This window comes from Limanda limanda, chromosome 13, assembly GCF_963576545.1.
Source record: "Limanda limanda chromosome 13, fLimLim1.1, whole genome shotgun sequence".
Taxonomy (NCBI): Eukaryota; Metazoa; Chordata; class Actinopteri; order Pleuronectiformes; family Pleuronectidae; genus Limanda; species Limanda limanda.
The window spans coordinates 4,951,305-5,023,393 of record NC_083648.1 but is presented as its reverse complement, the minus strand read 5'-3'; the positions used below and the strand labels follow the sequence as shown (position 1 = coordinate 5,023,393).

The following is a 72,089-nucleotide window of genomic DNA, read 5'->3' as shown; positions in this document are numbered from 1 at the left end:
TGAAAGAGAGACCTGCCTTTTTGCACAAAAACCATGTCCCAACACATCTTTGTTTAGTTAGTACGTTGTTAGTAATTTGTGTTTTTATACTTTATTATATTCATAATAATTAATGTTGCATAAGTGAATTTTGCCAACCTCTACACTGTAAAAACTCCATATCCTTCAACTTAGCTATCTATCTAGATGGTAAATCTGATTATAGTTATTATTTTTATTGTTAATCAGAGTTCCAAATTTGTAGTTAGCACTTTTATGAGACTTAATCAATAAATTGGCAATCTTTTCCATTCCTTTGAAGGGTGGTGCCCCGAGGTAACTTTAACCAATTAAAGTTCTGATTTAATATTAATATTTTAAATGTTAATATTTTATATTTTATTTTGATAACCAAATGTATTGAATGCCGAAAGGCATTTTATGGTATCACTTTTAAAGCATTATTGCACAACAGAATGTTTGACATTGTGGATGAATGCTGTTTTTGTTGTACAGATGTGTTCTTATTCTTTCTACAGACCTGGTTAAACTCATTCATGTGTTGCAGCTTAAGCAGCTTTGCAATGTGGTAAATGACTGAATAGAGATAGTTCTTAAATTATAAAGTTTGTAATGGTTCCTTAAATTGTTCCCTTACGTTAATCTCAATAATGTTGTGTAATTAGATTCATATGAAATATGAAGATGCATATATACTATTCTTAACCCCAGGCTGAACACATGAAAACTTCCCCTCCCACTGCCCCCCCTCCATCATTGTTATTAATCTATTGTCACGTTGTGGTTAATGTGGATGACACTGAGTATTAGGCCACGCCCACAGAGTTTACACCTCCTCACTGCAGATTTGTCTAAAACATATTCATAACCCAGAGGTATTTCCTTGATGCAGTTAGATTTCACTGAGACGTGTGGATGAGAGACGAGCCCTCTGACTGCTGCTGGGCTGATTGAGGTCTGAACTCTGATCCACTTCCTCGTACGACACATTTTACAGAATGCATCCCATCATACTTCTCTTTGTCATTTCTCTGCTTCACGCATATGAAGCCCGAGGTAAACACTTAATTGTTATCACATTTCTTCTTCAAATATAGTTTATATAATATATTATCTGTTCTTGTTGTACTTTGTGACTGTTTCAGCAATTTAGCTTGTTTAGAATTTTGTTTTCTTTGTTAATATTTTGCCTATTTCATTATTCTATAAATATTTAAATGATAACCATATTAACATGATGACTTGTTGATTGACGATTCACTCAGTATTCTTTCTTCCAAATATCTGTGGTTTGTTAAGTTCTACGCTTGAATCTGATTAAAAAATATATAATGAGTGATAACAGACGTGGAAAAACTTTTAAAAGCTTGTAAAACCAACAAAACTGATTTTTAATGTAATGTCCTGTGGCAGCGACTCAGAGAACAGAACAAATTATTATGAAACTTTACTATTTATCGACAACGCTAGATATAACAACAGGGCTCGGTGAAAGAGAACCTAGAGTGATGCTTCCTGATACATGTCAGTGTCTGTCTGTCAATTTCTGCACGTCCACTGAACATTTTCTGTCTGAGAATTGAGCTGTTGAAAGTCTACCACTTTCTCTTTCACAAGTTTTGTTTAAGTTCCTGTAACTGTTGTGTGATGCACTCGTGTATCACCTTTTCACAGAAGCTTGATTATAAATTCAAAGTGTTAACTTTGGTTATAAGTGTGGTTAACGTTCACATAACTCCTCACATTCATCAGGTTGCACTGAAGGCACGTAGTCAAGGGTCCATACTGTGACTCAAACCACATCTACACGTACAAGCTCATCATGAAACTAAACTTTTCTCTTTTCATTCTCTACTGAATCACTTTTTAATTAATCAGACAAATCTATGTTGCGAGAACCGATATGATACAAATGAATAACAAATAACATCACAGCAGTTTAGTAGGTTTGAAGTCATCCTGCTCAATATGCCTGATTTCATTCTCTGGGAAATCATGGAAAATATTAAAAACAGCCCGTCTCACAAAACAAATCTTGAATCTTCCTGAAATGTAACTTTCTTGGTCCATGTCCCATCCTTCCACCAAGTCTTGTGGAAATCCAGTTTCTAAGTAAACCTGCTGATCATTAAACCAACCAACCAACAGACAGGGGCAAACACAACCTGCTGGGCCGAGGTGGTTTTATATCATGAGTTTCTGTTTAATGAGTAGAAGTAAAAATGGACAAAAACTACAGTTTATATCAAAGTGTTTTCTTTCTTATAAAGTGATGCTGTGTTGTTTCTACAGGCTCTGACACTGGGACTCCAGTATTTGTGCAGAAGGGGAAGGATCTGCTTCTACACGTCACGGCTCCTGTTAAATTAGTTAAACGGGGTGATCTTAGATGGCAATTTAATGATTTAAGCATAATAAGATTATTTGATGATAACGAAACAGAAATAACTGACCGCTATAAAGAAAGGGTCGAGATCTTTCTCCAAAATCACTCTTTGCTTTTGAAGAATGTGCAACAAGCCGACAGCGGACGTTACACTGCATGCGTTATCGGCGATGACATAAATTATGTTGGTAAATACAGCGTCACAGTTCAAGGTAGGTTTCTTCAGATTTTAAATATGGACACACAGCAGCTGCCCAACTTATAAACCCATTAATGCCTGTGTCCCTCCCCCTCAGATCCAGTGTCTCTGGTTCATGGGACAGTGGACTTACTCTCCTCCAGCTCCGACTCCTGTAACCTCACAGTGACCTGCAGCACACAGGACTCCCATCACATCAACACCACTTTTAGATGTGACAACAACACCTGCAGCCAGGAGGGAGTAAGAGAGAGGTCAAAGGTCACTACCTCTGGCACCTCCCTCCGTGTCTACCTGTCCGAAGGCTTCTCAGATCTATTTCGACCTCCCTCAGACCGTCACCACGGTCTTAACACGAATTATGTCCTCATCTCCCTATCCTCGAGACCAAATATCAACAATGTCACGTGAGTGACCTTAAGGGGGCTGGGCTCACCGCCCATAAAGCTCCCCGGTGAGCGCGGCCGCCTCCTCTTTTCTTCACTCGCCTCATCCGAGACCGACAGGTAAGTAAGATATTTTGGGACTCCACTTTTATCAATCCGACACTTTTGTGCAGGCGCCTTGTGTCCCTGAGGATTGTTTGTGGTTTTCCCCTTCTCTAAAAGTGAGGCAGAGGGCTACACTGCATGTGTTAAGCTCTGCTCTTTGTTTCAGGCAGCTTAATTAGCTGCACCTGGCACTAACTACTCATGTTCACAGCTTTGGGTAAGTATTGTTTATCTCGTGCTGTTTGTGTCCATACAGAGTTTGTTCTCTTACAGGAGTCACTAGACGAAAAGCAGTATTATTGTCACAGTGAACCTCTACGGACAGGCCTAATCCCCTGCTGTAACCAACTGTTTCCATGATGTTACCTCGGCGTTCGCCAGTGAAGACAAGGTGGGTCTATCGGCGTTTGCGGACCTTAAGGGGGATTTGGAGAACAAAGGAGAGAGCCGCGGGGGGGCTCGCGCCGCTGCGCGGACCGATCGCGACGTGTGATCTAATTAGCATATGAATCGGAGTCCAGCCGCTGGCTAGAACCTCTCTCTACTCACCATTGGAGGAAACCACAGACCCTTGAAACTAATGTCACTCGTGATTGGCTGGTAGAAGTGTTGCTATTGGTCACCTTATGGGTCATTGCAGTGCACACGTGGGGTCACAGCATTCCGCACGTGGGGTAAGCCCCTCCCACACAATATTTATAATAAAAATGTATATATTAATATTTATTATTATTTATAAGTAAGCCTTTACCAAAAGCACTGCAGTTAATTAAAACTAAACATTCATGTGATGCTTGATGCTATAGGTGAACATATTGTACAGGGAACAAATGTGAACAAGGTATATGTGGAGTGAAAGCTTTATTTACATACAGCAAAAATATTGTACAAAATCTCAGGTGAGGCTTGAAATGTTTCTCTGCAGCCTCTGGGTCATGACTTCTTTGTGGGACTCTTCTCCAGTGTGTAGACGTCTGTGGTGTGTAGCTGTGAGATCCAGTGTAGCTTCCAGTCTTATATGAAGTGTGGGACACAGGTCGGTGCACTCCTGGCTGTGGAAGGATGGATCCATGTCATCTGTCCCGCTTCAATCAGCTGTAAACACATTCAGTAAAATTAGCACAGTTCAATGACAACATACACCTTTACATGTAACTGGAAAATTATTTAATGAATATAACCTTACCCTCTTTCTTCTCCGACAACTCCTCAATGCTGATGTAAGGTCTGGTCGGATCATACTGGCTCATAGTGTGTCTTTGTACGTCATGGACAGGCAGCTGGAAAACAACACATGTAACATGACTTTATTATTAATAAACGGAAATAGCCGCGCTGCATCACCGTTGGAAGATCCACAGCAAAAAAACACCAAAACAATTCATAAACAGTTACTTACATTCAATGGCTTAATTTTCTGCACTTTAAATCCGGACTTTCAGCGTCTCAGCCTAACGCCTCTTTGTTTGTTTGTGTGTGTGTGGGGGGGGGGGGCTGAGGCTGTGAAAACATACAGAAAAAAGTCACGTTGATGAAAAAACTTAACGAGAACAAACTGTTACATCTAAGTAATTCATACATATTTACACATGCACTAGATCTGCTCCAGCACTCGATGCTGTATTCGTATTTTAGCAACTTTCTCGCTATCCCAAAGAGTGGCGGACATGCTTTCAGATGTACCAGTTAGCTTAGTGGTTAGCATGGCGTCTCTAGCTCACCGTAACTCAGGGACTGTGCTTCCGTCTTCTCCGCCTCGACTCGTCCACACCGGGCCCGCGGCTCTGCCTCCACACGCACTCATCTTCTCCTCCAGGGAACAGCGTCGTGTCGACTTCAGCAAGTTATTTACCCCGAAGACAGAGTCACTCGTACGGGACAAGCTAAACACGACCCGCTTCCTGTCTGCGGGACACTCGACGCTGCTGCACGGCGTTTACGAGGCTCTGATTGGACGAGTCCATCAGCTGATGACGCGAGCGGGTGACGTGAGCAGCGGTTACTTCATGGGATAAGTATTTGACTGAGGCCAGGTTTATTTTTTGTGGTGTTTAGTAAATTTACACACATGATTCACTCATGCTGTTCTGTGTTCGTAACCTTATAGTTGAATGCACTTATTGTAAGTCGCTTTGGATAAAAGTGTTGACTGTTTTAATGGAATACTGAGAAAGTTTAATAACAACAATTAGACAATTGAAGTTCAAATTATGAAGGAATTTAAGCTCTATATTGTGTCTCCTTTATATTTAAAATAATAATCAAACTGAGTGGAGATGTATGTTGTATCCAAACAGCCGGCTGCTGTGTTTTGTCACTGTGCAGTCCATGGGGGATTAAATATTACACTGAAAAAATAAATCATTAAATCAATGAATGTTTCATAGCAATTTTGAAAGTAGTGGTGAAAAGGTACCATTTATAATTCATGGAACAGCTTAGTTTGCCATTGACATGTGAATTTGATGCCAGTATTTTGGGAGGACAGATATTTTTATGGAAAGCCAGTAGAAGTTTGGAGCTTACAGGACACAGATGATCATACCCAGCATCATTTATTTGCTGGTAGAGGTGTGGTTTACACTTCCTCTGTGCATTTAACCAGCACAATTGAAAAAGTGACTGTAATCATGCCACTCTATACAGTTGTTGAGATTTAGGATTGTTTTGGATGACAATAAAAATTTGAAATAAAGTGCATTGTTTCATTTCTTTTGACTGCATTGACCTTTGTTCGTGGTATACAATATAATTCATTATAGCACACTTACTTACTTAAGAACAATTTAAAATTTCAGGTTTAATATTTATTTTAAGCCTGGTTTACTCAGCCAGATAGTTTGTTGGTGCCTCTTACACATTGGTGTTATCTGCTCTCAGGGAAACTGATTTGCATTTGTGAAGCTCAGAGCATTGTCATTTGCATATGAAAGCGTCCTCTAGGAGTTGGAGCAGGGGGGGTCAAATCTCAACAGCTCACAGGCTTGACAACTGCAGGAACCCTGAGCGTTTCCTTTGCTGCCTGCAGATACGTGTGAAAGTCGTTAACCGAAGGATGTGCCAACACTTCTCTGCGACACAGATTGACACAAACGCTTCTTTTCATGCAGTGAGTGAGTAGAAAAGTTGGGAAGCTTAATCAATAAATAATCTATCCCTTAAAACTGATTTGGATCGGGGGTGCCCCCCCCTCCTCACCCGGTAACTCGCTGTCCGCAGGGAGTGGGGTTTCTCCAACTCCCCCTCGTGCGTTCGCGCACAGTGAGTGGAGGTGAGTTAAAGCCAACCTTTTCAGGTTTATTTGCCTTTCAAAAATGAATAAATAAACCGTGTTTGAGGCCAGGTAGTGTCCCCTTTTCACCTCTGTGTGCAGCAGGTGGGATTGTTTGCCTGTGTTCCCTGTATAAAATACAGTTGGTTATTGGTTATCACCCTTTGTAGGTGCTATTTTGTTTCCCTTAAAGCCCTGTTCGCAGTGGCTGGGATGTTGTTCTCTCTCCACCCCCCCACCCCCCTTGTTTTCTGCCATTGCAGGCATACAGTGGGCATTTTCAGGTGAATTAGTTATTTCACCCCTTCCTTCGTTTTATGTGATATTGGCCAGCTGTGATTAGCCTGTTTATAAGATCCCCTTTACCAGCTATCCGTAGCTGCTGGCAATATTGTTTATATATTTATTCTTAAATCACAAAAGTAACACAGAAATGTCCTCACATTTGTGCCATTATTGCCGGGGTATCATGGATCCCCGAGATGGCCACCGTGAATGCCCGACTTGTTTGGGCATGGCACATTTAATGGATGATATTGAGAACCCCTGTGTGGCAGCAGTGGAACTGCCTGTGGAGGAGCGTGTTAAAAGAGCCAGATGGGTGGAGCAGTCTGTTCGTGCTGGGGCCGTGCAGCCTCTACCAGCCAAACTAAATGAAAGGGGACACACCTCAAGGAAAGCCCCCCGAAAACGTGGGCATGAGCACACCCCTGTTCGCAGGCGGGACTCAAGCGAGACACAGGCTCCAAAACCTTCACAGAACCCAGCTGGTCAGCATGATGACACTCAGCTGCAAATCCTAGCGGCCATACGTGGTCTGTCAGACAGGTTGGGTAGAGTTGAGGCCCAGTACCCGGCCACAACAGCTAGGGCATCGAGGCATGGGCACTCCTCCCCGGACAGGTTACCCTCCTACCAGGAGGAGAATGTGGTTCACCCTGACATTCTCTCTCTCTATGCTCAAAATTCCCTTTTTGAAAGTGATGGGCAGTCTGAGGGTGCTGCTGGGCTAAAACAGCCTAAATCCACACAATGTGAGGGGGCGTCCAACCTCAGCAACATGGGTGAAAGTGAGCCTTCACCCATGGACGTCATCTCAAGGGTTTCAAGTGCGGCAAAAATTGTGGGGCTCAATGTTCCAACTGAGGCTCCTGCTCCAATGGATGGGATTTGGGCCGGCATCACTCAGACCCAGCAATCAGTTACTGTACCTGTGGCTGGTGACTATTTGCACATGCTCAGGAAAGCATGGAACATCCCAAGTGGGGCACCTCAGTTCAATGCAGGTTGCCGGTGACTGACTAAGAATCAGTATGCTCCTGAAACAGGTATGGGGGATATGCCTCCAGTTGAGCGGGAGATGGCAGCCTTAACATCTCTGGGTCCAGAGCGGGTAACCACCAATCCACGCTGTCCCCTGAAAGAGTGTGATAAGTCAGACCGACTGGTGTCTCGGACTTATAATGCAGCCACACGAGCAGCCCGCTCGGGCAATGCACTCGCCATTTTATTGGCAGCTCTTAGGAGAACAGCCAACCCAGAGGACCAGGACACCATGAGCCTGATAGACTCTGCCCTGGTCACTCATTCCCAGTTAACAAGGGACATTGGTGCAGCTATGTCATCTGCCATGGTAGCTCGGAGGCAGATCTGGTTGGCACAGACAACTCTTCCCGAGAATATCAGGAAAGAACTGACCAATATGCCAGTCGTGCCGGCACATGTTTTTCATCCTGACTCCCAGGGTGTGTTAGATAAGGCTGAACAGTCTCGGCGTACCAGAGAGTCAGTACAGCGCACTTTCAGAGGGGCTGCGTCTACCAGGTATAAACTTAGGGGCTCCCAGCCTCCCCACCGATCATCATCCTGGGCCCGTAAGGAGCCATGGGTGAATGACAGGCGACAGGCTACAGGATTCACAGCCTCTGGTGACTCCAAACAGCCTTCACAAAGTCGACGTGGGTTCTATCCCCGTTTTTCGACTAGAGGTGCTCCCCAGAGGAGGCGCCCCCCCAGAGGTCAAGGACCTCGGGGCGGTACAGCCTAGGGGTGGGGGGACATCCGCCGAACTTCATTCTCGGCTATGCCTGGACAGCTGGGAAGAAACTGTGTCAGACCCATGGGTGCTTGCTACAGTATCAAAGGGGTACAGAATTCAGTTTCGGCGGCGGCCCCCCCCTTACTCCAGGATCCGCATGACGATTGTCACGGACCCAGTCCAGGCTCAAATCCTGGCACAGGAAATTTTAACCCTTCTGCAGAAGGATGCAATTATGAAAGTAGATCCAGACGAACAGCTCACTGGCTTCTACTCCACGTATTTACTCGTGCCGAAAAAAGATGGCGGAATACGTCCCATCTTGGACCTAAGGCGATTAAACGCCTTCATAAAGGTACTTCCTTTCAAGATGCTGACCACGGGTCAGATCTTAGAATCTATCGAAAGAGGAGAGTGGTTCACCTCGATAGACCTGGAAGACGCGTACTTCCATGTGCCCATCTGTCCAAACCACAGACCTTTTCTTCGGTTTGCATTCCAGGGGCAAGCCTATCAGTTCAAGGTCCTGCCATTTGGCCTTTCCCTCTCACCAAGGGTGTTCACCAGAGTGGTTGGGGCGGCCTTGTCTCCTCTCCAGTTGTCAGGGGTAAAAATCCTTCCCTACCTGGACGACTGGCTGATTTGTGCTCCATCTCTTGGCCAAGTTGTAGAGGATACCCAGAGGGTGTTGTCGCATGTACGGTCCTTGGGTTTCAAGGTAAATGTGACGAAAAGCAACCTCGAGCCAAGGCCGCAGGTGATTTTTCTGGGACTTTGCTTGAATTCCCTTACAATGTCTGCATCCCTCACATCTCAGAGGGTGAGGAAGATACTAGCCTTCCGGGAACGATTCCGTCTCGGCAGGCAGCTACAATTTATCAGCTTTCAGAGGATGCTGGGGATGATTTCAGCCGCAGCAGCTGTTGTTCCTCTGGGCCTCCTCAGGGCCAGGCCAATTCAGAGGTGGCTGAATGCCTTCAAGCTCGACCCGAAGCTGGACAGACACGTGAAACTTCGTGTGACACGCACATGTCTCCAAGCCTTACGCCCATGGGCAGACCGGGTGCTCTTGCTCCAAGGAGTTCCCCTTGGGAACATTCCCTCGAGGAGGACAGTGGTGACGACAGATGCTTCCCTCACAGGTTGGGGAGCAGTCTGGGAAGGCAGAATGGTGCGTGGCCCGTGGATACCCCCTTGGGGTGGCGAACACATCAATGTTCTGGAGTTGAGAGCGGTTCAACTTGCTCTGAAGGCTCTCCCTTCCTCCATCCAGGGCAGGCATGTCTTGATAAGGACAGACAGCACTTCAACTGTGTATCATATAAATCACCAGGGAGGCACAAGGTCCCTGCGTTGCCTCCAGGTGGCACAGAAACTTCTGTTTTTGGGCTTTTCAGCATCTGGCTTCACTCAAAGCAATCTTTATCCCAGGGATTGTAAATCGAGCAGCAGGCTCGGGCTAACTATGGCCATAAATGGAGTGTGTTTTCTACATGGTGTCGCAACAGACAGGAAAATCCAGCCGCTTGTCCTATTGAGCTGATTCTCCGTTTCCTTCAGTCACTTTTGGACTCTAACAGGGCACCTAGCACCATTAAGGTATACACTGCCGCAATCTCTTTCTTCCATGAGACAGTGGGAGATGTTACAGTTGGTAGACACCCTCTAGTGTCTCAGTTCATTAAAGGAGCACACCGCCTGCGACCAAGCAGGGCTCCCAGGGCTCCATCGTGGCAACTCCCCTTGGTATTACGGTCCCTGATGCAGTCTCCCTTTGAACCCATAGGGCAATCCAGCCTTAAGTCTCTATCTTACAAAACAGCTTTCCTCCTGGCTATATGCTCTGCCAAAAGGGTGAGTGAATTGCATGCTCTGTCTATAAGTGACGATTGTCTAAGATGGAGGGCAGGTGACTCAGGTGTGTCTCTCTGGCCAAACCCCTCGTTTTTGCCTAAGGTCATAAACCATCAGACGGTAAATCAGGTGATCGAGATCAGCACTTTTCAACCTGATCCGGCTCTACTACAGGAGGAAGCCGGCCTGCCTATGTTGTGCCCAGTAAGGGCACTGAAGGCTTATATTGCACGCACAAAGTCTCTGAGGGGCTCATACTCTCAGTTATTTGTCTGTTTTGGGGGTAAAAAAGTCGGCCACCCTGTGTCTAAACAGTGTTTGTCCCATTGGATCGTTAATACTATCGCTGAGGCCTATTCTGGACAGAACATACCAGTCCCAGATTCCTTGGTAGCTCATTCCACCAGGAGTATGGCCACTTCCTGGGCTGCTTTAAAGGGGGTCCCTCTTTCAGAAATATGTGCAGCAGCAACATGGAGTGCTCCCTGCACATTCTCTAGATTCTACAGGGTCAATGTGGCTTCCCCCACACCATTGGCTTCCGCAGTGCTGCTCTCAGCTGCTGGGCGAGGATGTGAGGCGGTAGAGTCCTCCGTTCTTCGCGACCCTGATGATACTAGTCATCCGTGTTAAGACCGTGGTGACGGTCTGAGGGAGGTCGAAATAGATCGTTATGACCATAACTATGGATCTATGAGACGGATCGATGACCGTCACCCTCTTTTGTCACTCAGAACGGGCTGAGGCGTTCAGACAAGGAGGAGGCGGCCGCGCTCACCGGGGAGCTTTATGGGCGGTGAGCCCAGCCCCCTTAAGGTCACTCACGTGACATTGTTGATATTTGGTCTCGAGGATAGGGAGATGAGGACATCATTCGTGTTAAGACCGTGGTGACGGTCATCGGTCGGTCTCATAGATCCATAGTTATGGTCATAACTTACGTTCATGTGGATGATACTCTGAGTATTAGGCCATGCCCACAGAGATCACACCTCCTCACTGCAGATGTTAATAAACCAGATGTATTTCCTTGAATCAGTTAGATTTCACTGAGACGTGTGGATGAGAGACGAGCACCCTGACTGCTGCTGGGCTGATTGAGGTCTGAACTCTGATCCACTTCCTCGTACGACACATTTGACAGAATGCATCCCATCGTTCTTCTCTTTGTCATTTCTCTGCTTCACGCATATGAAGCCCGAGGTAAACACTCAATTTGTATCACCTTTTCTCTTCAAATGTAGTTTTATTGTTTTGTTCTCGTTGCACTGTGTGACTGTTTCAGCAATGTTGCTTGTTTAGAATGTGTTGTTGTTGTTAATACATGTTTATTTCATTATTCTATAGATATTAAAATGATAACTATATTTAGATTACGGCCGTTGATTGACAATTCACTCAGTAAAACTTCCTTCCAAAACTGTGGTGTTTCAAGTGGAGTTCTATGCTTGAATTATCATAAATCTATTATAAAATATATAATGAGTGATAAAAGAAGTGGAGGAACTTTTTAAAAGGCTTGTAAAACCAACAAAACTGAATATTAATGTAAAGTCCTGTGGCAGCGACTCAGAAAACATAACAAACTGATGAGGAAACTTTACCTTTTAGAGACAAAGCTAAATATTAAAACAGGGCTCGGTTACAGGAAGAGAACCGAGAGTGATGCTTCCTGTTACATGTCAGTGTCTGTCTGTCTGTCTGTCTGTCTCTATTTCTGCACGTCCACTGTACATTTTCTGTGTGAAATAGTACCTGTTGATGAAAGTCTACCGTTGCAGAATCACTTCCTCTTTCACAAGTTTTATTTAAGCTCCATAAACTGTTATCTTTTCACAGAAGCTTGATTATGAATTCAAAGTGTTAACTTTGGTTATATAAGCGTGATTAAAGTTCACATCACTCCCCACTTTCATGAGGTTCCACTGAAGAAAAGTAGTCAAGGGTCCATACTGTGACTCAAACCACATCTACACGTACAGGCTTGTCATGAAACTAAACTTATCTCTTTTCATTCTTTCCTGAATCACATTTTAATTAATCAGACAAATCTATGTTGCTAGAAACGAAATGTTACATTTCAATAACTAATAACATCACAGCAGTTTAGTAGGTTTGAAATAATCCTGCTGACGGGCAAGGCAGGGCACTTTTATTTACAATTTACAAGCAGAATAACAGAATAAAAAGAGCAAAATAAACAATGTAAAAGTAATAAAAAGGATAAATATATAGGAAAGTGTAGAAATAAGTTCAAAGAGAAAAACAATATAGATAAAATAGATGTGTAGACACTAGAATGTCAATTTACCTCCGCCGAGGTCCAGAAGTTCTTAAATTCAGTCAAGCTGCACTAAAGTGATCAGAAGTCTCAGTCCCCCTCAATATGCCTGATTTCATTCCCTGGGAAATCATGGAAAATATAAAGAACAGCCTCGTCTCGCAAAATAAATCCTGAATCTTCCTGAAATGTAACTTTCTTGGTCCATGTCCCATCCTTCCACCAAGTCTTGTGGAAATCCAGTTTCTAAGTAAACCTGCTGATCATTAAACCAACCAACCAACAGACAGGGGCAAACACAACCTGCTGGTCCGAGGTGGTTTTATATCATGAGTCTCTGTTTAATGAGTAGAAGTAAAAATGGACAAAACTACAGTTTAAATCACAGTCTTTTATTTCTAATAAAGTGATGCTGTGTTGTTTCTACAGGCTCCGACACTGGGACTCCTGTATTTGTGCTGAAGGGGAAGGATCTGCTTCTAAACGTCACGGCTCGTGTTGAAATAGTTAAACGGGGTGATCTTAGATGGCAATTTAATGATTCAATCATATTAAGATTATTTGATGATAACGAAACAAAAATGTTTGACCCCTATGATGGAAGGGTTGAGATATTTCTCCAAAATCACTCTTTGCTTTTGAAGAATGTGCAACAAGCCGACAGTGGAAGTTACACTGCAGCCGTTTTCGGGGATGATATCAATTACGTGGGTAAATACAGCGTCACAGTTCAAGGTAGGTTTCTTCAGATTTTAAATATGGACACACAGCAGCTGCCCAACTTCTTAACCCATTAATGCCTGTGTCCCCCCCCCTCAGATCCAGTGTCTCTGGTTAATGGGACAGTGGACTTACTCTCATCCAGCTCCGACTCCTGTGACCTCACAGTGACCTGCAGCACACAGGACTCCCATCACATCAACAGCACTTTTAGATGTGACACCAACACCTGCAGCCAGGAGGAGGGAGGACAGAGGTCAAAGGTCACGACCTCTGGCACCTCCCTCCGTGTCTACCTGTCCGAAGCCTTCTCAGTTATCTGTAGCCATAGCAACCAGGTCAGCTCGGACAAGCACACAACAATGATTCGGGACTTTTGTTTGAAACATCCTGGTAAGTGACCGACAACACAAGCAGATAAATTATATTTTTATGATAATTATTCCGAGTTGTCAGTTGAATTTAAAACATGTTATTTACTTTAAAAAATATATTTTTATGTGTTTAAGTGAATATGTTATGGAAATAACTAATATCAGTTTTTCTGTTTTATATTACAGCCCCTGAAGCACCAGGCGCTTTCATCGCCTTTGTCATTATCACTGTCATTAAGGTTCTGGTGATAATTGCCATATCAGCAGCTTTTGTTGGATATCGAATAAAAGGAAAACGTACGTCAGACTAAAAATTCAACTCTGCAAATCTGTGTAAATGGGAATTCAGCATTTTCACTGTGTCCTTCACTTTATTCACTAATCCACCAACTTTAGGGACATTGACAATAATTGAGATCCTTTCCCAGTTTACAGTACTGATCAGAATCCATTGTCTGTTATTTAGCATATAGATAATATCATGATGAATGTCTGTGTGTGTAGGTTTTATTGTATTATATCTGTCTATCAACACAATTTAGAAAAGCAATGCTGTGTTTATGTAAAACCTCTAGGGGTCACCAAAATCACCAAAATGATAAAACACACAAACACCAAAATGTAATGTGATGTAAATGTAATTCAGTAGAAAACAGTGTAAATTAATCTGTGATTTAAAACCAATGGACATTCTTTGTCACCTTCTTGCAGATGAAAGTGTGGACAAGGAAAAAACTGTGTACGAAAATGTTCAGGTAAAGTTACATCATCTCTTCTAACATCTGTCTTAGTGAGATTACTTTACTTGTTGCCACAGTACGATCACACCACTGAAAATAGTGATATACAATCTATGATTAATAAAAGGAAACTTTGGAGCCCCCCCCGCCCCCGGTAGCAAAACAAGTTTTATATGACTGTATCTCTCCAGGTCATAAGCGTGAACACCACTTAAGGATCAGAATCCAACCGATGATGCTGCAGCTCCTTCTCCGTCCTCCATCTACAGCTTGATCGAAGTTCGATCCATTAAATCCACTGACGCTGGAGACACGACTCAGCCTGAGAGCCTGTATGCTCAGGTGGAGAAGTCGGCTCTGGCCTGAAGAAAATCTGAAATTGTCTTCCACATTCTGCCTTTTGGACAATGTCCAGTATTATTGTTGCCTTGTGTCATGTGATATTTTCCCTGGGAATTTTCAAAAAAATTTTTTAAACCCGAACCAGTTGCATCTGGAAAAGCTCCGCCCACTTCAAAACTGTTATTGTAATGTATTTAACGTCTTATTGAAAAAGATACCTGATGAATGTTAATATGAGTTGTAAATATAGTATTTCTCTATAGATGTGTTCTTATTCTTTCTAAAGACCTGGTTCAACTCATTTATGTGTTGCAGCTTAAGCAGCTTTTCAATGTGTTAAAGTACTTGATAAAGATATTTTTCAAATGAAAAAGTTTGTAATGATTCTTTAAATTGTTCCTTTAAGTTAATTTAAATAGAGTGTTGTGTATTTAGATTTTTTATTTTATTGTACATTGTGTGAACTTGACCAGATTTCCATGAAAAACTCCACAAAAACCTAAAGTGATTTTGGCTGCTACATTATTTTTGATGAGTGTCCAGTATTGGTGCACGTACAATAAAGTTCTTACTTCACCCAAGTGTTTTAAAATGTTATTGAAAATTATGAATGTTTTAGTAAAATCCACATCCTGAATTTATGCTACCTTTAAAAAAAATACAAATAGGATGACGAGGAATGTTTAACAGCCCCAAAAACATTTTAACAAAGTTTCTCTCTCTCACTCTCGCTCTCGCTCTCTCTCATGGAAATATGAAAATACATATATGATGATGAGAAACATTTAACCGACCAACATTTTTTTAACAGTTAATATCTCTCTCTCTCTCTCTTTCTCTCTCTCTCTCTCTCTCTCTCTCTCTCTCTCCCTCTTTCTATCTCGATTATGTGTATGGAAATATGAAGATGCATAGATCCTATTCTTAACCCCACGCAGAACACATTTCATTTCATGTGATGGTTTGTTTCTGGTGATTGTTGTTTCATTTGGCTTCTTGTTGAACTATGCATTTATTAAGTTTAATAAAAGTTGTGTCTTTTCTACAAGTGAAGCCGTCTCTTGCCTCATGAAGTCAACAAACCTGTGCTGCTGCTGTTGCACTTTTCCTGGAGGTCAAACCCCCCAGGGGGCGCTGTTGCAACACCTAATTTCCCCACTTCCCTCACGCTACACATGAAGAACAAACCAAGATGTTCCACACAATCCACCAAGCAGTCTGTACTGGTGCTTTAACATTTCCACTGAAACCAGCAGTCAGTTCCTCACATTATCAGAACTTGAACAAGATCAATGTGTTTACTGACAGACCTCGATTTGTTCTCTTGTTAGGAGACGATCATTGTTATTCATCTATTGTCATGTTGTGGTTCATGTGGATGACACTCTGAGTATTAGGCCACGCCCACAGAGTTCACACCTCCTCACTGCAGATATTCATAAACCAGGAGTATTTCCTTGATGCAGTTAGATTTCACTGAGACGTGTGGATGAGAGACGAGCACCCTGACTGCTGCTGGGCTGATTGAGGTCTGAACTCTGATCCACTTCCTCGTACAACACATTTGACAGAATGCATCCCATCATTCTTCTCTTTGTCATTTCTCTGCTTCAGGCATATGAAGCCCGAGGTAAACTCTTAATTATTATCACATTTCTTCTTCAAATATAGTTGTATTGCTCTGTTCTTGTTGTACTTTGTGACTGTTTCAGCAATTTAGCTTGTTTAGAATTTTGTTTTTGTTAATTGTTTATTTCATTATTCTATTAATATTAAAATGATAACTATATTAAAATTACGACTTGTTGTTTGATGATTCACTCAGTAAAACTTCCTTCCATGAATCTGTGGTGTTTCAAGTTGAGTTCTATGCTTGAATTATTATAAATATATTATAAAATATATAATGAGTGATAATAGACGTGGAGGAACTTTTTAAAATGCTTGTAAAACCAACAAAACTGAATATTAATGTAATGACCTGTGGCAGCGACTCAGAGAACAGAGAACAAACTGATTAGGGCTCAGTGACAGAAAGAGAACCTAGACTGATGTTTGCTGAAGCTATACGTGACTTCCCACATTCATGAGGTTGCACTGAAGGCACGTAGAAAGAGAACCTAGAGTGATGCTTCCTTTTACATGTCAGTGTCTGTCCATTTTCTGTGGTAGAAATGAGCTGTTGAAGACAGTCTACCATTGCAGAGTCACTTCCTCTTTCACATGATTTGTTTAAACTGTTTTTATTATGTTAAATTTGTTTAACAGAAACTGTTATCTTTTCACAGACGCTTGATAATAAATTCAAAGTGCTATTAGTGTGGTTAGCGTTCACATCACTCCCTACATTATAATAATTCTGCCCCGATATGAGGATGAATATATTTCAGAAGACACGTATGTCACCATGTTAAAAAACATGAAAGAAAATTCTCGCATCCACCGAATCCAGGTCAAAATTCAGAGAAAATCTGTTCAGTGGCTTTTAAATAATCCTGCTGACGGGCAAGGCAGGGCACTTTCATTTACAATTTACAAGCAAAATAAAAGAATGAAAAGAGTAGAATAAAATAAATAAAAAGTGAAAAACGATACAAATTAAATAGATTTGTAGACACAAGAATGTCAATTTACCTCCGCCGAGGTTCTTAAATTCAGTCAAGCTGCACTAAAGTGATCAGAAGTCTCAGTCCCCCTCAATATGACTGATTTCATTCTCTGGGAAATCATGGAAAATATAAAAAAACAGCCTCGTCTCTCAAAATAAATCCTGAATCTTTCTGAAATGTAACTTTCTTGGTCCATGTCCCATCCTTCCACCAAGTCTTGTGGAAATTCAGTTTCTAGTAAACCTGCTGATCATTAAACCAACCAACCAACAGACAGGGGCAAACACAACCTGCTGGGCCGAGGTGGTTTTATATCATGAGTCTCTGTTTAATGAGTAGAAGTAAAAATGGACAAAAACTACAGTTTAAATCAAAGACTTTTCTTTCTAATGACGTGATGCTGTGTTGTTTCTACAGGCTCCGACACTGGGACTCCTGTATTTGTGCAGAAGGGGAAGGATCTGCTTCTAAACGTCACGGCTCCTGTTGAAATAGTTGAACGGGGTGATTTTAGATTGCTATTTAATGATTCAAGCATAATAAGATTGTTTGAAGATAACAAAACAATAATAACTGGCCCTTATGATGGAAGGGTCAAATTTTTTCTCCAAAATCACTCTTTGCTTTTGAAAAATGTGCAACAAAACGACAGTGGAAGTTACACTGCAGCCGTTGTCGGTATTAAAATCAATAGTGTGGTTAAATACAGCGTCACAGTTCAAAGTAGGTTTCTTCAGATTTTAAATATGGACACACAGCAGCTGCCCAACTTCTAAACCCATTAATGCCTGTGTCCCTCCCCCTCAGATCCAGTGTCTCCGGTTCATGGGACAGTGGACTTACTCTCCTCCAGCTCCGACTCCTGTAACCTCACAGTGACCTGCAGCACACAGGACTCCCATCACATCAACAGCACTTTTAGATGTGACAACACCAACTGCAGCCAGGAGGGAGGAGAGAGGTCAAAGGTCACAACCTCTGGCGCCTCCCTCGGTGTGTACCTGTCCAAAAACTTCTCAGTTATCTGTAACCATAGCAACCAGGTCAGCTTGGACGAGCACATAACAATGATTCGGGACTTTTGTTTCTCAAATCCTGGTAAGTGACCGACAACACAAGCAGCTGATAACTTTGTTTTATAGAAGGTTGTGTTCCAACTTAAGTTTATTTTGAAATATTAAATCTTTCCCAACATTTAAAGACTAGATAAAGACTTTCTCCTTCATTTGGTTTAAAATGCTGCTGCTTGGATTATAACTGGATCAGGACAACATGATCATATGACTCACATTCTGGCTCCCTGTTCATTTCTGCATTGGTTTTAAGATTTTATTATTGACTTTACACAACCAGGTTTCTATCTATCATGCTGGGAGGCATCATGGTTCAGCTGATATTGGTTTTCTGGTAGTTTCCAGAGCCTGATTGGTGTTTTAGGTCGTTGTGCTTTTGCCGGACACGCCCCCAAACACCTGAATGACCAGTTGACATTAGACTTTCTACAACAAATTCTCAACTTTACTCTATTTAAGTTTACTTTTACTTTTATCTCTGTTTTAATTATTGTTTAATTAATTTGCAACCCTTCCTAACTTTGGTAAGAAAAGTATTTTACATATGACGCTTATTATATTTAAATTATATTTTTATGGTAATAATGCAGAGTTGTCAGTTGAATATCGAACATGTAATTGTTTTTAAAGTAATATTTTTACGTGTTAAAGTGAATAAGTTCTGAAAATAACTAATATCAGTTTTTCTGTTTTCCATTTCAGCCCCTGTACCACCGAGCCCTTTCATTACCATCATTGTCACTGTCATTGTGGTTTTGGTGATAATTGCCATAGCAGCATTTTTTCGATATCGGAAAAAAGGAAAACGTACGTCAGAGTAAAAATTAAAATACTCAAACACCAAAATCAGTGGTTGCAGTGATGTAAATGTAATTAAGTAGAAAACAGTCTAAATTAATTTGTGATTTAAAGCCAATGAACATTCTTTGTCACCTTTTTGCAGATGAAAGTGTGGACATGGAAAACACAATGTACGAATCTGTTCAGGTAAAGTTACATCATCTTTTCTAACATCTGTTTTCCAAGAACAAGATTTTATGGTTTTGAGCAAAGGAAATGGGCAAAAAACAAATAGATATATAAATGAAATAAAAGCCACAGCTTTATTGCATCTGTCGCCTAAACACAGCGTTCACTCTACATTTTCCCGACAGGGGTGTAGTTACCGTACATGACCTTTGACCCTTTGCTGATCGTGGTCCTGTTGCTTGCTCCTGCAGCACTACTCTGTCTCGCTGCTCGTGCTGCTTGCTTGTGCTCAAACAAAACACTTTGCTGCGGATCAAGGCACGAATTTCCAGCTGCACCTTGGTCCATTTATCCAAACATCCCTCTGAGGTCTGTAGCCTGTGTGTCTGAGCTGTGCTTGTGTGCTGACTCTTCTCAATGTGTGTCTCCAAATAAACTGCCAACGGCCCAAATCACATCACTGCAACAGAAGAGTCTCATAGATTATTAGTCAGATTACTTAACTTGTTGCCATACCACTGAAAATAGTGATATAATCTATGATTTAGAGAAAAGGAAACTTTGGAGCCACCACCTCGGTAGCAAAAAAAGTTTTATTTGACTTTATCTCTCCAGGTCCAAAGCTTGATCCTACTTGTGGATCAGAATCCAACCGATGATGCTGCAGCTCCTTCTCCGTCCTCCATCTACAGCTTGATCGAAGTTGGGTCCATTAAATCCACTGAGGCCGGCGACACGACTCAGCCTGAGAGCCTGTATGCTCAGGTGGAGAAGTCGGCCCTGGCCTGAAGAAAATCTGAAATTGTCTTCCACATTCTGCCTTTTGGACAATATCCAGTATTATTGTTACTGTGAGTCATGTAACATTTTCCCCGGAAAGTGTTATTGTAATATATTTCATATCTTATTGAAAAAGATACCTGATGAGGGTTAATATGAATTGTAAATACAGTATTTCTCGTACAGATGTGTACTTATTCTTTCTAAAGACCTTTAAGCAGCTTTTCAATGTTTTAAAAGACAAAAGTTTGTTATGGTTCTTTTAATTGTTCCTTTAAGTCAGTGGTTCTCAAACTTTTTCTGTCATGGCCCACTTTGGGTCTAGAATATTTGTCTTGCCCCACCCGCTCCCCCACCCCAACAAAATGGGCCAAGTTTAACATGTGTATTTACATAACATACACATTAACATTAAATCCACATTACTTTTAGGAATATCTCACAAAAAGTTGTGAAAAATCCATTTTCAAACAACTTTTGTGACATTTGTCGCTTATTTAAAAAAAAAAAGTGCCATAACTTTGCTTAAATTCAACATAATTTAAGTACTTTTGGTGACATTTATCACTACATTCCTCCATCAGTCTGTACTTTTTCAATAATAGAGAAAAATTTATTAAATTAAAATCACTTTGTTACAAAGACGGTCGCGCGGAGGCGCCACACAGTTTGAGAATCACTGCTTTAAATTAATCTCAATCGATTGTTGTGTAAATAGATTTTTTATTTCTATACAAAGAGATTTTAATTGTTATTGTACATTGTCTGAATTGACCAAAACTTAATAAAAACCTAAAGTGATTTTGGCTGCTACATTATTTTTGATGAGTGTTCAGTATTGGTGCACATACAAAATAGTTCTTACTTCACCAAAGTGTTTTAAAATTATATTGGGAATTGTAAATGTTGTAGTTAAATCAACATCCTGAAATTTACAAATAATACATATATGCTTCCTTTAAAAAAAATACTAACACGACGACGAGGAAGGTTTAACAACCAACAACCAGGAATGATTCCAAACAGCACACATTTCCTGTCTGCTTTCTGTCTTGTTTGTATAAAAAACGTCCTTTTACACTACTCGTGTTGCACTCTGAAGTCTTGTTGCTGACTGTGTAACCCTCTGCAGAGCTAATAATTCAAACTCAAATATAACTCCGGCCTGAGAAACTCATTATTTCAAATATCATGATAAATTTCCACGACACTCTGTAGAGTACGCCGGGTTTACACCAGACGCTGAAGCGACGCTGAAGCGACGCTGAAGCGACGCTGAAGCGACGCTGAAGCGCAGCGCCAAGCCCTAAATAACAGCTGACTCCCATCCACTCCAATGTTAATCCTTTGTGCCGGCCCCACCAGAGGCTGAAGTGCAGCGCTGCGCCAAAGCTGCCTCGCGGCGTGCAGCGATCGTTTCGGCGTCAAGTCTATTTTTTGCGCTTGAGGCGAGCGTATCGCTCCGGGGAAACACAGTGAAAAATTATTTTAAACGATATTGATGACATATTTGATATGATATAAATGATAAAATATGCATCCCAAACTTTGTATTCCCCTTCTGTTGTCCTGGAGTTTTAATTTTACCAATTTTACCAATCACATTATTAAATGTCCCCCTCTGCCCCCCCACTACAGCCACACAAGCAGTCATAAAGATAAAAAGAGAGGGGGGGGGGTCTACGTACTCTCCCCACAGGCTTGAGTGGAGATTACGTAATTTACCCTCGACACCCGACATTGAACGGAGCAAACAGCGGACAAGTTATTGAAGATGGATGGCATTAAATTAATAATTGAAGTGGAGAAGTAGCACAGTGAGCTGTATCATCCTCGGCACATGTTGTATAAAGACAACATTAAAAAGGACAAATGCTGGGACGCCGTTGCAGTTAATGACAAATATCAGCTGTATGTGTGATTACGGAGAGGAATCGCAGGATGACCGCCCCTGAGTTAAGCGTGTCCGGTGTGACCAGCCAAGCGCCGGCGCGCTAGGGATTAACGCTTAAGGCCGGCGCATGCTTCTGCAACGGCGACTGCGGCTTTTCACGCAGTTGTGATGCAGGACTTGTTGTCATTCATGGTTTTACAAGCGTTGCGCGTGTTGCCAAGCAATTCCCTGCCAGGCCACTAGGGGGAGTAATGTTTTTGTTGAAGTTTATTTACATCGCCGCGGCGGCTCATCATAGCCTTTTTCCAGCGGACAAATCCGCCAGTCAGTGACGGTACTAGTGGTCATAGTTTCGAAATCTCTTCTGCCAAGTGCTCTTCTATTTGGTCCATATTCGTTCTTCTAAATCTTCCGTGGTTTCCGCAGGTATTATCGGGCATGAACCGGAAATGCGACTCCGGAAATGATGTAGTTAGCAGACCAATCACAGCCTTGCCGGCTACGTGACGCTTGCGGAGCTTTGCCGTCTAGTTAGAAAAATTGGGAAAAGCACATAAGCACGTAAGAAGGGATACGTAAGCACGTAAGGGGCCCGGAAGGGCTCTTGCGCTTCCGGGCCCGTGAAAACGCAGAAGCATGCGCCGGCCTTAACGCGTCGCTTCAGCGTCTGGTGTAAACCCGGCGTAACGAGCCTGTGCTGTTGATAGCAAAATGGGGGAGTTATTTCCTGGAGGTGACGCTTTTGCAACACCTAATTTCCCCTCTTCCCTCACGCGACACATGAGAAACAAACCAAGATGTTCCACACAATCCACCAAGCAGTCTGTACTGGTGCTTTAACATTTCCCCTGAAACCAGCAGTCAGTTCCTCACGTTTTCAAAACTTGAACAAGATCAATGTGTTTACTGACAGCACGTGCACAGATAGACCCCTAGTGGTGCTCAAGCACCAAGTGCCCCTTCTGCTGGAGCCCAATTTTTTCTTCATTCATCAATATTTAAGAATAAAAATGACTCTCTCTGTCATCAATTCCCCCCCAATGTGTTTTGATATCTGACGGGGCATTTATTTAAGTTCTTGTGAGAATTTTGCCCCGACATGCTCCGCGGCGGTCACAAGCCCCCGCTGGCCCCTCCCTCCTCCTCCTCCCCTTCCTCCTCATGCAGCGCTGAGGGCCAAACGGCTGCAGCCACTTCTCCTCTGACGCGCAGCATCAGACAAACAGGTAATGACGCTGTGTGTGCAATCCCCCGACTTTGTTTGGTGATAAATGAACCACAACATTAGCGCCGCTGAAAACATTACGTCGCAACTGGTCCGACTTTTCCTAAAAAGTAAACCAACAAAAAACTGAAATCCGTGATTTCAAAGCCTTTCCAGCTGTTTACTGACGTTTGTCATGTTTAATGAAGAGAGAGAGGGAGAGAGATACAGGCAGACAGGCAGACAGGCAGACAGACAGGCAGGCAGAGAATTTAAAGGCAGTTTTACTGTTCTACTGTTCATGTGGATCTCATTTTGCACAATTTCCAGTATTATTGTTACTGTGAATCATGTTGTAATATATTTCAAATCTATTGAAAAAAATAGCTTATGAATGTTTATGAGTTATAAATATAGTATTTATTGTACAGATGTATTCTTATTCTTTCTACAGACCTGGTTCAACTAATTTGTGTTGCACCTTAAGCAGCTTTTCAATGTGGTAAATGACTGTATGAAGATATTTTTTAAATTAAAAAGTTTGTAAAGGTTCTTTAAATTGCTCCTTTAAATTAATCTCAATCCGGCTTTGTTTGATTCGATTTTTTATTTTTATACAAAGATTTTACCGACTTTCCATGAAAAACTCAATTAAAAAACTAAAGTGATTTTGGCTGCTATATTATTTTGGATGAGTGTCCAGTTTTGGTGCACGTACAATAAAGTTCTGACTTCAACCAAGTGTTTAAAAACAAATATTGGGAATGATACATGTTTTAGTCAAATCAACATCCTGAAATTCACAAAAATACATATATGCTTCTTTTAAAAAATACTATTATGATGACGAGGAATGTTTAACAGCCTAAAAAACATTTTAACACTGTTTATATCTTTCTGTCCCTCCATCTCTCTCTCTCTCTTTTATGGAAATATGAAAATGCATATATCGTAAGTTATGACCATAACTATGGATCTATGAGACCGACCGATGACCGTCACCACGGTCTTAACACGAATGATGTCCTCATCTCCCTATCCTCGAGACCAAATATCAACAATGTCACGTGAGTGACCTTAAGGGGGCTGGGCTCACCGCCCATAAAGCTCCCCGGTGAGCGCGGCCGCCTCCTCCTTGTCTGAACGCCTCAGCCCGTTCTGAGTGACAAAAGAGGGTGACGGTCATCGGTCGGTCTCATAGATCCATAGTTATGGTCATAACTTACGATCTATTTCGACCTCCCTCAGACCGTCACCACGGTCTTAACACGGATGACTAGTATCATCAGGGTCGCGAAGAACGGAGGACTCTACCGCCTCACATCCTCGCCCAGCAGCTGAGAGCAGCACTGCGGAAGCCATTGGTGTGGGGGAAGCCACATTGACCCTGTAGAATCTAGAGAATGTGCAGGGAGCACTCCATGTTGCTGCTGCACATATTTCTGAAAGAGGGACCCCCTTTAAAGCAGCCCAGGAAGTGGCCATACTCCTGGTGGAATGAGCTACCAAGGAATCTGGGACTGGTATGTTCTGTCCAGAATAGGCCTCAGCGATAGTGTTAACGATCCAATGGGACAAACACTGTTTAGACACAGGGTGGCCGACTTTCTTACCCCCAAAACAGACAAATAACTGAGAGTATGAGCCCCTCAGAGACTTTGTGCGTGCAATATAAGCCTTCAGTGCCCTTACTGGGCACAACATAGGCAGGCCGGCTTCCTCCTGTAGTAGAGCCGGATCAGGTTGAAAAGTGCTGATCTCGATCACCTGATTTACCGTCTGATGGTTTATGACCTTAGGCAAAAACGAGGGGTTTGGCCACAGAGACACACCTGAGTCACCTGCCCTCCATCTTAGACAATCGTCACTTATAGACAGAGCATGCAATTCACTCACCCTTTTGGCAGAGCATATAGCCAGGAGGAAAGCTGTTTTGTAAGATAGAGACTTAAGGCTGGATTGCCCTATGGGTTCCAATGGAGACTGCATCAGGGACCGTAATACCAAGGGGAGTTGCCACGATGGAGCCCTGGGAGCCCTGCTTGGTCGCAGGCGGTGTGCTCCCTTAATGAACTGAGACACTAGAGGGTGTCTACCAACTGTAACATCTCCCACTGTCTCATGGAAGAAAGAGATTGCGGCAGTGTATACCTTAATGGTGCTAGGTGCCCTGTTAGAGTCCAAAAGTGACTGAAGGAAACGGAGAATCAGCTCAATAGGACAAGCGGCTGGATTTTCCTGTCTGTTGCGACACCATGTAGAAAACACACTCCATTTATGGCCATAGTTAGCCCGAGTGGAGGGAGCCCGGGCATTGTCTATGGTCCTCAGGACAGCCTCATCTAACCTTTGAGAGAGGTACTGAGGAGGGGCCAAGCCCAAAGCTGCAGGATGTCTGATCTGGGGTGCCATATCTGAGCTTCTGCCTGTGAGAGGAGGTCTGCCCTGACTGGCAGGGCCCATGGTTGACCGTGAACCAGGCGAAGGAGCGTTTGGAACCAATGCCTCCCTGGCCACCTGGGGGCTATTAACAGCACCTCGTAGTGGCCCGAGGCAACCCGGTTGAGTACCTGGGGAATCAGAGGGAATGGAGGAAAAGCGTACAACAACCCTTCCGGCCACTCTTGAGATAGTGCATCTAGGCCTAGGGGACCTCCCTGGTTTTCCAGAGAGAACCACATCCTGCAGTGGGTTGTCTCTGCTGATGCGAATAGATCGGCCTGAGCCGTGCCAAACCGACTCCATAGGAGGGATACAACCTCTGGATGAAGTCTCCATTCTCCTGGGAGAGGACCAGTCCTGGACAAGAGGTCTGCTGCTCGATTTACAATCCCTGGGATAAAGATTGCTTTGAGTGAAGCCAGATGCTGAAAAGCCCAAAACAGAAGTTTCTGTGCCACCTGGAGGCAACGCAGGGACCTTGTGCCTCCCTGGTGATTTATATGATACACAGTTGAAGTGCTGTCTGTCCTTATCAAGACATGCCTGCCCTGGATGGAGGAAAGGAGAGCCTTCAGAGCAAGGTGAACCGCTCTCAACTCCAGAACATTGATGTGTTCGCCACCCCAAGGGGGTATCCACGGGCCACGCACCATTCTGCCTTCCCAGACTGCTCCCCAACCTGTGAGGGAAGCATCTGTCGTCACCACTGTCCTCCTCGAGGGAATGTTCCCAAGGGGGACTCCTTGGAGCAAGAGCACCCGGTCTGCCCATGGGCGTAAGGCTTGGAGACATGTGCGTGTCACACGAAGTTTCACGTGTCTGTCCAGCTTCGGGTTGAGCTTGAAGGCATTCAGCCACCTCTGAATTGGCCTGGCCCTGAGGAGGCCCAGAGGAACAACAGCTGCTGCGGCTGAAATCATCCCCAGCATCCTCTGAAAGCTGATAAATTGTAGCTGCCTGCCGAGACGGAATCGTTTCCGGAAGACTAGAATCTTCCTCACCCTCTGAGATGTGAGGGATGCAGACATTGTAAGGGAATTCAAGCAAAGTCCCAGAAAAATCACCTGCTGCCTTGGCTCGAGGTTGCTTTTCGTCACATTTACCTTGAAACCCAAGGACCGTACATGCGACAACACCCTCTGGGTATCCTCTACAACTTGGCCAAGAGATGGAGCACAAATCAGCCAGTCGTCCAGGTAGGGAAGGATTTTTACTCCTGACAACTGGAGAGGAGACAAGGCCGCCCCAACCACTCTGGTGAACACCCTTGGTGAGAGGGAAAGGCCAAATGGCAGGACCTTGAACTGATAGGCTTGCCCCTGGAATGCAAACCGAAGAAAAGGTCTGTGGTTTGGACAGATGGGCACATGGAAGTACGCGTCTTCCAGGTCTATCGAGGTGAACCACTCTCCTCTTTCGATAGATTCTAAGATCTGACCTGTGGTCAGCATCTTGAAAGGAAGTACCTTTATGAAGGCGTTTAATCGCCTTAGGTCCAAGATGGGACGTATTCCGCCATCTTTTTTCGGCACGAGGAAATACGTGGAGTAGAAGCCAGTGAGCTGTTCGTCTGGATCTACTTTCATAATTGCATCCTTCTGCAGAAGGGTTAAAATTTCCTGTGCCAGGATTTGAGCCTGGACTGGGTCCGTGACAATCGTCATGCGGATCCTGGAGTAAGGGGGGGGCCGCCGCCGAAACTGAATTCTGTACCCCTTTGATACTGTAGCAAGCACCCATGGGTCTGACACAGTTTCTTCCCAGCTGTCCAGGCATAGCCGAGAATGAAGTTCGGCGGGTGTCCCCCCACCCCTAGGCTGTACCGCCCCGAGGTCCTTGACCTCTGGGGGGGCGCCTCCTCTGGGGAGCACCTCTAGTCGAAAAACGGGGATAGAACCCACGTCGACTTTGTGAAGGCTGTTTGGAGTCACCAGAGGCTGTGAATCCTGTAGCCTGTCGCCTGTCATTCACCCATGGCTCCTTACGGGCCCAGGATGATGATCGGTGGGGAGGCTGGGAGCCCCTAAGTTTATACCTGGTAGACGCAGCCCCTCTGAAAGTGCGCTGTACTGACTCTCTGGTACGCCGAGACTGTTCAGCCTTATCTAACACACCCTGGGAGTCAGGATGAAAAACATGTGCCGGCACGACTGGCATATTGGTCAGTTCTTTCCTGATATTCTCGGGAAGAGTTGTCTGTGCCAACCAGATCTGCCTCCGAGCTACCATAGCAGATGACATAGCTGCACCAATGTCCCTTGTTAACTGGGAATGAGTGACCAGGGCAGAGTCCATAAGGCTCATGGTGTCCTGGTCCTCTGGGTTGGCTGTTCTCCTAAGAGCTGCCAATAAAATGGCGAGTGCATTGCCCGAGCGGGCTGCTCGTGTGGCTGCATTATAAGTCCGAGACACCAGTCGGTCTGACTTATCACACTCTTTCAGGGGACAGTGTGGATTGGTGGTTACCCGCTCTGGACCCAGAGATGTTAAGGCTGCCATCTCCCGCTCAACTGGAGGCATATCCCCCATACCTGTTTCAGGAGCATACTGATTCTTAGTCAGTCTCCGGCAACCTGCATTGAACTGAGGTGCCCCACTTGGGATGTTCCATGCTTTCCTGAGCATGTGCAAATAGTCACCAGCCACAGGTACAGTAACTGATTGCTGGGTCTGAGTGATGCCGGCCCAAATCCCATCCATTGGAGCAGGAGCCTCAGTTGGAACATTGAGCCCCACAATTTTTGCCGCACTTGAAACCCTTGAGATGACGTCCATGGGTGAAGGCTCACTTTCACCCATGTTGCTGAGGTTGGACGCCCCCTCACATTGTGTGGATTTAGGCTGTTTTAGCCCAGCAGCACCCTCAGACTGCCCATCACTTTCAAAAAGGGAATTTTGAGCATAGAGAGAGAGAATGTCAGGGTGAACCACATTCTCCTCCTGATAGGAGGGTAACCTGTCCGGGGAGGAGTGCCCATGCCTCGATGCCCTAGCTGTTGTGGCCGGGTACTGGGCCTCAACTCTACCCAACCTGTCTGACAGACCACGTATGGCCGCTAGGATTTGCAGCTGAGTGTCATCATGCTGACCAGCTGGGTTCTGTGAAGGTTTTGGAGCCTGTGTCTCGCTTGAGTCCCGCCTGCGAACAGGGGTGTGCTCATGCCCACGTTTTCGGGGGGCTTTCCTTGAGGTGTGTCCCCTTTCATTTAGTTTGGCTGGTAGAGGCTGCACGGCCCCAGCACGAACAGACTGCTCCACCCATCTGGCTCTTTTAACACGCTCCTCCACAGGCAGTTCCACTGCTGCCACACAGGGGTTCTCAATATCATCCAATAAATGTGCCATGCCCAAACAAGTCGGGCATTCACGGTGGCCATCTCGGGGATCCATGATACCCCGGCAATAATGGCACAAATGTGAGGACATTTCTGTGTTACTTTTGTGATTTAAGAATAAATATATAAACAATAGCGCCCAGCAGCTACGGATAGCTGGTAAAGGGGATCTTATAAACAGGCTAATCACAGCTGGCCAATATCACATAAAACGAAGGAAGGGGTGAAATAACTAATTCACCTGAAAATGCCCACTGTATGCCTGCAATGGCAGAAAACAAGGGGGGTGGGGGGGTGGAGAGAGAACAACATCCCAGCCACTGCGAACAGGGCTTTAAGGGAAACAAAATAGCACCTACAAAGGGTGATAACCAATAACCAACTGTATTTTACACAGGGAACACAGGCAAACAATCCCACCTGCTGCGCACAGAGGCGAAAAGGGGACACTACCTGGCCTCAAACACGGTTTATTTATTCATTTTTGAAAGGCAAATAAACGTGAAAAGGTTGGCTTTAACTCAACCCCACTCCCTGCGGACAGCGAGTTACCGGGTGAGGAGGGGGGGGGGGGCACCCCCGATCCAAATCAGTTTTAAGGGACAGATTATTTATTGATTAAGCTTCCCAACTTTTCTACTCACTCCTGTAAGAGAACAAACTCTGTATGGACACAAACAGCACGAGATAAACAATACTTACCCAAAGCTGTGAACATGAGTAGTTAGTGCCAGGTGCAGCTAATTAAGCTGCCTGAAACAAAGAGCAGAGCTTAACACATGCAGTGTAGCCCTCTGCCTCACTTTTAGAGAAGGGGAAAACCACAAACAATCCTCAGGGACACAAGGCGCCTGCACAAAAGTGTCGGATTGATAAAAGTGGAGTCCCAAAATATCTTACTTACCTGTCGGTCTCGGATGAGGCGAGTGAAGAAAAGAGGAGGCGGCCGCGCTCACCGGGGAGCTTTATGGGCGGTGAGCCCAGCCCCCTTAAGGTCACTCACGTGACATTGTTGATATTTGGTCTCGAGGATAGGGAGATGAGGACATAATTCGTGTTAAGACCGTGGTGACGGTCTGAGGGAGGTCGAAATAGATCCTATTCTTAACCCCAGACTGAACAAATCAAAAACCTCCCCTCCCACTTTTGTCCCCGTGGTCTGTCCCAGCCCGCTGCTCGTCTCTTGTCTCAGTGTTTAATTTCATGTGATGATTTGTTTCTGGTGATTGTTGTTTCATTTTGCTTTTTGTTGAAATATGCATTTATTAAGTTTAATAAAAGTTGTGTCTTTTCTACAAGTGAAGCCGTCTCTTGCCTCATGACGTCATCGAACCTGTGCTGTTGCACCTTTCCTGGAGGTGAAATCCCCCAGGGGGCGCTGTTGCAACACCTCATTTCCCTGCTTCCCTCACACGACACATGAAGAACAAACCAAGATGTTCCACACAATCCACCAAGCAGTCTGTACTGGTGCTTTAACATTTCCACTGAAACCAGAAGTCAGTTCCTCACATTATCAGAACTTGAACAAGATCAATGTGTTTACTGACAGACCTCGATATGTTCTCTTGTTAGGAGACAATCATTGTTATTCATCTATTGTCATGTTGTGGTTCATGTGGACAGTATTAGGCCACGCCCACATAGTTCACACCTCCTCACTGCAGATTTGTCTAAACACAGGGGCGTCGTTACGCCTGTTTTAGGGGGGCTGAAGCCCCCCTAAAATGTTCTTCAGCCCCCCCAAATAATTATTCGGATTTTTTTTTTTTATTTAATTTTTTTTTTATTTTTTTATTTAACTATTGTTTTACACATGGACAAGTTATTTATAACTCTAACATATGTGAGTGCTTTTCTGGTTTGTATGTTTTCTCCCCCCAGGTAGTAACAGAATGTGGCTATCTGTAATTGTTAACGATTGTTACCTGCTTAAATTTAGGTTTACTTGAGGCAAATGAAAGGGAATATTGTAATGAGCTATGTTAACACTAAGCTAGCTAGCTAGCTATTTTGTTAGAAAATGTCTCCAGTGAGCAAGAGTGTGAACGAGCAAATTTGAAAAGTAAGAAATAACTATCGACAGCTCTCTATTCTTTGCATTAATATCTATCTCTAGTATTTTAAAACAATAATATCAGTGCCTATAGAATGTTGTGTTTATAATCAGTTAATGATAGTGAAAAATAAATGTCATAGTGTCCCTCATAACGCTATTGTACCGGTTTATCATCCAATTCATTGACCAGATGAATATAAGAAGATTTTTCAGCAGAGATCACACTCTTTCTGAGCCCGCAAACATTCAGCATATAGGGGCTAAGCCCCCCCTTTTCTTTCAATCCTAGAAACGCCCCTGTCTAAACATATTCATAAACCAGAGATATCACTGAGGAGGTTTGATTTCACTGAGACGTGTGGATGAGAGACGAGCACCCTGACTGCTGCTGGGCTGATTGAGGTCTGAACTCTGATCCACTTCCTCCTACGACACATTTGACAGAATGCATCCCATCGTTCTTCTCTTTGTCATTTCTCTGCTTCACGCATATGAAGCCCGAGGTAAACGCTAAATTTTTTATCCTTTTCTTCTTCAAATATAGTTTTATTGATCTGTTCTTGTTGTACTTTGTGACTGTTTCAGCAATTTAGCTTGTTTAGAATTTTGTTTTCTTTGTTAATAATTTGCTTATTTCATTATTCTATGAATATTAAAATGATAACTATATTAAAAAGATGACTTGTTGATTGACGATTCACTCAGTAAAACTTTCTTCCAAATATCTGTGGTTTGTTAAGTTCTACTCTTGAATCTGATTACAAAATATATAATGAGTGATAACAGACATGGAAAAACGTTTAAAAGCTTGTAAAACCAACAAAACTGACTATTAATGTAATGTCCTGTGGCAGCGACTCAGAGAACAGAACAAACTGATTAGGAAACTTTACCTTTTATCGACAAAGCTTGATAATACAACAGGGCTCGTGACAGAAGGAGAACCGAGAGTGATGCTTCCTTTTACATGTCAGTGTCTGTCTGTTTCTATTTCTGCACGTCCACTGTACATTCTTCGTGTGAAAAATTAGCTTTTGAAGAAAGTCTACCGTTGCAGAATCACTTCCTCTTTCACAAGTTTTATTTAAGCTCCAGAAACTGTTATCTTTTCACAGAAGCTTGATTATGAATTCAAACTGCTAACTTTGATTATAGGTGTAACGTTCACATCAATCCCCACAATCATGAGGTTCCACTGAAGACAAGTAGTCAAGGGTCCATACTGTGACTCAAACCACATCTACACGTACGAGCTGGTCAGGAAACTAAACTTCTCTCTTTTCATTCTCTACTGAATAACATTTTAATTAATCAGACAAATCTATGTTGCTAGAACCGATATGTTACAAATCAATAACTAATAATAACATCACAGCAGGAACATTATTTATTAAACGCCAAAAGTTTTGCTCACTGTGTCTAATTAGGTCTGAGAAAGAAAAGCAAAGATTACAAGCTTTTTATTTAGCTCATTATTATAATTCTGTCCCCATATGAGGATGATTATATTTCAAGACACATAGTATCTCGCCATGTTAAAGAACGTGAAAGAAAATTCTTGCATTCACCGAATTCGCGTCAGAATTCAAAGGAAATCAGTTTAGTGGCTTTTGAATTATCCTGCTGACGGGCAAGGCAGGGCACTTTCAATTACAATTTACGAGCAAAATAAAAGAATAAAAAGAGAAGAATAAAAGAGGTAAAAAAAAAATAAGAAAAAATCTGTATGAAAAAGTAGAATTAAGTTGAAAGGAAAAAAAATGAAATGAAACAATCAAATCTCAAACATGTAATTGATTCATATATGGTTTGAATGAAAGCAGCTGATTCCCTTTGGATTGGGATTGTCATAATAATTCTTTGTGTAATTGGTAATACAAATGTATGACCAGATGATGGAGGTAAAGAGGAGAAGTTAGGAATCACCAAGTTTAGCAGCTCTTTAGAGCAGTGTTCACTCTGAACCTGCCTGTTTGCTTGTCCTTTGTTGATGCCCTGGACCTACTTCAGAATTATTCCTTGTCATTATTGAGTCCTAACCCTGAGTCTAACCCTAACCATCAAATATTTCTTTATACTGTCACTTTTTAATGTTTTTGTGCACAGATTTTTATAAACAGTCAATGGTGCAGAGTGAAGTTATAAAACTTTGTGTTTATCCTACCTGGTTTATCTGCAATGAAGACTTTAAGTCAATGTTTTTGATATATGAAACAGAATTAGCTTTATTACTGTTCACATGTGTGGGTAATACATACATTTGAATGATTAAATTAACTGGTGTTATGTTTTCATATATTGCATGCCGGATTTATCAGAGATGTGAAAAGCAACGTTGTGCTTCTACTTTGAAGACAAATTGCGATCCAGTTTATCCGAGGACATAGAAGAAGACATGTTAACTCGGTCCATAGACTTAAGGCACTCTGAATTAAACACTGCACTTCCTTGGACCATCAACAATACACACTCCAAGTGTGAAATTGAAAAGATATACAGTTTTTGAGATATGTGCTTCAAATACAGACAGAAGTTTGTGGATTTATAAGTAGTTGTTCATGTTCACTCCCTTTCCTTGCTGCTAACACGGCTTAAAATTAAAAGGAACAAGTTAGCATATTCTGTTGTAACTGGTGAAGTGAAGAGTCTGAATAGGCCTCCTGTTGTGGCTTCGCTCTGTGTCTGGTGTTGCAGGAAAATAGATATAGCAGATATAGAGTAACTATAGAAGGCCAAGATCCTCCTTTCAACAAATAATTTGACCATACTCCCTCTCTCTCTCTCTCTCCCATATCCCCTCCTCCCTCTGGATTCAACCAATGGCGTACACACCTCAGCGAAGAGACCGTTTCAAGGTAAGAACGAGCTCTATAGGAAAAACTCAATCTGCCCAGACACCTGCGATTAGTTGCAAACATGTCTGCATCCAGGTCATGGCAAGGATCAGTAGCAGGCTGTGTGTCAGTGAAAGAGAGAACAGGAGGTAGATCAGTGCCTCTGGCTTTTTTAACTGGTAGGAATAGACTCATTTCAGAGGGATGTATTTCTTGCTATTTGCTTTAATTACATTAGAGCTTACTAGTCTGTCATTTTCTGTTTCAAATGCCGAAGATCTTAACCACACAACCTGAACCTCCTCACCTCACTGAAAGACAGAAATTGCAGTTTTGTTGAGCAAAATGAATCAGAAAGAGAGAGGCCCTGACAGATTTTGCCTGCTCGTTTCCTCAAAGTGCAACTGGTGAATGGAAGCAACAGGTGTGAGGGCAGAGTGGAGGTGCTCTTCTCCGGCGTACGGGTCACAGTGTGTGACTACGACTGGGACATGGTGGACGCTAACGTGGTGTGTAGGCAGCTGAACTGCGGGATGGCCGTGGAGATCAGCAACAGCTCCAGATTTGGACCAGGCTTGGGGCTCATAGCGCTGGACGACGTGGACTGCAGAGGACATGAAGCAGACCTTAGCCAGTGTGGAAGTCTAGGCTGGGGCATTCACAACTGTGACCACGATGAGGATGTGGGCGTCACCTGCACAGGTAGGGCCTTCATACACCTTTAGTTTGGCTGAGACAGTGTAGAAGTCCATTTCATTTCATCTACTTCTTCTTCTTTTCTTGTTTTTAGTGCTGCCTGAAGCATCAATGGTTGGGGCAAATGTTTTGATATTTCTGTGTGTAATTGGTCATAAAAATATATGACCAGATGATGGAGGTATAGAGGAGAAGTTAGGAATCACCAAGTTTAGTAGCTCTATAGTGAGGTGTTCGCTCTGAACCTGCCTGTTTGCTTGTCCTTTGTTGATGCCCTGGACCTACTTCAGAATTATTCCTTGTCATTAGTGAGTCCTAACCCTGAGTCTAACCCTAACCATCAAACATTTCTACTATATACTGTCACTTTTTATTGTTTTTGTGCACAGATTTTTATAAACAGTCAATGGTGCAGAGTGTAGTTATAAAACTTTGTGTTTATCCTACCTGGTTTTTCTGCATTGAAGACTTTAAGTCAATGTTTTTGATATATGAAACAGAATTAGCTTTATTACTGTTCACATGTGTGGGTAATATATACGTTTGAATAATTAAATTAACTGGTGTTATGTTTTCATACATTGCATGCCGGATTTATCAGAAGATGTGTCAAGCAAGGTTGTGCTTCTACTTTGATGACAAATGGCCATCCAGTTTATCCGAGGACATAGAAGAAGACATGTTAACTCGGACCATAGACTTAAGGCACTCTGAATTAAACACTGCAATTCCTTGGACCATCAACAATACACACTCCAAGTGTTAAATTGAAAAGATGTACAGTTTTTGAGATATGTGCTTCAAATACAGACAGATGTTTGTGGATTTATAAGTAGTAGTTCATGTTCACTCCCTTTCCTTGCTGCTAACATTGGCTAAAATTAGAAGGAACAAGTTAGATATTCTGTTGTAACTGGTGAAGTGAACAGTCTGAACAGGCTTCCTGTTGTGGCTTCGCTCTGTGTCTGGTGTTGCAGGAAAATAGATCAAGCAGATATAGAGTAACTATAGAAGGCCAAGATCCTCCTTTCAACAAATAATCTGGCCATACTCTCTCTCTCCCTCTCTGCCATATCCCCTCCTCCCTCTGGATTCAACCAATGGCGTGCACACCTCAGCAGAGACACCGTTTCAAGGTAAGAACGAGCTCTATAGGAAAATCTCAATCTGCCCAGACACGTGCGATCAGTCGCAAACATGTCTGCATCCAGGTCACGGCAAGGATCATTAGCAGGCTGTGTGTCAGTGAAAGAGAGAACAGGAGGTAGATCATTGCCTCTGGCTTATTTAACTGGTAGGAATAGACTCATTTCAGAGGGATGTATTTCTTGCTATTTGCTATCATTACAATAGAGCTTACAAGTCTGTCATTTTCTGTTTCAAATGCTGAAGATCTTAACCACACAACCTGAACCTCCTCACCTCACTGAAAGACAGAAATTGCAGTTTTGTTGATCAAAATTAATCAGAAAGAGAGAGGCCCTGACAGATTTTGCCTGCTTGTGTCTTCAAAGTGCAACTGGTGAATGGAAGCAACAGGTGTGAGGGCAGAGTGGAGGTGCTCTCCTCCGGCGTGTGGGGCACAGTGTGTAACGACGACTGGGACATGGTGAACGCTAACGTGGTGTGTAGGCAGCTGGACTGCGGGATGGCCGTGGAGATCAGCAACAGCTCCAGATTTGGACCAGGCTTGAGGCTCATAGCGCTGGACGACGTGGACTGCAGAGGACATGAAGCAGACCTCAGCCAGTGCAGGAGTCTGGGCTGGGGCATTCACAACTGTGACCACGATGAGGATGTGGGCGTCACCTGCACAGGTAGGGCCTTCATACACCTTTAGTTTGGCTGAGACAGTGTAGAAGTCTATTTCATTTAATTTACTTCATCTTCTTTTTTCTTTTTTGGTGCTGCCTGAAGCATCAATGGTTGGGGCAAATGTTTTGATATTACTGTGTGTAATTGGTCATAAAAATGTATGACCAGATGATGGAGGTATAGAGGAGAAGTTAGGAATCACCGAGTTTAGTAGCTCTATAGTGAAGTGTTCGCTCTGAACCTGCCTGTTCGCTTGTCCTTTGTTGATGCCCTGGACCTACTTCAGAATTATTCCTTGTCCTTTAGTGAGTCCTAACCCTCAGTCTAACCCTAACCATCAAACATTTCTACTATATACTGTCACTTTTTATTGTTTTTGTGCACAGATTTTTATCAACATTCAATGGTGCAGAGTGAAGTTATAAAACTTTGTGTTTATCCTACCTGGTTTAACTGCAATGAAGACTTTAAGTCAATGTTTTTGATATATGAAACAGAATTAGCTTTATTACTGTTCACATGTTTGGTATACGTTTGAATGATTAAATTAACTGGTGTTATGTTTTCATACATTGCATGCTGGATTTATCAGAGATGTGTCAAGCAACGTTGTGCTTCTACTTTGAAGACAAATGGCCATCCAGTTTATCCGAGGACATAGAAGAAGACATGTTAACTCGGTCCATAGACTTAAGGCACTCTGAATTAAACACTACACTTCCTTGGACCATCAACAATACACACTCCAAGTGTGAAATTGAAAAGATGTACAGTTTTTGAGATATGTGCTTCAAATACAGACAGATGTTTGTGGATTTATAAGTAGTTGTTCATGCTCCCTCCCTTTCCTTGCTGCTAACATTGGCTAAAATTAAAAAGAATGTGAACAGTCTGAACAGGCCTCCTGTTGTGGCTTCGCTCTGTGTCTAGTGTTGCAGGAAAATAGATCAAGCAGATATAGAGTAACTATAGATGGCCAAGATCCTCCTTTCAACAAATAATTTGGCCATACTCTCTCTCTCTCTCTCTCTCTCTCTCTCTCTCTCTCTCTCTCTCCCGTATCCCCTCCTCCCTCTGGATTCAACCAACGGCGTGCACACCTCAGCAGAGACACCGTTTCAAGGTAAGAACGAGCTCTATAGGAAAAACTCAATCTGCCCAGACACGTGCGATCAGTCGCAGACATGTCTGCATCCAGGTCACGGCAAGGATCAGTAGCAGGCTGTGTGTCAGTGAAAGAGAGAACAGGAGGTAGATCAGTGCCTCTGGCTTTTTTAACTGGTAGGAATAGACTCATTTCCGAGGGATGTATTTCTTGCTATTTGCTATCATTACATTAGAGCTTACTAGTCTGTCATTTTCTGTTTCAAATGCCGAAGATCTTAACCACACAACCTAAACCTCCTCACCTCACTGAAAGACAGAAATTGCAGTTTTGTTGAGCAAAATGAATCAGAAAGAGAGAGGCACTGACAGATTTTGCCTGCTCGTTTCCTCAAAGTGCAACTAGCGAATGGAAGCAACAGGTGTGAGGGCAGAGTGGAGGTGCTCTCCTCCGGCGTGTGGGGCACAGTGTGTGGCGACGACTGGGACATGGTGAACTCTAACGTGGTGTGTAGGCAGCTGAACTGCGGAGTGGCCGTGGAGATCAGCAACAGCTCCAGATTTGGACCAGGCTTGGGGCTCATAGCGCTGGACTACGTGGACTGCAGAGGACATGAAGCAGACCTCAGCCAGTGTGGAAGTCTAGGCTGGGGCATTCATGACTGTAACCACAGTGAGGATGTGGGCCTCACCTGCAGAGGTAGGGCCTTCATACACCTTTAGTTTGGCTGAGACAGTGTAGAAGTCCATTTCATTTCATCTACTTCATCTTCTTTTCTTGTTTTTAGTGCTGCCTGAAGCATCAATGGTGGGGGCAAATGTTTTGATATTCCTGTGTGTAATTGGTCATAAAAATGTATGACCAGATGATTGAGGTATAGAGCAGAAGTTAGGAATCACCAAGTTTAGTAGCTCTATAGTGAAGTGTACGCTCTGAACCTGCCTGTTCGCTTGTCCTTTGTTGATGCCCTGGACCTACTTCAGAATTATTCCTTGTCATTATTGAGTCCTAACCCTGAGTCTAACCTTAACCATCAAACATTTCTTTATACTGTCACTTTTTAATGTTTTTGTGCACAGATTTTTATAAACAGTCAATGGTGCAGAGTGAAGTTATAAAACTTTGTGTTTATCCTACCTGGTTTATCTGCATTGAAGACTTTAAGTCAATGTTTTTGATATATGAAACAGAATTAGCTTTATTACTGTTCACATGTGTGGGTAATATATACGTTTGAATAATTAAATTAACTGGTGTTATGTTATATATTGCATCCTGGAATTTATCAGAGATGTGAAAAGCAACGTTGTTCTTCTACTTTGATGACAAATTTCCATCCAGTTTATCCGAGGACATAGAAGAAGACATGTTAACTCGGTCCATAGACTTAAGGCACTCTGAATTAAACACTGCAATTCCTTGGACCATCAACAATACACACTCAAAGTGTTAAATTGAAAAGATGTGCAGTTTTTGAGATATGTGCTTCAAATACAGACAGATGTTTGTGGATTTATAAGTAGTAGTTCATGTTCACTCCCTTTCCTTGCTGTTAACATTGGCTAAAATTAGAAGGAACAAGTTAGATATTCTGTTGTAACTGGTGAAGTGAACAGTCTGAACAGGCTTCCTGTTGTGGCTTCGCTCTGTGTCTGGTGTTGCAGGAAAATAGATCAAGCAGATATAGAGTAACTATAGAAGGCCAAGATCCTCCTTTCAACAAATAATTTGACCATAATCTCTCTCTCCCATATCCCCTCCTCCCTCTGGATTCAACCAATGGCGTGCACAACTCAGCGAAGAGACCGTTTCAAGGTAAGAACGAGCTCTATAATGCCGAAGATCTTAACCACACAACCTGAACCACCTCACTGAAAGACAGAAATTGCAGTTTTGTTTATCAAAATGAATCAGAAAGAGAGAGGCTCTGACAGATTTTGCCTGCTCGTGTCTTCAAAGTGCAACTGGCGAATGGAAGCAACAGGTGTGAAGGCAGAGTGGAGGTGCTCTTCTCCGGCGTGTGGGGCACAGTGTGTGACGACGACTGGGACATGGTGGACGCTAACGTGGTGTGTAGGCAGCTGAACTGCGGCATGGCCGTGGAGATCAGCAACAGCTCCAGATTTGGACCAGGCTTGGGGCTCATAGCGCTGGACGACGTGGACTGCAGAGGACATGAAGCAGACCTCAGTCAGTGTGGAAGTGAGGGCTGGGGCATTCATGACTGTGACCACGATGAGGATGTGGGCCTCACCTGCACAGGTAGGGCCTTCATACACCTTTAGTCTGGCTGAGACAGTGTAGAAGTATGGTTGCAAAGGGGCAAAAAGTTTCCCGTAAATTTCCGGAAACTTAACAGAAACCTTCCATGGGAAGTTACGCTCGGGAATTTTGAAAAATAAATAAATACGCAAATTAAACACTGAGCAATAAAACATCATTCAAAACTCTATTTTAAAGATGGATGGAATGCAGCACACGCTGCACATTGAGTTTCAACCACTGTGCATTCTTCCATCACATGCACAGATAACTCCCAGCATCCTTCACTCTACAGCAGGGCTACTGAGGCCTGCTGTAGTGTGCAGGACTAGTCAGGTAAGTTTCGATGATATTACTGGGGAATATATATGAGCATGCTGATTGAGGATTGTTCATCTGTTCATCTAGCCCAGGGGTCGGCAAACTTGGCACGCGGCGCCATAATCATTGGCACGCAGTCGATTTCCTATTAAAGAAATGTTCAAAGGTTTTGCCGTCATGCAGCCTGTATTAACATCTGTTAGCCGCTAGGTGACAGTATTGCACCATAGGCTGGATGCCAATCGCCATTAAATAATAATAATAAGAAGCCTCCCGGCCCGTGCTGCTTGCAGTTTCACGCATGAATCTCTGCGAAGTGCATCCGCTCAGGTGTAATAACGATGGGAAGGAGACTATGGACTCGTTTTTTAGTAAGGACCGTGCTGTGTGCACTTTATGTTTAGAAAATGTGGTTTGCCGAACGTCCAGCGTTAAGCGCCACTTTGAGACCAAGCACGAAAAAACTTTCAAATACCAGACAAGGGAGAATACATCAGGCGTGCAGTGTCCATGTATGAGAAGCAGGCCAACTGTCTGAAAATATTTGCCACTGCCAAAAACCAAGGGACCGGAGCAAGCTATCGCATTGCTCACTGCTCAACCGCTGACCGCTCCGAAACATGTGTTTGATCTGCTTTTGTTCACTTTGGACAATTCCAATGCAATACTTGTTCATGAGTTACTGAAAGCAGTGTTTTGAAATGGTGTCAGTGCAATCTGTCATGGGGTGGGGAAATTCTTAATATGAGTGTGGTTGGTGGGGTTAATGACAAACCTATTGTCATAATGATAAACAGATTCTTTTAAGTGTTGTTCTATATATATAGCCAATATGGATAGACAAAAATGACATGTCCGTTGTGAATGTTCAATAATAGAACTTAATGTTAAAAATAATGTTGATATGGCACACTAATTAACATGAAAAAATTCACAATGGCACTTATTGTGAAAAAGGTTGCCGACCCCTGATCTAGCCTATTTCCATTAATTTATCCATCAATTGTAAAATATGTTTACAGACGATTCCAATTGTTTGGCTAACTATTTATATCTCTGGCATTGCATTAGTGTTTTTTTAACAAACTTTTTTCTCATCTTATTCTACAGAACAATGCCACGTGCACTATCTCATGTGTGGAGACATTTCACCCCATCCAATGTAGAAGGAAAGGCTGTGTACATTTGCAAATACTGTGCAAAGACCTATGTTAAGAATGACACAAAGATGCAGAAGCATATAGTCAAGTGCCCAAAGTTTCCTTAGGGTTAAAATCAGCCTATGACAAAACAAAATGTTTATATTTATGTCTGTTTATGACAAGGTAAATACAGTTAGTATAAATTACCCACAGCATTTCCAGTTTATTCCCGTTAATTCCTGTATATTCCTGTTAATTTCCGTTAATTCCCATGGCAGGTTTCCAACTTTGAATATTACCGGAATTTTGCAACCCTATGTTTCATTTCATTTACTGCATCTCCTTTTTCTTTTTTGGTCATGCCTGAAGCAGCAAAGGTGGGGGCAAATGGCTTTGGGGGTCCTTCCACACCACCCTAGTCTAAATAAGACTGGGCTTCAGCTTTGAATATCAGAGTGATGGATTAGTCTTTTTTTGTCAGCATTAAAGCAAATGATCAATATACAAAAACAATTAAAGCCCTCAAAAAGCTAATTAATTTGCCTGAAAAAATAAAATAAAAATAATAATCCTTACAATTTCAATAGGGCCTCACTGTCTCACTGTCTGTTCGGTGCTCTGGCCCTAATTAGACAGTTAGCAGGTTATTGTGATATGATGTAAAGGTGATCGCTGATTCTCTGCCTTAACCGGATTTCTTTGTTTCTCAGTAAACTGATTTCCTGCTTGCATGTAAACACAGGGACTAACTGGCTGTGTGATGCTCCAGCAAACAGAATCTGCTGGTACAGAATGTGTAATGTTAAGTGACTTGAGATAATGTGTATTATGATCTGGCCCTACACAAATAAAATTAGGATTAGAAACAAAATTCTGTTTAAAAGTCATCAGTTTAAAAAGAGGTTAAAAACTCACCTGCATAGAATTCTACTCTTATAATTAAAAAAAATGTTGTGAGGCAATTCGGCTTTGAAAGGTGCTGTACAAAAATAATTATAGTTTTTATAATTATAAAAAAATACCCTTATATTGTTAAATTCCTTTGTAACATTTTTAAATTTGTTAAGAAAAGTTCCTTACATATTATTTAAATCATGAATTATATTGCATGGTAAAAATGCAGAGTTGTCAGTGGAATTTAAAGGAGGTGATTTACTTTTTAAGAAATATTTTTATGTGTTAAAGTGAATAAGTTCTGAAAATAACTAATAACAGTTTTTCTGTTTTCCTTTACAGGCCCTGAACCACCGGGCGCTTTCATCGCCTTTGTCATTATCACTGTCGTTAAGGTTTTGGTGATAATTGCCATATCAGCAGCTTTTGTTGGATATCGAATGAAAGGAAAACGTACGTCAGAGTAAAAATTCAACTGCAAATACTGTAAATGGAATTCCGGATTTTCACTGTGTCCTTCACTTTATTCACTGATCCACCAACTTTAGGGTCATTGACAATATCTGAGATCCTTTCCTAGTTTACAGTACTGATCGGAATCCGCTGTTCATTATTTAGCATATAGATAATATCATGATGAATGTCTGTGTGTGTACTTTTATTGTATTATATCTGTCGATCAACAGAATTTCAGAAAAGCAATGCTGTGTTTATGTAAAACCTCTAGGGATCACCAAAATCACAGGAATGACAAAACACACGAACACCAAAATGTAATGTGATGTAAATGTAATTCAGTTACAAGTCTAAATTAATTTGTGATTTAAAGCCAATGAATATTCTATGTCACCTTCTTGCAGATGAAAGTGTGGACAAGGAAAAAACTGTGTACGAAAATGTTCAGGTAAAGTTACGTCATCTTTTCTAACATCTGACCTAGTGAGATTACTTTAATTGTTGCAACAGTCAGTCACACCACTGAAAATAGTGATATACAATCTATGATTAATAGCTACCCCCCTTGGTAGCAAAACAAGTTTTATTTGACTTTATCTCTTCAGGTCATAAGCGTGAACACCACTTAAGGTTCTGAATTCAACCGATGATGCTGCAGCTCCTTCTCCGTCCTCCATCTACAGCTTGATCGAAGTTGGGTCCATTAAATCCACTGAGGCCGGAGACACGACTCAGCCTGAACATCTGGAATTGTCTTCCAAATTCTGCCTTTTGGACGATGTCCAGTATTATTGTTGCTGTGAGTCATGTGATATTTTCCCTGGGAAGATTTGGGGATTTTTTGACCAGAACCAGAACCAGGAGCATCTGGAACAGCTCCGCCCACTTTAAAACTGTTATTGTAATATATTTCATGGCTTATTGAAAAAAAGATACCGGATTTATGTTAATATGAATTTTAAATATAGTTTTTTTCTTACAGATGTGTTCTTGTTCTTTCTAAAGACCTGGTTCATCTCATTAATGTGTTGCAGCTTAAGCAACTATTCAATGTTTTAAAAGTCCAAAAGTTTGTAATGGTTCATTAAATTGGTCCTTTAAGTTAATCTCAATAGAGGTTTGTGTAATTAGATTTGTTATCTGTATATAAAGAGATTTTGATATTATTCTATTGTACATTGTGTTAAATTTTTCAAAAATTCAATAAAAACCTAAAGTGATTTGGCTGCTACATTATTTCTGAGGAGTGTCCATAATGGGTGCTCGTAATATAAAGTTCTGACTTCACACAAGTGTTTAGAAATATATATTGGGAATTATAAATGTTTAAGTTAAATCAATATCCTGAAATATACAAAGCATACATCTCTTCTTCCTTAAAAAACAAATGCTAATACGATGACGAGGAAGGTTTAACAGCCAAAAAAACATTTGAAAACAGCTCCTCTTCCCTCGGCCCCTGATGGCGACACATTATTTCCAGACCCTCATGATCTATTTCGACCTCCCTCAGACCGTCACCACAGTCTTAACACGAGGTGACGGTCATCGGTCGGTCTCATAGATCCATAGTTATGGTCATAACTTACGTTTTCGCTGCTGACCAGGAGCAGCTGACAGGCTCGTGCAGACACTGAGCTCACTCCAGCCTGTAAACACGTGGAGCCGGAGGCGCGCTCCCTCCCGGCCGCTGCGTGGCGCTGTGGCTGCTTTCATGGCGCGCTGGTTGCTAGGCGACGTCGTACTTCCGCTATGTTTCACGAAACGGCCGTGCACAGCTCTCCCTTCTTCCGTTTCCGCTCGTCTCCTGAGGAGGAGCAGGTGTGTTTCATTTCATGTGATGGTTTGTGTCTGGTGATTGTTGTTTCATTTTGCTTTTTTTGTTGAATTATGCATTCATTAAGTTTAATAAAAGTTGTGTCTTTTCTACAAGTGAAGCCGTCTCTTGCCTCGTGACGTCAACGAACCTGTGCTGTTGCACCTTTCCTGGAGGTGAAACCCCCCCAGGGGGCGCTGTTGCAACACCTCATTTCCCTGCTTCCCTCACACGACACATGAGAAACAAACCAAGATGTTCCACACAATCCACCAAGCAGTCTGTACTGGTGCTTTAACATTTCCTCTGAAACCAGCAGACAGTTCCTCACATTATCAGAACTTGAACAAGATCAATGTGTTTACTGACAGACCTCCATATGTTCTCTTGTTAGGAGACAATCATTGTTATTCATCTATTGTCATGTTGTGGTTCATGTGGATGACATGCTGAGTATTAGGCCACGCCCACAGAGTTCACACCTCCTCACTGCAGATGTTCATAAACCAGAGGTATTTCCTTGATGCAGTTAGATTTCACTGAGACGTGTGGATGAGAGACGAGCACCCTGACTGCTGCTGGGCTGATTGAGGTCTGAACTCTGATCCACTTCCTCGTACGACACATTTGACAGAATGCATCCCATCGTTCTTCTCTTTGTCATTTCTCTGCTTCAAGCATATGAAGCCAGAGGTAAACACTTAATTTTTTATCACGTTTCTTCTTCAAATAAAGTTTATTGCTCTGTTCTTGTTGCACTTTGTGACTGTTTCAGCAATGTAGTTTCTTTAGAATTTTGTTGTTCCTAATAATTTGCTTATTTCATTATTCTATAAATATTCAAATGAGAACTTTATTCAAATAACGACTTGTTGATTGACGATTCACTTAGTAAAACTTCCTTGCATATATCTGTGGTTTTTTCAAGTTAAGTTCTACGTTTGAATTCAATTTAAAATATATAATGATTTATAACAGACGTGGAGAAACTTTTTAAAAGCTTGTAAAACCAACACAACTGACTCAGAAAACAGAACAAATTGATTAGGAAACTTGACCTTTTATAGACAAAGCTAGATATTAAAACAGAGCTCGGTGACAGGAAGAGAACCTAGAGTGATGCTTCCTGTTACATGTCAGTGTCTCACTGTCTGTCTGAAAAATGACCTGTTGAAGAAAGTCTAACGTTGCTGAATCACTTCCTCTTTTACATGTTTTATTAAAGTTACAGGAATCTTTTCACAAAAGCTTGATTATAAATTCAAACTGCTAACTTTGGTTATAAGTGTAACGTTCACATCACTCCGCACATTCATCAGGTTCCACTGAAGACAAGTAGTCAAGGGTCCATACTGTGACTCAAACAACATCTACACGTACGAGCTGGTTATGAAAACTTCTCTGGGTTTTCATTCTCTACTGAATGACATTTTAATTAATCAGATGAATTTATGTTGCTAGAACCAATGTTACTAATCAATAAATAATAATAACATCACAGCAGGAACATTATTTATTAAACAACAATAGTTTTGCTCACTGTGTGCAATTAAGTCTTAGAAAGAAAAGCAAAGATTACAAGCTCTTTATTTAGCTCATGATAATTCTGCCCCTTAATGAGGATGAATATATTTCAGAAGACACAAAGTATCTCACCATGTTAAAGAAAGTGAAAATTCTCGCATTCCACCGAATCCACGTCAAAATTCAAAGGAAATCAGTTTAGTGGCTTTTGAATTATCCTGCAGACGGGCAAGGCAGGGCACTTTTATTTACAATTTACAAGCCAAATAAAAGAATAAAAAGAGTAGAATAAAATAAGTGAAAGAAAAAAAAAGGATAAATCTGTATGATTACGTAGAATTAAGTTCAAAGAGATAAACAATACAAATAAAATAGATTTGTAAACACTAGAATGTCAATTTACCTCCGCCGAGGTCCAGAAGTTCTTAAATTCAGTCAAGCTGCACTAAAGTGATCTGAAGTCTCAGTCCCCCTCAATACGCCTGATTTCATTCTCTGGGAAATCATGGAAAATATAAAAAACAGCCCGTCTCACAAAATAAATCCTGAATCTTCCTGAAATGTAACTTTCTTGGTCCATGTCCCATCCTTCCACCACGTCTTGTGGAAATTCAGTTTCTAAGTAAACCTGCTGATCATTAAACCAACCAACCAACAGACAGGGGCAAACACAACCTGCTGGGCCGAGGTCATTTTATATCATGAGTCTCTGTTTAATGACAAAAACTACAGTTTAAATCAAAGTATTTTCTTTCTAATAAAGTGATGCTGTGTTGTTTCTACAGGCGCCGACACTGGGACTCCTGTATTTGTGCAGAAGGGGAAGGATCTGCTTCTACACGTCACGGCTCCTGTTGAAATAGTTGAACGGGGTATATTTACATGGAAATTTAATGATTCAATCATATTAAGATTGTTTGAAGATAACGAAACAAAAATAACTGGCCCCTATGATGGAAGGGTCGAGATTTTTCTCCAAAATCACTCTTTGCTTTTGAAGAATGTGCAACAAGCCGACAGTGGATGTTACACTGCAGCTGTTATTGGGGAAGAAATCACTTATGTGGGTAAATACAGCGTCACAGTTCAAGGTAGGTTTATTCAGATTTTAAATATGGACACACAGCAGCTGCCCAACTACTAAACCCATTAATGCCTGTGTCCCTCCCCCTCAGATCCAGTGTCTCCGGTTAATGGGACAGTGGACTTACTCTCCTCCAGCTCCGACTCCTGTAACCTCACAGTGACCTGCAGCACACAGGACTCCCATCACATCATCAGCACTTTTAGATGTGACACCAACACCTGCAGCCAGGACGAGGGAGGAGAGAGGTCAAAGGTCACGACCTCTGGCGCCTCCCTCCGTGTCTACCTGTCCGAAGCCTTCTCAGTTATCTGTAGCCATAGCAACCAGGTCAGCTCGGACGAGCACATAACAATTATAAGAGACTTTTGTTTCTTAATTCCTGGTAAGTGACCGACAACACAAGCAGCTGATAACTTTGTTTTATAGAAGGTTGTGTTCCAACTTAAGCTCATTTTGAAATATTAAATGTTTCCCAACATTTAAAGACTAGATAAAGACTTTCTCCTTCAATTGGTTAAACATGCTGCTGCTTTGATTATATCTACGACAACTTCTCAACTTTAATTTGTTTAAAAGAAAAAACTACTTTTATCTCTGTTTTAATATTTGTTAAATTCCTTTTTAACACTTTTAACTTTGGTAAGAAAAGTACTGTGCATATTATATTTTAATTATAAGTTATATTTGATGGTAATAATCCAGAGTTGTCAATTGAGTTTAGAGCATGCATTACATTTTTTAAGAAATATTTGTATGTGTTAAAATCCGTTTTGCTTTTTTCCATTACAGCCCCTGAACCACCGGGCGCTTTCATCGCCTTTGTCATTATCACTGTCATTAAGGTTTTGGTGATAATTGCCATATCAGCAGCTTTTGTTGGCCATCAACTAAAAGGAAAACGTACGTTAGAGTAAAAATTCAACTCTTCAAAACTGTGTGAATGGGAATTCAGCATTTTCACTGTGTCCTTCACTTTATTCACTGATCCACCACCTTTATGGTCATTGAGAATATCTGAGATCCTTTCCTAGTTTACAGCACTCATCGGAATCCACTGTTCGTTATTTAGCATATAGATAATATCATGATGAATTTCTGTTTGTGTATGTTTCATTGTATTATATCTGTCAATCAACAGAATTTCAGAAAAGCAATGCTGTGTCTATGTTAAACCTCTAGGGGTCACCAACATCACAGGAATGACAAAACACATGAACACCAATATGTAATGTGATGTAAATGTAAACAATAGAAAACAGTCTAAATTAATCTGTGATTTAAAGCCAATGAACATTCTTTGTCACCTTCTTGCAGATGAAAGTGTGGACAAGGAAGAAACTGTGTACGAAAATGTTCAGGTAAAGTTACGTCATCTTTTCTAACATCTGACCTAGTGAGATTACTTTACTTGTTGACACAGTACGATCCCACCACTGAAAATAGTGATATATATATAATCTGTGGTTTAAGAAAAGGAAACTGCGGAGCCCCCCCCGGTAGCAAAACAAGTTTTGTATGACTTTATCTCTCCAGGTCATAAGCGTGAACACCAGTTAAGGATCAGAATCCAACCGATGATGCTGCAGCTCCTTCTCCGTCCTCCATCTACAGCTTGATCGAAGCTGTGTCCATTAAATCCACTGAGGCCGGAGACATGACTCAGCCTGAACATATGAAATTGTCTTCCACATTCTGCCTTTTGGACGATGTCCAGTATTATTGTTGCCTTGTGTCATGTGATATTTTCCCTGGGAATTTTTTTTTATTTTTTTTTAATCCGAACCAGATGCATCTGGAACAGCTTTAAAACTCTTATTGTAATATATTTAATGTCTTACTGAAAAAGATACATCATCATTCATCATCCTCTCATCGTCATCCGCTTATCCGGGGTCGGGTCGGGTCGCGGGGGGAGCAGCTCAAGCAGGGGGCCCCAGACTTCCCTGAAAAAGATACATGATGAATGTAAATATGAATTGTAAATATAGTATTTCTCATACCGATGTGTTCTTATTCTTTCTAAAGACCTTTTTCAACTCATTTATGTGTTGCAGCTTAAGCAGCTTATCAATGTTTTAAAATTCAAAAAGTTTGTAATGGTTCTTTACATTGTTTCTTTAAATTAATCTCAATAGAGTTTTGTGTAATTCGATTTTTTATTTTTATACAAAGAGATTTTATTTTTCATTTTATTGTACATTGTGTGAACTTTACCAACTTTCCATGAAAAACTCAATAAAAACCTAAATAGATTTTGGCTGCTACATTATTTTGGATGAGTGTCCAGTATTGGTGCACGTACAATAAAGTTCTGACTTCAACCAAGTGTTTAAAAACAAATATTGGGAATTATAAGTGTTTTAGTTAAATCAACATCCTGAAATTCACAAAAATACATATATGCTTCCTTTAAAAAATACTTTTATGATGACGAGGAATGTTTAACAGCCTAAAAAACATTTTAACACTGTTTATATCTTTCTGTCCATCCATCTCTCTCTCTCTCTCTTATGGAAATATGAAAATGCATACATCCTATTCTTAACCCCAGACTGAACAAATCAAAAACCTCCCCTCCCACTTTTGTCTCCCTGGTCTGTCCCATTCGCTGCTCGTCTCTTGTCTCAGTGTTTCATTTCATGTGATGCTTTGTTTCTGGTGATTGTTGTTTCATTTTGCTTCTTGTTGAATTATGCATTTATTAAGATAAATGAAAGTTGTGTTTTTTCTACAAGTGAAGCCGTCTCTTGCCTCGTGACGTCATCGAACCTGTGCTGCTGCTGTTCCACCTTTCCTGGAGGTGAAATCCCCCAGGGGGCGCTGTTGCAACACCTCATTTCCCTGCTTCCCTCACGCGACACATGAAGAACAAACCAAGATGTTCCACACAATCCACCAAGCAGTCTGTACTGGTGCTTTAACATTTCCACTGAAACCAGCAGTCAGTTCCTCACGTTATCAGAACTTGAACAAGATCAATGTGTTTACTGACAGACCTCCATATGTTCTCTTGTTAGGAGACAATCATTGTTATTCATCTATTGTCATGTTGTGGTTCATGTGGATGACACTCTGAGTATTAAGCCACGCCCACAGAGTTCACACCTCCTCACTGCAGATTTGACTAAACATATTCATAAACCAGAGATATTTCCTTGATGCAGTTAGATTTCACTGAGACGTGTGGATGAGAGACGAGCACCCTGACTGCTGCTGGGCTGATTGATGTCTGAACTCTGATCCACTTCCTCGTACGACACATTTGACAGAATGCATCCCATCATTCTTCTCTTTGTCATTTCTCTGCTTCATGCATATGAAGCCCGAGGTAAACAATCAATTATTATCACGTTTCTTCTTCAAATATAGTTTATTGTTCTGTTCTTGTTGCACTATGTGACTGTTTCAGCAATGTAGCTTGTTTAGAATGTTGTTTAATTTCATTCTATAAATATTAAAATGATAACTATATTCAAATTATGACTTTTTGATTGACGATTCAATCAGTAAATCTTCCTTCCATATATCTGTGGTTTTTCAAGTGAAGTTCTACACTTGAATTCGATTTAAAATATATAATGAGTGATAACAGACGTTGAGAAACTTTTTAAAAGCTTCTAAAACCAACAAAACTGACTATTAATGTAATGTCCTGTGGCAGCGACTCAGAGAACAGAGAACAAACTGATTAGGAAACTTGACCTTTTATAGACAAAGCTAGATATTTAAACAGGGCTCGGTAACAGGAAGAGAACCTAGAGTGAAGCTTCCTGTTACATGTCAGTGTCTCTTTGTCTGTCTGAAAAATTACCTGTTGAAGAAAGTCTAACATTACTTAATCACTTCCTCTTTTACATGTTTTATTTAAGTTCCAGAAACTGTTATCTTTTCACAGAAGCTTGATTATAAATTCAAACTGCTAACTTTGGTTATAAGTGTGATTAACGTTCACATCACTCCCCACATTCATCAGGTTCCACTGAAGACAAGTAGTCAAGGGTCCATACTGTGACTCAAACAACATCTACACGTACGAGCTGGTCATGAAAACTTCTCTGTCTTTTCATTCTCTACTGAATAACATTTTAATTAATCAGATGAATTTATGTTGCTAGAAACAATGTTACTAATCAATAAATAATAATAACATCACAGCAGGAACATTATTTATTAAACAACAATAGTTTTGCTCACTGTGTGCAATAAGGTCTGAGAAAGAAAAGCAAAGATTACAAGCTCTTTATTTAGCTCATGATAATTCTGCCCCTTAATGAGGATGAATATATTTCAGTAGACACATAGTATCTCACCATGTTAAAGAAAGTGAAGGAAAATTCTTGCATTCACCGAATCCACGTCAAAATTCAATGGAAATCAGTTTAGTGGCTTTTGAATTATCCTGCAGACAGGCAATGCAGGGCACTTTTATTTACAATTTACAAGCGAAATAAAGAGTAAGAGTAGAATAAAGTAAGTGAAAGAAAAAAAAAGGATAAATCTGTATGGAAACGTAGAATTAAGTTCAAAGAGATAAACAATACAAATAAAATAGATTTGTAAACACTAGAATGTCAATTTACCTCCGTCGAGGTCCAGAAGTTCTTAAATTCAGTCAAGCTGCACTAAAGTGATCAGAAGTCTCAGTCCCCCTCAATACGCCTGATTTCATTCTCTGGGAAATCATGGAAAATATAAAGAAGAGCCTCGTCTCTGAAAAAAATAAATCCTGAATCTGCCTGAAATGTAACTCTCTTGGTCCATGTCCCATCCTTCCACCAAGTCTTGTGGAAATCCAGTTTCTAAGTAAACCTGCTGATCATTAAACCAACCAACCAACAGACAGGGGCAAACACAACCTGCTGTGCCGAGGTGGTTTTATATCATGAGTCTCTGTTTAATGAGTAGAAGTAAAAATGGAAAAAAACTACAGTTTAAATCAAAGTCTCTTCTTTCTAATAAAGTGATGCTGTGTTCTTTCTACAGGCACTGACACTGGGACTCCTGTATTTGTGCAGAAGGGGAAGGATCTGCTTCTACACGCCACAGCTCCTGTTACAGCTCCTGTTAAAATAGTTAAACACAGTGAATTGAAATGGAAATTTTATGATTCAAACATGTTAAGATTATTTCATGATAACAGAACAACTATGATGGAAGGGTCGAGATCTTTCTCCAAAATCACTCTTTGCTTTTGAAGAATGTGCAACAAGCCGACAGTGGACGTTACACTGCAGCCGTTTTCGGGGACAAGGACACTTATGTGGGTAAATACAGCGTCACAGTTCAAGGTAGGTTTCTTCAGATTTGAAATATGGACACACAGCAGCTGCCCAGCTTCTAAACCCATTAATGCCTGTGTCCCCCCCCCAGATCCAGTGTCTCTGGTTAATGGGACAGTGGACTTACTCTCCTCCAGCTCCGACTCCTGTAACCTCACAGTGACCTGCAGCACACAGGACTCCCATCACATCAACAGCACTTTTAGATGTGACACCAACACCTGCAGCCAGGAGGAGGGAGGCCAGAGGTCAAAGGTCACGACCTCTGGCACCTCCTTCCATGTCTACCTGTCCAAAGGCTTCTCAGTTATCTGTAACCATAGCAACCAGGTCAGCTCGGACGAGCACACAACAATGATTAGAGACTTTTGTTTCTTAAATCCTGGTAACTGACCGACAACACACGCAGATAAATTATAAATTATGATTGTAACGAGTTGTCAGTTGAATTTAAAGCATGTAATTTACTAAAAATATATTTTTATGTGTTAAAGTGAATATGTTCTGAAAATAACTAATATCAGTTTTTCTGTTTCAATTACAGCCCCTGAACCACCGGGCGCTTTCATCGCCTTTGTCATTATCACTGTCATTAAGGTTTTGGTGATAATTGCCATATCAGCAGCTTTTGTTGGATATCGGATAAAAGGAAAACGTATGTCAGACTAAAAATTCAACTCTGCAAATCTGTGTGAATTCAGCATTTTCACTGTGTCCTTCACTTTATTCACTGATCCATCAACTTTATGGTCATTGACAATATCTGAGATCCTTTTCCAGTTTACAGTACTGATCGGAATCCGCTGTTCATTATTTAGCATATAGATAATATCATGATGAATATCTGTTTATGTAGGTTTCATTTTTTTATATCTGTCTATCAACAGAATTTCAGAAAAGCAATGCTGTGTTTATGTAAAACCTCTAGGGGTCACCAAAATCACAGGAATGACAAAACACACGAACACCAAAATGTAATGTGATGTAAATGTAATTCAGTTACAAGTCTAAATTAATCTGTGATTTAAAGCCAATGAATATTCTATGTCACCTTCTTGCAGATTAAAGTGTGGACAAGGAAAAAACAGTGTACGAAAATGTTCAGGTAAAGTTACGTCATCTTTTCTAACATCTGACTTAGTGAGATTACTTTACTCGTTGCCACAGTCAGTCACACCACTGAAAATAGTGATATACAATCTATGATTAATAGCTACCCCCCTTGGTAGCAAAACAAGTTTTATTTGACTTTATCTCTTCAGGTCATAAGCGTGAACACCACTTAAGGATCAGAATTCAACCGATGATGCTGCAGCTCCTTCTCCGTCCTCCATCTACAGCCTGATTGAAGTTGGGTCCATTAAATCCACTGAGGTCGGAGACACGACTCAGCCTGACCATCTGGAATTGTCTTCCACATTCTGCCTTTTGGATGATGTCCAGTATTATTGTTGCCTTGTGTCATGTGATATTTTCCCTGGGAAGATTTGGGGATTTTTTCGACCAGAACCAGAACCAGGAGCATCTGGAACAGCTCCGCCCACTTTAAAACTGTTATTGTAATATATTTCATGTCTTATTGAAAAAAAGATACCGGATGAATGTTAATATGAATTTTAAATATAGTTTTTTTCTTACAGATGTGTTCTTATTCTTTCTAAAGACCTGGTTCATCTCATTAATGTGTTGCAGCTTAAGCAACTATTCAATGTTTTAAAAGTCCAAAAGTTTGTAATGGTTCATTAAATTGGTCCTTTAAGTTAATCTCAATAGAGGTTTGTGTAATTAGATTTGTTATCTGTATATAAAGAGATTTTGATATTATTCTATTGTACATTGTGTTCAATTTTTCAAAAATTCAATAAAAACCTAAAGTGATTTGGCTGCTACATTATTTCTGAGGAGTGTCCATAATGGGTGCTCGTACAATAAAGTTCTGACTTCACACAAGTGTTTAGAAATATATATTGGGAATTATAAATGTTTAAGTTAAATCAATATCCTGAAATATACAAAGCATACATCTCTTCTTCCTTAAAAAACAAATGCTAATACGATGATGAGGAAGGTTTAACAGCCAAAAAACCATTTTAAAACAGTTAATATCTATCCATCTGTCTATCATCCATCTCTCGCTCTCTATCTATATATCTCTATCTATCCATCCATCTATCTCTAACTCTCTCTTTCTCTCTTTCTATCTGGATCATGTGTATGATAAGATGAAGAAGCCTCCATCCTATTCTTGACCCCAGGCTGAACACATAAAAAGTCCCCCCCCCCCCCCCCCCCCTCCAGACCCTCATGTTCTCGCTGCTGACCAGGAGCAGCTGACAGGCTCGTGCAGACACTGAGCTCACTCCAACCTGGTAACACGTGGAGCCGGAGGTGCGCTCCCTCCCTGCCGCTGCGTGGCGCTGTGGCTGCTTTCATGGCGCCGCGCTGGTTGCTAGGCGACGTCGTGCTTCCCCAATGTTTCAGGAAGCGGCCGTGCACATCTCTCCCTACTTCCGTTTCCGCTCGTCTCCTGAGGAGGAGCAGGTGTTTTGTCTCCGTGGTGTGTTTCATTTCATGTGATGGTTTGTTTCTGGTGGTTGTTGTTTCATTTAGCTTTTTGTTGAATTATGCTTTTCTACAAGTGAAGCCGTCTCTTGCCTCGTGACGTCAACTAACCTGTGCTGTTGCACTTCTCCTGGAGGTGAAATCTCCCAGGGGGCGCTGTTGCAACACCTCATTTCCCTGCTTCCCTCACACGACACATGAAGAACAAACCAAGATGTTCCACACAATCCACCAAGCAGTCTGTACTGGTGCTTTAACATCTCCACTGAAACCAGCAGTCAGTTCCTCACATTATCAGAACTTGAACAAGATCAATGTGTTTACTGACAGACCTCCATATGTTCTCTTGTTAGGAGACAATCATTGTTATTCATCTATTGTCATGTTGTGGTTCATGTGGATGACACTCTGAGCATTAGGCCACACCCTCATAATTTACACCTCCTCACTGCAGATTTGTATAAACATATTCATAAACCAGGAGTATTTTCGAGAGGCTGTTTGAATTCACTGAGACGTGTGGATGAGAGACGAGCACCCTGACTGCTGCTGGGCTGATTGACGCCAGGTTCACACCGGACGCTGAAGCGCCGCTCAGCGCTAATAATATCACATACTTTTGCTGTTATCAGCCTACAGTAAAAAAACGGCATTTTATCATTTTTCTCTAGAGTTGGAGAGTGAGTTTTTAGGTAAGCACATTTTTCCTGACAAAGTTGAAATGGCACTGAGGGAGGGAGAAACAAGGGGCCTCTATGGGCCCTGTAGCCTACTGTTAACGGTGTAAATTTGATTTCACAGGGTTGATACTGAGGCCGTATGTTTAAACAAATATACCACCAGCTTTGTGTCACTTGTCTGGTATAATTTTGGAAAAATGGAAAACGCACTGCACTTTTAGGAGACCCGTTGACCCAGTTGTATAAAAGCATATACTTACTTGTTGCTCCAACATTAACTTCAACAGTGTCCCACCATTTGTGTTTTTTGGTGTTGTCTTTATACAACATGTGCCGAGGATCATACAGCTCACTGTACTTCTCCACTTCAATTATTAATTTAATGTTATCCATCTTCAAGAACTTCTCACCTGTTTGCTCTGTTCAATGTCGGTGTTGAGGGTAAATTACGTATTCTCCACTCAAGCCTATGGGGAGGGTACGCAGACCCCCCCCCCTCTCTCTCTTTTTATCTTTATTACTGCTTGTGTGTCTGTAGTGGATGTGCAGAGAAGGACATTGAATAATGTGATTGGTAAAATTGGTAAAATTAAAACTCCAGGACAACAGAAGGGGAATACAAAGTATGGAATGCATATTTGATCATTTGTATTATATAAAATATGTCATCAATATCGTTTCAAATCATATTTCAGTGTGTTTCCTGTCGCGATACGCTCGTGGCGAGAGGGAAAAAATAGACTCAACGCCGAATCCATTGCTGCAGGGTGCTAGACAGCCTTGGCGCGGCGGGTGCTTCCGCTTCCGGTGTGAATCCGGCGTGAGGTGTGAACTCTGATCCACTTCCTCGTACGACACATTTGATAGAATGTGTCCCATCATTCTTCTCTTTGTCATTTCTTTCCTATAAGCATATGTAAACCCGACTTTTATCACATTTCTTCTTGGAATATAGTTTATTGTTCTGTTCTTGTTGCACTATGTGACTGTTTCAGCAATGAAGCTTGTTTAGAATTTGTTGTTTTTGTTAACACATCTTTATTTCTTTATTCTATAGATATCAAAATGATAACTATATCTAGATTATGACTCGTTGATTGAAGATTCACTCAGTAAAACTCCTTCCATAAATCTGTGGTTTGTTAAATTCTACGCTTGAATTCGTTATAAATTATATAATAAGTGACAACAGACGTGGAGAAACTTTTTAAAAGCTTGTAAAACCAACATCCACAGTCACTTCCTCTTTCACACGCTTTGTTTAAGTTCCAGAAACTGTTATCTTTTCACAGAAGCTTGATTATAAATTCAAAGAGCTAAATTTGGTTATAAGTGTGATTAACGTTCACATCACTCCACATTCATCAGGTTCCGCTAAAAGCACGTAGTCAAGGGTCCATACTGTGACTCAAACCACATCTACACGTACGAGCTCGTCATGAACCTAAACTTCTCTCTTTTCATTCTCTACTGAAAAAAATTTCAATTAATCAGATGAATCTATGTTGCTAGAACCGATATGTTACAAAAAAACAACTAATAATAACATCACAGCAGGAATATTATTTATTAAATGCAAGTAGTTTTGCTCATTGTGTGGAATTATGTCTGAGAAAGAAAAGCAACGATTACAAGCTTTATATTTAGCTCATAATAATAATTCTGCCCCTAAATGAGGATGAATATATTTCAGAAGACACAAAGTATTTCACCATGTTAAAGAATGTGAAAGAGAATTCTTGCATGCACCGAATCAACGTCAGAATTGAAAGGAAATCAGTTTAGTAGGTTTGGAGTAATCCTGCTGACGGGCAAGGCAGGGCACTTTTATTTACAATTTACAAGCCAAATAAAAGAATAAAAAGAGTAGAATAAAAGAAGTGAAAGAAAAAAAAGGATACATCTGTATAAAAATGTAGAAATAAGTTCAAAGAGAAAAACAAGACAGATAAAATAGATATGTAGACACTAGAAGCTCAATTGACCTCCGCCGAGGTCCAGAAGTTCTTAAATTCAGTCAAGCTGCACTAAAGTGATCAGAAGTCTCAGTCCCCCTCAATATGACTGATTTCATTCACTTGGAAATCATGGAAAATATAAAAAAGAGCCCCGTCTCACAAAATAAATCCTGAATCTGGACAAAAACTACAGTTTAAATCAAAGTCTTTTCTTTCTAATAAAGTGATGCTGTGTTGTTTCTACAGGCTCCGACACTGGGAGTCCTGTATTTGTGCAGAAGGGGAAGGATCTGCTTCTAAATGTCACGGCTCCTGTTAAATTAGTTAAAAGGAATATATTTACATGGAAATTGAATTATTCAAACATTATAAGATTATTTGATGATAATGAAACAAAAACAATTGGCCCCTATCATGGAAGGGTCGAGATTTTTCCGCAAAATCACTCTTTGCTTTTGAAGAATGTGCAACAAGCCGACAGTGGACGTTACAGTGCAGCCGTTTTTGGGGAAGACATTTATTTTGTGGGTAAATACAGCGTCACAGTTCAAGGTAGGTTTCTTCAGATTTTAAATATGGACACACAGCAGCTGCCCAACTTCTAAACCCATTAATGCCTGTGTCCCTCCCCCTCAGATCCAGTGTCTCTGGTTAATGGGACAGTGGACTTAAGGCTCCTTTATGCCTCTGCGTTTTTTCGGATACGGACAGATAGGGCCGCCCTCTCCGCCGTGGAACGCCCTCTCCGAGCGCCTCTCCGAGCTTTTTTGGCACCTCAGATTTTTCTAACTGTCAGTGTTTATTTCGGATAGCCTACAGACAGCCCTTGGCTGTGATTGGTCCGCGAACGACATCATTTCGGTACAACGTCATTTCGGTACAACGTCATTTCCGTACAACGTCATTTCCGTATTTCACATTTCCGGACCTCAAACTTCCTGCTTCCTTCCCTGTCACATCAAACCCAAACACAACTTCGATTCTACGATTATTGTGATGTGTGTGTGTTAAGCCAGTGGAGTTGTACGGCTGACGGTGGCTCGTTAGAGCACTGACGGCATGTGTGCACGGTCACATACGGTTAATGGTCAAAGGTCACGACCTCTGGCTCCTCCCTCCGTGTCTACCTGTCCGAAGCCTTCTCAGTTATCTGTAGCCATAGCAACCAGGTCAGCTCGGACGAGCACATAACAATGATCAAGACTTTTGTTTTCCAAAATCAAAAAAATCCCCTCCCACTGCCGCCCCCCCGAGTCAAATCCTCTTCCATCGGCCCCTGATTGCGACACATTATTTCCAGCTGACAGGCTCATGCAGACGCTGTGCTCACTCCAACCTGTTAACATGGACGATTCAAAACAAACCAAGATGTTCCACACAATCCACCAAGCAGTCTGTACTGGTGCTTTAACATCTCCACTGAAACCAGCAGTCAGTTCCTCACATTATCAGAACTTGAACAAGATCAATGTGTTTACTGACAGACCTCCATATGTTCTCTTGTTAGGAGACAATCATTGTTATAACTTATTCATCTATTGTCATGTTGTGGTTCATGTGGATGACACTGAGTATTAGGCCACGCCCACAGAGTTCACACTCCCTCACTGCAAATGTTCATATAACTTACGTAATTCTCTGAGGCAGTTAGATTTCACTGAGACGTGTGGATGAGAGACGAGCACCCTGACTGCTGCTGGGCTGATTGAGGTCTGAACTCTGATCCACTTTCTCGTACGACACATTTGACAGAATGCATCCCATCGTTCTTCTCTTTGTCATTTCTCTGCTTCACGCATATGAAGCCCGAGGTAAACACTCAATTATTAAATATTATTTCTTCTTCAAATATAGTTTTATTGCTCTGTTCCTGTTGCACTATGTGACTATGTTTCATCAATGTAGTTTCTGTACAATTTTGTTGTTGCTAATAATTCGCCTATTTCATTATTCTATAAATATTCAAATGAGAACTTTATTCAAATTACGACTTGTTGATTGACGATACACTCAGTAAAACTTCCTTCCATACATCTGTGGTTTTTAAAGTTAAGTTCTACTCTTGAATTCAATTTAAAATATATAATGATTTATAACAGACGTGGAGAAACTTTTTAAAGCTTGTACAACCAACAAAACTGACTATTAATGTAATGACCTGTGGCAGCGACTCAGAGAACAGAACAAATTGATTAGGAAACTTGACCTTTTATAGACAAAGCTAGATATTAAAACAGAGCTCGGTGACAGGAAGAGAACCTAGAGTGATGCTTCCTGTCTGAAAAATGACCTGTTGAAGAAAGTCTAACGTTGCTGAATCACTTCCTCTTTTACATGTTTTATTTAAGTTCCAGGAACTGTTATTTTTATCAGAAGCTTGTTTATTAATTCAAAATTTGGTTATAAGTGTAACGTTCACATCACTAACCAAATTCATCAGGTTGCACTGAAGACAAGTAGTCGAGGGTCCATACTGTGACTCAAACCACATCTACACGTAGAAGCTCGTCAGGGAACTAAACTTTTCTCTTTTCATTCTCTACTGAATAACATTTTTAATTAATCAGATGAATCTATGTTGCCAGAACCGATATGTTACAAATCAATATATAATAATAACATCACAGCAAGAACATTATTTATTAAACACCAATAGTTTAGCTCACTTTGTGGAATTAAGTCTGAGAAAGAAAAGCAAAGATTACAAGCTTTTTATTTAGCTCATAATAATAATTCTGCCCCTAAATGAGGATGAATATATTTCAGAAGACACAAAGTATCTCGCCATGTTAAAGAACGTGAACGAAAATTCTTGCATTCACCGAATCCCTGCTTAATTTTAAGGAAATCACTTTAGTGGCTTTTAAATAATCCTGCAGACGGGCAAGGCAGGGTACTTTTATTTAAAATTTACAAGTCAAATAAAAGGATGATAATAGAATAAAAGTGGTAAAGAAATAAAAAGGATAAATCCGTATGAAGACATAGAATTAAGTTCAAAGAGAAAAACAAGACAAATAAAATAGATTTGTAGACACTAGAAAGTCAATTTACCTCCGCCGAGGTCCAGAAGTTCTTAAATTCCGTCAAGCTGCAGTAAAGTGATCAGAAGTCTCAGTCCCCCTCAATATGACTGATATCATTCTCTGGGAAATCATGGAAACTATAAAAAACAGCCTTGTCTCAAAAAATAAATCCTGAATCTTCCTGGAATGGTGGTTTTATATCATGAGTCTCTGTTTAATGAGTAGAAGTAAAAATGGACAAAAACTACAGTTTAAATCAAAGTCTCTTCTTTCTAATAAAGTGATGCTGTGTTGTTTCTACAGGCTCCGACACTGGGACTCCTGTATTTGTGCAGAAGGGGAAGGATCTGCTTCTAAACGTCACGGCTCGTGTTGAAATAGTTAAACACAGTCAATTTAAATGGAGATTTAATGATTCAAACATATTACGATTATTTCATGATAACAGAACAATAACAATTGGCCCCTATCATGGAAGGGTCAAGGTTTTTCTCCAAAATCACTCTTTGCTTTTGAAGAATGTGCAACAAGCCGATAGTGGACGTTACACTGCTACTGTTTTCGGGGATCAGATTATTTATGTGGGTAAATACAGCGTCACAGTTCAAGGTAGGTTTCTTCAGAATTTAAATATGGTGACACAGCAGCTGCCCAACTTCTTAACCCTTTAAAGCCTGTCCGCCCCCCCCCCCCCCCCCCCTCAGATCCAGTGTCTCTGGTTAATGGGACAGTGGACTTACTCTCCAATAGCTCCGACTCCTGTGACCTCACAGTGACCTGCAGCACACAGGACCCCCATCACATCATCAGCACTTTTAGATGTGACACCAACACCTGCAGCCAGGAGGAGGGAGGAGAGAGGTCAAAGGTCACGACCTCTGGCAACTCCCTCCGTGTCTACCTGTCCGAAGTCTTCTCAGTTATCTGTAGCCATAGCAACCAGGTCAGCTCGGACAAGCACACAACAATGATTAGGGACTTTTGTTTGAAACATCCTGGTAAGTGACCGACAACACAAGCAGATAAATTATATTTTTATGATAATTATTCTGAGTTGTCAGTTGAATTTAAAGCATGTTATTTACTTTAAAAAATATATTTTTATGTGTTTAAGTGAATATGTTATGGAAATAACTAATATCAGTTTTTTTGTTTTATATTACAGCCCCTGAAGCACCGGGCGCTTTCATCGCCTTTGTCACTGTCATTAAGGTTTTGGTGATAATTGCCATATCAGCAGCTTTTGTTGGATATGGAATAAAAGGAAAACGTACGTCAGACTAAAAACTCAACTCTGCAACTCTGTGTAAATGGGAATTCAGCATTTTCACTCTGTCCTTCACTTTATTCACTGATCCACCAACTTTAGGGTCATTGACAATATCTGAGATCCTTTCCCAGTTTACAGTACTGATCGGAATCCACTGTTCATTATTTAGCATATAGATAATGTTGGGGTAGAGTCCTGAGTGATCTGAGTTTTCAACAATGGGTCGTAAAACTTGAGACCAGGCTCGGGAAACCCCTTACATTAGAAATCCAGCATGGAGCGCTTATCTCCATGTGGCAGCAGATCACTTCCTGGGTCCTGTGAAGGACCCCACTGTAAGCCGCTCCCTGAGACTTGACTTCTGACCTTTCCATTGGCCGCAAGCCACACTGACCCCTGACCCCTCCTCCAAGGAGGCTGGCCTCCTCCCAGGGATACAAAACCCCTGGAATCACAGAAACCTTTCTCTCTTCACCCAGATGCCCCAGCAACGACAGAACCCCTAGGGGTTCTACTAGTTAACTCGGTATTTTTAAGAGACTCTCTTTGTCCTCCTCTTTTCCACGCTGCTCAAGTTGTTTTCTGACCTCAAGAGGTCTAACCACACGACTCAGTAACTAAGGAGGCGATTAGACGTTTGTTTAATATCATTTTATTTGAAGTCGTTTCATTTTCTTCTTTTATCTCAGTCAAAGTTTTATCTTGATAGGACCTTTCCTGTTTTAACTTGAAAAACCGAAACAGGAAGTGCCCCGCTGGACGGACTCCGACACTTCCATAGACTTTTCTTTTTTCCAACGATCCACAAACGGCTTCCACAAAGCCGTTCCCTGCAGAAGCGCGACGTTCATCCCGCTGAGGAGTAAGAGACAATTCACTCCGTTCCTGTAAAGCAGCACGATCTCCGCTGTTACAGAAGAAGACGAAGTTTCATTCCGTCACGGAGCACGAGAAAATCCGTTCCTTGTCCGGTCCAGCGGCTGAGCTCCGGAGCTCCGCTCGTGAGAGAGACCACGTGATTCACTGGCCCCCGACACATTCGCGCCGAGTCGCAGGCACATCGCGAGGGTTGTACAGTAAGAGACTTGATTATCTGGGCAGATACGTAGCATATTGTTTAATATTTGAGTGTATTTGTTTGTGGGATCTCCGTGTCTCATTGTTTAGCCACGACGATTCGGCTACTTCCGGTTCATTTCCGGTTACGGCCTTGTGCCACAGTTTTTAAGCGCCGTTACTAAACGTCTCCGGTTGCACTCGTTCCCGTCTGAAGAACCTTACAGAGATTTTACCGTCAGACTTCAGCACACAACGCCGTTTGAGTGCTGAGCGGTAAAGTAAATGTAACTTGTTTCTGACGGTGTTTTTAAGAGCTTCTTTGAACTCTCCTTGCATGCCTTCTCTTCTCTCTCTCTCTCTCTCCTTCTAAACCGACCTATACACCCGTTCCGATCTGTATTTAGAATACAGTTCATGTAACAGTTAAATCTATATTTAAAGGGCCTGAAAACATCTGGCCGCCATTTTGAAGCCAAAGCTAAACCAGAACAAAGAATCCTTTGTTCCACCTCCTCCTTTGTGCCTCACACGTGGTCCGGCGGCCATTTGAGATTATTCATCTGTAGACCCGCCCTCAATTCTGGCTCTAAATTCATAACGAACCCGCCATTTTGTTTTGTAGTTTTAAGCCTAACATTGTCGGCCTCCATCTTGGATGTGACGTCACTACGTGACTGCGTCATCGCCACGCCCCCTCCCTTTTCTCTCTCGCTCTCTCACACACACACACACACCCACACACACCCACACAGACACTTTGATAGACACAGACAGATGCACACACACACAGATACACATAGGTGGATACATGTGTCTTCTAAATTGTGATAAATGCTGCTGCTGTTGTGATCTTTGAAATATGGGAGTTTGTTAAAATGATGAATCATTAAATAACACTAACTTTATTTCACATACACACACATAGACACACATACACAGAGAGACACTTTGACACAGACACACACACACAGAGACAGACATACATAGGTAGACCGCAGGTTTTACATGTATTTTCTGAATTGTGATAAGTGCTGCTGCTGTGTTTATCTTTGAAATATCGGAGCTTGTTAAAATGATAAATCATTGAATAACATTATAACTTTATTTCCCCTTTTTAATAAATACTTTTGTAATTAAAGTATCTGTAGTCTGTGATTATTTGTGCATAAGTGTGTGATTGCAGCTGGATTATGATTGCCTGTGCTCGAACTTAGAAGCCTTCACTGTTTATTAAGTAATCGTTAATATTAAAATATTGACATTATTATTTGACATTTATCATTATGAGACTGATAATTATAGCTTGACATCGTTGGTCCCTGGAAACCAGGGTGGTGCCCCCCTTTCTCAATTATTAATATAGATAGTATTATTCTTAAATTGATAATTTTATTGTTTTTGACTAATTATTTTCATTATTCTTGGTTGATAACCTTATCATTGTTAATTGATAGCTTGTACTTTCTAATTGATAATTCCTATTTTCTCATTAGTGGTTTTATTGTTATTTGATTACTGATCATCTTCAATTAATAATTTAATTATTTTTGATAGATAATTTTTATTATTTTAATAATCATATTTCATGATTATTAATAATTAGCCAACGTCAAGTCTACTCCTATTGCACAACAATAATATCAAGATGAGTGTCTGTGTGTGTAGGTTTTATTGTATTATATCTGTCTGTCAACAGAATTTCAGAAAAGAAATGCTGTGTTTATGTAAAACCTCTAGGGGTCACCAAAATCACCAAAATGATAAAACACACGAACACCAAAATGTAATGTGATCTAAATGTAAATCAATAGAAAACAGTGTAAATTAATCTGTGATTTAAAGCCAATTAACATTCTTTGTCACATTCTTGCAGAAGAAAGTGTGGACAAGGAAAAAACTGTGTATGAAAATGTTCAGGTAAAGTTACGACATCTTTTCTAACATCTGTCTCAATGAGATTACTTTACTTGTTGCCACAGTACGATCACACCACTGAAAATAATGATATATATAATCTGTGGTTTAAGAAAAGGAAACTTCGGCGCCCCCCCGATAGCAAAACAAGTTTAATTTGACTTTATCTCTCCAGGTCATAAGCTGGAACACCACTTAAGGATCAGAATCCAACCGATGATGCTGCAGCTCCTTCTCCGTCCTCCATCTACAGCTTGATCGAAGTTCGGTCCATTAAATCCACTGAGGCCGGAGACATGACTCAGCCTGAACAAATGAAATTGTTTTCCACATTCTGCTTTTTGGACAATGTCCAGTATTATTGTGGCCTTGTGTCATGTGATATTTTCCCTGGGAAGTTTGGGGGTATTTTTTTAACCCGAACCAGGATCATCTGTAACACCTCCGCCCACTTTAATACTGTTATTGTAATATATTTAACGTCTTATTGAAAAAGATACCTGATGAATGTAAATATGAATTGTAAATATAATATTTCTCATACAGATGTGTTCTTATTCTTTCTAAAGACCTGGTTCAACTCATTTATGTGTTGCAGCTTAAGCAGCTTTTCAATGTTTAAAAGACAAAAGTTTGTAATGGTTCTTCAAATTGTTCCTTTAAGTTGATCTCAATAGAGTGTTGTGTAAATAGATTTTACATTTTTATACAAAGAGAATTTATTTTTTATTTTATTGTACATTGTGTGAACTCGACCAACTTTCCATGAAAAACTCAATAAAAACCTAAAGTGATTTTGGCTGCTACATTATTTCTGATGAGTGTCCAGTATTGGTGCATGTACAATAAAGTTCTAACAAGTGTTTTAAAAATATATATTGGGAATTATAAATGTTTTAGTTAAATTAATATCCTGAAATTTACAAAACTACAAATAGGACGACGAGGAATGTTTAACAGCCCCAAATTTTTTTAACACTGTTAATATCTATCTATCTATCTATCTATCTATCTATCTATCTATCTATCTATCTATCTATCTATCTATCTATCTATCTATCTATCTATCTATCTATCTATCTATCTATCTATCTATCTATCTATCTATCTATCCATCTGGATTATGTGCATGGAAATATGAAGATTGCATATATCCTACCCCAGGCTGAACAAATAAAGAAATTCCACTCCCACTGCCGCCCCCCCCAAACTCAGCTCCCCCCCCCCCCAATGGCGACACATTATTTCCAGATCCTCATGTTCTCGCTGCTGACCAGGAGCAGCTGACAGGCTCTTGCAGACACTGAGCTCACTCCAACCTGTTACAGTTTTTCTCAATTGGTTTGGCTCATTTCACGAAACAGAAATGACATTCTCAAAACTACACGTGCAAACCTCCAAACTACTGGGCACTTGTTCACAACAGATTGGAAGATCTCATTCCTTTAATCAAATTGCAATTGTATAAGCACAGCCTTGCACATGACAAGCACAATTTTTATATGATTTAGGACACCTTGCAAACGGTTAGGTACAATTGCCTTCAGTTAGCCCAATTACCAATTGAATATATCTTGCTGGTCTAAACTGAATGTTGCTTCTCAGTCAAGTGGTTGTTCTCTGCAGAACATGTTGGCATAATTTCATTGTTTACATCATCACCTGCACAATAGTTCACTCCACTGTCAAAATCTTTCAGGCACATAATAACATGAAAAACATCATGGTATATACTGTAATATGGATCTCTTGGATCATCGGCTTAATTTTCAGGTGCAACTAGAACTTTACTAATCAAGGGCGAGTTTCACACATCCGATCACCAATCACACAGTAAGTTTAGTTAGCTGACAGGTGCTATCCAGGAGCATAAATGCTTCCATCAAATATCTAGAGCTTGACCAAGTTTAGTACAATTTATGAACATGGAAGCACCTGGCCAGGGAAACAACCAAGGGCAACTGCCTGCTCGAGGAAGAAGAGGAAGAGGAGCAAGGGTGCGTGGTGGTGGAGAAGGGGGAAGAGGCCGAGGAGGACCAAGACAACAATTTGTGCCAGATGAAATTCGGGCTACTCTTGTGGACCATGTGGTCAACCATGGCCTCACAATGGCAGAGGCAGGTCGTCGAGTTCAGCCTAATGTGCCACGCTCTACAGTGTCCTCTATCATCCAAACATTCCGCAGGGAAAACAGGTATGTGGTCAGTCAACTATGGAATTATTGATGGTAGAGTTAACTGTAGTATTCAAATTTATTGAACTAAAGTCAAAGTTAACAACTAAATACAAATGGTAGTGTCTATTCCCACACATTTTTCATTGTGTGGGACAATGTGAGCTTCCACTGTGGCCCGCTCATCAGGGCAAGGTTCACTGCTCATCCAAGAATGCTGATGGTGCTCTTATCACCTTACTCCCCATTCCTCAATCCTATCGAGGAGTTTTTATCTGCATGGAGGTGGAGAGTCTATGAGCATCGGGCTCAAAACAAGAGGTCCTTTCTCCAGGCAATGGATGCTGCTTGTGGTGATGTCACAGCAGAGCAGTGTCAGGGATGGTTGCAGCATGCACGCCGATTCTTCCCCCGTTGCATAGCAAGGGAGAACATCAGATGTGATGTTGATGAAAATCTGTGGCCAGACAGACATGAGGTCGAGGATGAGCAGGAGAGTGAGGATGAAAAACTAGTGAAACTGCAGCTTTACTTTAGTTTCTTACTGTATGTGTTGTTAGTGTAGGCTATACCTAATTTTAGTTTTGATGTGCTTATTGTTTGACAGTATATTGTGCTGTACAAATTTTCTGTTACTGTAACCACGATGTATGGCAATTACTGTAACAATTTCCATGGCTGTATGACTGCAATAAAGTATTTTATGTGAAACCTTGAATTAATCTTTTTTCTGTTTACTCATATTATTCTGGAAAGAAAACATCTACTGTAACCATTCAGTGTCAAAGGACTGAGCCAAGATTGAAATGTGCACATGAGGGATATTTCTATGGTCCACTGCCATACTGACAAAACACCTAAACATTTTGACCTGTAGTGTTTAAACAATGCCAAAGGGACTTTTCATTTTGGGGGCACTGACTATTTGTATGAGAAAAGAATTTAGTTTTGACAGATGAGTTGTCTGTTTTGGGAGAGATATGACCTTTTGCAGGTGTGCCATGGAGTTTTGCTGAACCATCTAGGTTATTTTGGCAAATGTATTTAAACCTTGGAGAATGTCCTTTTTCCCCCGAGAGATGAGCCACAGCAATCGAGAACGAACTTTTCATTTTGGGGGCACTGACTATTTATATGAGAAAATGATTTGGTTTTGAAGCTTGAGTTAACTGTTTTGGGTGAGATATGACCTTTTGAAGGTGATCCATGTAGTTGTGCTCAACCATATCGGCTGTTTTGCCAATTGCACTTAGTGCTCTGAGAATGTAATTTCTGTTTCATGAAATGAGCCAAACCAATTGAGAAAAACTGTAACATGGATGATTAAAAACAAACCAAGATATTCCACACAATCCACCAAGCAGTCTGTACTGGTGCTTTAACATTTCCACTGAAACCAGCAGTCAGTTCCTCACATGATCAGAACTTGAACAAGATCAATGTGTTTACTGACAGACCTCGATATGTTCTCTTGTTAGGAGACAATCATTGTTATTCATCTATTGTCATGTTGTGGTTCATGTGGATGACACTCTGAGTATTGGGCCACGCCCACAGTGTTTACACCTCCTCACTGCAGATTTGACTAAACATATTCATAAACCAGAGATATCACTGGGGAGGTTTGATTTCACTGAGACGTGTGGATGAGAGACGAGCACCCTGACTGCTGCTGGGCTGATTGAGGTCTGATTTCTGATCCACTTCCTCGTACGACACATTTGACAGAATGCATCCCATCGTTCTTCTCTTTGTCATTTCTCTGCTTCACGTATATGAAGCCCGAGGTAAACACTCAATTTTTTTCATCACATTTCTTCTTCAAATATAGTTTATTGTTCTGTTCTTGTTGCACTATGTGACTGTTTCAGCAATGTACCTTGTTTAGAATTGTGTTGTTAATAATTATTAATTTAATTCTATCAATATTAAAAGTAACTTTATTCAAATTATGACTTGTTGATTGACGATTCACTCAGTAAAACTTCCTTCTATATATCTGTAGTGTTTCAGGTGAAGTTCTATGCTTAAATTAGATTTAAAATATGTAATAAGTGATAACAGACATGGAGAAACTTTTTAAAAGCCTTTAAAACCAACAAAACTGACTATTTATGTAATGTCCTGTGGCAGCGACTCAGAGAACATAACAAACTGATTTGGAAGCTTTACCTTTTAGCTAGATATTAAAACAGGGCTCGGTGACAGGAAGAGAACCTCGATTGATGCTTCCTGTTACATGTCAGTGTCTCTCTGTCTCTCTATTTTTTCACGTCCACTGGACATTTTTCGTGTGAGAAATGAGCTGTTGATGAAAGTCTACCGTTGCAGAATCACTTCCTCTTTCACAAGTTTTGTTTAAGTTCCAGAAACTGTTGTGTGATGGATTCGTTTATCACCTTTTCACAGAAGCTTCATTATAAATTCAAAGTGCTTACTTTGTATTTTACGTGTGACATTCACATCATTCCCAACATAATAATAATTCTGCCCCTATATGAGGATAAATATATTTCAGAAGACACATAGTATTTCGGCATGTTAAAGAACGTGAAATAAAATCTTCGAATGCACTGAATCCACATCAAAATTCAAAGGAAATCAGTTTTGAGTAATCCTGCTGACGGGCAAGGCAGGGTACTTTCATTTACAATTTACAAGCCAAATAAAAGAATAAAAAAAGTGTTAAATAAAAGAAATAAAAAGGAAAAATTTGAAATAAGTTCAAAGAGAAAAACAATACAAATATAATAGATTTCTATAAACTAGAATGTCAATCTACCACCGCCGACGTCCAGAAGTTCATAAATTCAGTCAAGCTGCACTAAAGTCATCAGAAGTCTCAGTCCCCCTCAATACGCCTAATTTCATTCCCTGGGAAATCATGGAAAATATTAAAAACAGCCCCGTCTCACAAAATAAATCCTGACTCTTCCTGAAATGTAAATTTCTTAGTCCATGTCCCATCCTTCCACCAAGTCTTGTGGAAATCCAGTTTCTAAGTAAACCTGCTGATAAACCAACCAACCAACAGACAGGGCCAAACACAACCTGCTGGGCCGAGGTGGTTTTGTATCATGAGTCTCTGTTTAATGAGTAGAAGTAAAAATGGACAAAAACTACAGTTTAAATCAAAGTCTTTTCTTCCTAATAAAGTGATGCTGTGTTGTTTCTACAGGCTCCGACACTGGGACTCCTGTATTTGTGCAGAAGGGGAAGGATCTGCTTCTAAACGTCACGGCTCCTGTTAAATTAGTTAAAAGGGATATATTTACATGGAAATTTAATGATTCATTCATATTAAGATTATTTGATGATAACGAAACAAAAATAACTAAACCCTATGATGGAAGGGTCGAGATTTTTCTTCAAAATCACTCTTTGCTTTTGAAGAATGTGCAACAAGCCAACAGTGGACGTTACACTGCAGCCGTTATCGGGGAAGAAATCAATTATGTGGGTAAATACAGCGTCACAGTTCAAGGTAGGTTTCTTAAGATTTTAAATATGGACACACAGCAGCTGCCCAACTTCTAAACCCATTAATGCCTGTGTCCCTCCCCCTCAGATCCAGTGTCTCTGGTTAATGGGACAGTGGTCTTACTCTCCTCCAGCTCCGACTCCTGTGACCTCACAGTGACCTGCAGCACACAGGACTCCCATCACATCAACAGCACTTTTAGATGTGACACCAACACCTGCAGCCAGGAGGGAGGAGAGAGGTCAAAGGTCACACGCCCTGGCGCCTCCCTCCGTGTCTACCTGTCCAAAAACTTCTCAGTTATCTGTAGCCATAGCAACCAGGTCAGCTTGGACAAACACACAACAAGGATTAGAGACTTTTTTGTCTCAAATCCTGGTAAGTGACCGACAACGCAAGCAGAACAATTCTATTTTTATGGTAATTAGTTTTATTTGAGTTGATAGTTGAATTTAAAACATGTTATTTACTCTAAAAAATATATTTTTATGTGTTAAAGTGAATATGTTCTGAAAATAACTAATATCAGTTTTTCTGTTTTCCATTACAGCCCCTGAACCACCGGGCGCTTTCATCGCCTTTATCACTGTCAGTGTCATTAAGGTTTTGGTGATAATTGCCATATCAGCAGCTTTAGTTGGATATGGAATAAAAGGAAAACGTACGTCAGACTAAAAATTCAACTCTGCAAATCTGTGTAAATGGGAATTCAGCATTTTCACTGTGTCCTTCATTTTATTCACTGATCCACCAACTTTAGGGTCATTGACAATATCTGAGATCCTTTCCCAGTTTACAGTACTGATCGGAATCTGCTGTTCGTTATTTAGCATATAGATAATATCATGATGAATGTCTGTTTATGTAGGTTTTATTTTTTTATATCTGTCTATCAACAGAATTTCAGAAAAGCAATGCTGTGTTTATGTAAAACCTCTAGAGTTCACCAAAATCGCCAAAATGATAAAACACACGAACACCAAAATGTAATGTGATGTAAATGTAAATTAATAGAAAACAGTGTAAATTAATTTGTGAATTAAAACCAATGAACATTCTTTGTCACCTTCTTGCAGATGAAAGTGTGGACAAGGAAAAAACTGTGTACGAAAATGTTCAGGTAAAGTTACGTTGTGGCGTGCACTCATGGGTGTGTCCTCTCACCCAGTGGGTCGATGGGAAATGTAAAGTCTGTAGCTATATATACTTCCCGTATGGGGAACATGTGCCTGTTCTTCCTGACTACTGATTAAACAACAGTAAGCAGTACCTGCGTCTCTGCCTTTCCTTGTCCTGCCACATTGGTGACCCCGTTTTTTTGAACATGTTCGAGGTGAAGGAGGATAGTGTCCCTTCCTCATCGGGGGAAGACGTTTTTTCTTCCCCGGCTCCCGTGGACCGTGTCTCCACGACGACCATGGCGCAGCAGCTTCCAGGATCGAACAGCTCCGCGGAGCACGTTAAGCTCCCGGAGTTTTGGCAGAACGACCCCGCGCCGTGGTTTCAGCACATCGAGGCTCTCTTCCATCTGCGAGGAGTAACGGCAGACGACTCCAGGTATTTTTTGGTGGTCGCGGCTTTGGACCAGCAATCCACCCGCCACGTGATGCAGCTCCTGCGAGCCCCGCCGCTGCGGGGAAAGTACACCGCCATCAAGCAGCTTCTCCTCCGGCG

General features: G+C 41.2%; 3 protein-coding genes and 2 long non-coding RNA genes across 5 annotated transcripts; 4 read left to right on the top strand and 1 right to left on the bottom strand.

The window, feature by feature from the left end:
* Positions 1-3,920: 3,920 nt before the first annotated feature.
* Positions 3,921-5,412, bottom strand: LOC133017481 (uncharacterized). The gene is made up of 3 exons (XR_009682767.1): positions 4,476-5,412; positions 4,263-4,356; positions 3,921-4,171 (listed from the first exon to the last, which is right to left on the bottom strand). It is a non-coding gene; the product is annotated as an uncharacterized LOC133017481 (long non-coding RNA).
* A 26,087-nt stretch (positions 5,413-31,499) lies between these two features.
* Positions 31,500-34,356, top strand: LOC133017485 (uncharacterized). The gene is made up of 3 exons (XR_009682771.1): positions 31,500-31,564; positions 33,899-33,916; positions 34,295-34,356. It is a non-coding gene; the product is annotated as an uncharacterized LOC133017485 (long non-coding RNA).
* A 30-nt stretch (positions 34,357-34,386) lies between these two features.
* Positions 34,387-36,645, top strand: LOC133018220 (scavenger receptor cysteine-rich domain-containing group B protein-like). Its single transcript, XM_061084540.1, has 3 exons — positions 34,387-34,597; positions 36,106-36,408; positions 36,575-36,645. Exons 1-3 carry the CDS (start codon positions 34,387-34,389, stop codon positions 36,643-36,645), a joined length of 585 nt encoding a protein of 194 aa, XP_060940523.1.
* Positions 36,646-37,999: 1,354 nt separating this feature from the next.
* LOC133018217 (scavenger receptor cysteine-rich domain-containing group B protein-like) lies at positions 38,000-42,597 on the top strand. The gene is made up of 4 exons (XM_061084534.1): positions 38,000-38,210; positions 39,309-39,326; positions 39,471-39,773; positions 42,473-42,597. Exons 1-4 carry the CDS (start codon positions 38,000-38,002, stop codon positions 42,595-42,597), a joined length of 657 nt encoding a protein of 218 aa, XP_060940517.1.
* Positions 42,598-44,338: 1,741 nt separating this feature from the next.
* On the top strand, positions 44,339-52,685 carry LOC133018216 (uncharacterized). Its single transcript, XM_061084533.1, has 7 exons — positions 44,339-44,407; positions 46,927-47,017; positions 47,102-47,395; positions 47,803-47,913; positions 48,328-48,371; positions 52,154-52,301; positions 52,384-52,685. The coding sequence occupies exons 1-7, from the start codon at positions 44,339-44,341 to the stop codon at positions 52,683-52,685; spliced, it is 1,059 nt and encodes a 352-aa protein (XP_060940516.1).
* Positions 52,686-72,089: the final 19,404 nt, after the last annotated feature.

Coding starts and splice junctions, on each gene's coding strand:
- LOC133018220 (XM_061084540.1), top strand. CDS start 34,387: ATGGTGGACGCTAACGTGGTGTGTAGGCAGCTGAACTGCGGGATGGCC. Junction 34,598..36,105: donor TGTGGGCGTCACCTGCACAG/GTAGGGCCTTCA, acceptor GTGTCTTCAAAG/TGCAACTGGTGAATGGAAGC. Junction 36,409..36,574: donor TGTGGGCGTCACCTGCACAG/GTAGGGCCTTCA, acceptor ATGTATGACCAG/ATGATGGAGGTATAGAGGAG.
- LOC133018217 (XM_061084534.1), top strand. CDS start 38,000: ATGGTGAACTCTAACGTGGTGTGTAGGCAGCTGAACTGCGGAGTGGCC. Junction 39,774..42,472: donor TGTGGGCCTCACCTGCACAG/GTAGGGCCTTCA, acceptor TTTCCTTTACAG/GCCCTGAACCACCGGGCGCT.
- LOC133018216 (XM_061084533.1), top strand. CDS start 44,339: ATGTTTCACGAAACGGCCGTGCACAGCTCTCCCTTCTTCCGTTTCCGC. Junction 47,914..48,327: donor CCATCAACTAAAAGGAAAAC/GTACGTTAGAGT, acceptor ACCTTCTTGCAG/ATGAAAGTGTGGACAAGGAA. Junction 48,372..52,153: donor CTGTGTACGAAAATGTTCAG/GTAAAGTTACGT, acceptor TCATGATAACAG/AACAACTATGATGGAAGGGT.